At 35.8% G+C, this 60,948-nt stretch overlaps 6 protein-coding genes and 1 pseudogene across 11 annotated transcripts; 2 read left to right on the forward strand and 5 right to left on the reverse strand.

Annotated features, from left to right (window-relative positions):
- Window positions 1-1,148: 1,148 nt before the first annotated feature.
- LOC133856781 (uncharacterized) lies at window positions 1,149-3,437 on the reverse strand. Its single transcript, XM_062291831.1, has 5 exons — window positions 2,642-3,437; window positions 2,259-2,349; window positions 1,971-2,168; window positions 1,683-1,751; window positions 1,149-1,596 (listed from the first exon to the last, which is right to left on the reverse strand). The coding sequence occupies exons 1-5, from the start codon at window positions 3,435-3,437 to the stop codon at window positions 1,149-1,151; spliced, it is 1,602 nt and encodes a 533-aa protein (XP_062147815.1).
- A 7,611-nt stretch (window positions 3,438-11,048) lies between these two features.
- LOC133856782 (B3 domain-containing protein At2g31420-like) lies at window positions 11,049-11,876 on the forward strand. The gene has a single exon (XM_062291832.1). It carries the CDS (start codon window positions 11,049-11,051, stop codon window positions 11,874-11,876), a length of 828 nt encoding a protein of 275 aa, XP_062147816.1.
- Window positions 11,877-12,987: 1,111 nt separating this feature from the next.
- LOC133856783 (uncharacterized) lies at window positions 12,988-18,937 on the reverse strand (annotated as a pseudogene).
- A 1,815-nt stretch (window positions 18,938-20,752) lies between these two features.
- LOC133856784 (B3 domain-containing protein At2g31420-like) lies at window positions 20,753-21,532 on the reverse strand. The gene has a single exon (XM_062291833.1). It carries the CDS (start codon window positions 21,530-21,532, stop codon window positions 20,753-20,755), a length of 780 nt encoding a protein of 259 aa, XP_062147817.1.
- Window positions 21,533-24,951: 3,419 nt separating this feature from the next.
- LOC133857740 (uncharacterized) lies at window positions 24,952-34,288 on the reverse strand. Of its 3 annotated transcripts, none has more exons than XM_062293071.1 (10): window positions 33,959-34,287; window positions 33,854-33,882; window positions 33,660-33,703; window positions 33,183-33,250; window positions 31,864-31,902; window positions 31,020-31,156; window positions 28,094-28,184; window positions 27,098-27,169; window positions 25,955-26,067; window positions 24,952-25,213 (listed from the first exon to the last, which is right to left on the reverse strand). In XM_062293071.1, exons 1-10 carry the CDS (start codon window positions 34,036-34,038, stop codon window positions 25,092-25,094), a joined length of 795 nt encoding a protein of 264 aa, XP_062149055.1. In that variant the 5' UTR covers window positions 34,039-34,287; the 3' UTR covers window positions 24,952-25,091. The 3 variants fall into 3 exon arrangements, with proteins under 3 accessions (XP_062149055.1, XP_062149054.1, XP_062149056.1); XM_062293070.1 differs by having other exon boundaries at window positions 33,660-33,706; window positions 33,959-34,285; XM_062293072.1 differs by lacking the exon at window positions 27,098-27,169 and having other exon boundaries at window positions 33,660-33,706; window positions 33,959-34,288.
- Window positions 34,289-38,107: 3,819 nt separating this feature from the next.
- LOC133856631 (DNA-directed RNA polymerases II, IV and V subunit 8B-like) lies at window positions 38,108-44,140 on the reverse strand. Of its 3 annotated transcripts, none has more exons than XM_062291689.1 (6): window positions 43,904-44,140; window positions 43,660-43,764; window positions 43,266-43,361; window positions 41,949-42,076; window positions 38,740-38,858; window positions 38,108-38,378 (listed from the first exon to the last, which is right to left on the reverse strand). In XM_062291689.1, exons 3-6 carry the CDS (start codon window positions 43,336-43,338, stop codon window positions 38,264-38,266), a joined length of 435 nt encoding a protein of 144 aa, XP_062147673.1. In that variant the 5' UTR covers window positions 43,339-43,361; window positions 43,660-43,764; window positions 43,904-44,140; the 3' UTR covers window positions 38,108-38,263. The 3 variants fall into 3 exon arrangements, with proteins under 3 accessions (XP_062147673.1, XP_062147674.1, XP_062147675.1); XM_062291690.1 differs by having other exon boundaries at window positions 43,660-43,806; window positions 43,904-44,139; XM_062291691.1 differs by lacking the exon at window positions 43,660-43,764.
- Window positions 44,141-47,933: 3,793 nt separating this feature from the next.
- LOC133857800 (MICOS complex subunit MIC60, mitochondrial) lies at window positions 47,934-57,046 on the forward strand. 2 transcript variants are annotated; one of them, XM_062293147.1, is made up of 12 exons: window positions 47,934-48,284; window positions 48,511-48,574; window positions 49,078-49,833; window positions 50,544-50,684; window positions 50,795-50,947; window positions 51,070-51,147; window positions 51,987-52,079; window positions 52,173-52,292; window positions 54,156-54,233; window positions 54,427-54,606; window positions 56,314-56,415; window positions 56,504-57,046. In XM_062293147.1, exons 1-12 carry the CDS (start codon window positions 48,274-48,276, stop codon window positions 56,735-56,737), a joined length of 2,010 nt encoding a protein of 669 aa, XP_062149131.1. In that variant the 5' UTR covers window positions 47,934-48,273; the 3' UTR covers window positions 56,738-57,046. The 2 variants fall into 2 exon arrangements, with proteins under 2 accessions (XP_062149131.1, XP_062149130.1); XM_062293146.1 differs by lacking the exon at window positions 47,934-48,284 and adding an exon at window positions 48,311-48,375.
- The last annotated feature ends 3,902 nt before the right edge of the window (window positions 57,047-60,948 follow it).

Here is a 60,948-nt window from a genome sequence, read left to right on the forward strand (position 1 = left end):
TTAGCCTTGCTATTAAGGAACATGAACAAATGCCCTGTAGCCAAACACTCTCAAGTGCTCAAATGAAACATCTTTCCCTGTTCACACCCTTTGAGGAAAGTCACAATTCAAAGGAATTGACGGAGAAAGATTGATCAAGTCAATTGCGGTCTTCATTGCCTCACCCCAAAAGGATTTAGGCAATTTTGCATGAGAAAGCACACACTTGATTCTTTCACAAATAGTTATGTTCATTCTCTCTGCTACGCCATTATGCTGCTGAGTCTTGGGCACAGTTTTCTCAAGCCTGATGCCATGGCTTCTGCAGTACTCTTCAAACGGACCTCTGTATTCACCACCATTATCTGCTCGAACACATTTCAGCTGTCTCCCAGTTTCTCTTTCAACCTTCATGTGAAAAAATTTGAACACATCCAGCACCTGATCTTTAGTTTTCAAAGCAAAAACCCACACTTTTCTAGAGTGATCATCAATAAAGGTCACATAATAAAGTGCACCACCAAGAGTTTTAGTGTTCATAGTGCAGACATTAGTGTGAACTAAATCAAAAATATTAGTCTTTCTTGATGGAAGGGATTTATGGAATGAAACTCTTCTTTGTTTTCTAACAAGACAGGGCATTAGTGACATACCTTTGATATTAGGCAGGAGTTGCTTCTTGGCAAGAATTTGAACTCTCTTCTCACTCATGTGACCAAGCCTCTTGTGCCATAACTCAGTGGAGGTTTCATTCTCAACAACATTTACATCTCCCTTGACTAATCTTGCTTCAGTCTTGTAGAGAGTGTTAATCTTCTTTCCCCTGGCTAAAATAAGAGAACCCTTGCAAAGTTTCCATTTTCCACCTCCAAGGTAATTATGGTAGCCTTCATCATCAAGCTTCCCAATGAAAATCAAGCTGAAGCGCGTCTCATGAGCATATCTGACATTTTTTAGAAGTAATTTGCACCTAATGCTGGTTTCTAACTGTGTATCTCCCATACCCAGAATTTCACATTTTGCTTCGTTTCCCATTCTAACCTGACCAAAATTGCCACAAATGTAGGAAGAGAAGAAATCTCTATGTGGCATAATATGAAAGGAGGTTGCTGTATCAACTACCCACATAGACTCATGAGATGCAAGATTAACATAAGCATCTTTACAAACTATAATCCACCAATTGCTATTGATTCTTCATTATTTGTGTCTTCAACATGGACAACATTACCCCCAACACATTCATCTTCCTGGTATGCATCATCTCTAATACCTTGGTCATCTTCTTCTTTATCTCCCTCTTGTATTGTTGGAATGTCGTATATGTTTCTATTGATCATCATTTGCACCACTTTCCAATTACTATCAAGTTTGGGATCATCCAAGTAAAACACTTGCACAGCTTGACATGCTAAGATGAAAGGGTCGGATTCATAACATTTACGACCCGTATTCACACTCGTGAAGCCTTGGTCCGTTCGTATTCCTGATGAATTTCTAATGCTCCACCAATCACACTCAAATAAATACACGGTATTTGGGCCAGGGTAACGCAACTCTAAAATTCTCTTCAACTCACCGTAGTACTCAATCGTCGACGTGCCATTCTCCCTTTTACTGCAACACCACAGTTCTGGGTAGTATGAGTCTGTGCACATTCTTTCGTTTGGTACCTAACCCCATTCACAATGCAACCTCTATACCATCTAACCTGCTGATCAGGCCTACATGCAAGATGATATAATTGTTTTGAGACATTCTCTGCATTACGCCTACAATTGTATAAATGCTTATGAAACCGACGTTCAAAGTTTGCCTCATGCTTTTTTTCAATGTCAGGGCCGCCTTCTTTCGATCATATGATAATGTTCACTACATAAAAAAAAAAAAAAAAAAAAAAAAAAAAAAAAAAAAAAATGTATTGGTAATCATCCACACTATGAATTGGACATAACATAAAGGTAAAAAAAGAAGGTCAAAACTAAACTTACTTCATGTATGAAGCCATATCATTATAGTTGCTAAGTACATACCATCGTGCCTTAGCAAACTCATTATGATCTAGTATTACAGTTGATGCTGCTCCAAATGGCTGAACTCGTTGAGAGAACACATCCAAGCGTTGTTTTGTTGCTTCCACCCCACTATCAACATTTCTCTCTTCATGGTTCCATCTTGTCTCAATTCCCCTAAAATACATGGAGCAAAAGTTTGAGCACTCATCAACTACATAACCCTCTACAATGCACCCCTCTGGACGCGCTCTATTCCTCACATACTTCTTGTATTTTCCGAGTGTCCTTTTGATTGAATACATCCAACAAAATTGTACTGGACCAGCAAGCTCAGCCTCCTGAGGTAAATGAATTGCTAGATGGATCATAACATAAAGAATGATAGCGGAAATATCTTTTCCAACTTGCATAGAACCATAATGATGTCTTCTTTCATTTGTTTTAACACATCTAGTTTCAATGTTCGTGCGCACAACTGGTTAAAAAAAGTACTCAACTCTGTCAAAGTTGTCTGTATTTCTTGTGTTAAAAATTTTCGGATTGTAACAAGAAGTAAGCGTTGTAAGAAGACATGACAATCATGACTTTTCATACCTGAAATTTTACCAGGCACCTTGTTCACACACCGACCGATGTTAGATGCATACCCAAAGGAAACTTAACACCTTTGAGCCATTCACATAAACTTTTTCTCTCGTCTCTTGTCAAGGTGTACTTCACAATCGGCATAAAAAAAGTTGCACCTTTTTTCTGCAAGTGCAATTCTTTATGTATACCCATAACCATCAAGTCTTTTCGTGTATTGGCTGTGTCCTTGGTCTTCCCATCAATATTCATTAGCGTACCTAAGACACTATCACAAATATTTTTCTCAATATGCATGACATCTAAATTATGTCGAAGTTTCAATTTTGACCAATAGGGCAACCCAAAAAAAACACTCTTCTTTCTCCAATTCAACGTAATATCTGAGTTAGTTTCTTGTTCAAACTGTACTCCTATAAAATCCAGGACTTGTTGCAACAGCTGATCTCCGGATAGTTCTTCAGGTTTTAATCTATGCTCCTCAGTACCGTCGAACAGTTCTTTTCTTATGCGCCATGCATGCCCCTGAGGAAGCCATCGACGATGACCCATGCAACACATCTTATGCCCATGCTTCAATCTCCTAAAATCTGTATCCTTGTTACAGATTGGACACGCAAGCTTTTCCTTGGTAGACCACCCAAATAAGTTTGCATAAGTTAGAAAATCATTTATAGTCCATAGTAATGCCGCACGCAATTGAAATGTCTCTTTCGTCAACGCATCGTACGTGCTTACACCTTCATTCCACAATTCTTTCAAATCATCAACCAACGGCTGCAAATACACTTCAATTTTGTTTCCAAGTACCGTGGGCCCAAGGATAAGTAGGGACAACAGCAAATTTGGAGACTTCATACACTTCCATGGAGGTAAATTGTATACCGTTAATATTACTGGTCATATGCTATATGTTGTACTCACATTACCAAATGGGTTGAAACCATCACTTGTTAAACCAAGTCGCACATTACGGGAATCACTAACAAACCGGTAATATTTTTTATCAAAATCTTTCCACACAATAGAATCTGCTGGGTGTCTCAAAGTGTTGCCGTCATCTTTTCGTTTATCTTTGTGCCACCGCATTTCTTCGGCTATCTCTTTCATCATAAAAAACCGTTGTAGCTGTGGTTTTATTACGAGGTACCGTAAGACTTTTTGAGGTATTTTATTTTTTCTGCCTTTGACACTATGCCATCTAGAAGTTTTGCATTTTAGGCATTCCACTTTATCTGCATATTCCTTCCAAAAAAGCAACCATTCATTCTTACAAGCATTTATATTTTCGTAATCAAAGCCCAAGCCTCGCCTTAATCGCATTGCTTCTCTGTATGAACATGGCAATGTCTCTCCATCTGGGAGGGCCTTCTTTATCAAGCCAATCATCATATCGAACGCCTTGTTACTTATATTGCAGATCGTCTTGATATGAAACATCTTTAGTACGAAAGCAATTTTTGTGAACTTCTTACAGCTTAGATAGAGATCACTAAGCCCATCTTCCAACAATCGATAAAAGGAGTTGATCTCTTCATGAGTGCCGGTCGTGGGACCTTGTGAAGTAGAGGATTCTCCTATGTTAGCATCTAGAAATGTCCAATTCAAACATCGCCAATCAATTCTTCAACCGCATCAACCTCCTCTATTGTTTCACTTGTATCAGTGTGCATGTTTGCATAAGTATTTACCCTAACCTGATCTTCTTCACCATGAAAAATCCATTGAGTGTATGTCGGATTAAATTCGTATATAAACAAGTGACCTTTCATCATGTTAATATGACGATAACATCAATCGCACAATCTTTGCATGGACACAATATCATACCACGTACATCCACACATTTAACTGCCATTCTCATGAATTCTTGAACACTTTCTTGAAATCGCGTTGAACAGCGAGTAGTATCCAGCATCCAACTCCTATCCACCTCAACATTCCTATAAAAGGTAACTTTGTTCCTACCTTTATGGCCAAGTACAAGGAAGGACAATAAGAAACAGATACATAACAAGGAAAACAAAAACTACACATGTGCTTGATATGTCTTACGAATCGCAAGAGACAATGCAAGACATGGTATGATGTGGTTTAATAGCTATCATTATGCATGCAACAAGAAAACATTCTTGCTTTTCAACACTTCTCATTTGACTATGACTGTTACTTAGCATTTAGGGTTTTTTCATTTTTTTTTTCCATATATTTATTATAGGAACAACTGAACTCAAGGGCTGTTGCCTTTGATGGCTATTTTGGCACTCAACAAATCGTGCAGAGAATGGTAAGATTATTCTTATTAATACATACATATTATGATGGAGTTCCACTTGGGAACCATAGATAAGTATTTCCAACAATATAGCTTTTTTTAACTATCTTTGCTTCTCATAGGGACAATTAAACTCAATAGTTCCAAGTCGTGATGAATATTACAGCAACCAACATAACATGCAAGGGCTGGTAATCGATTTTTCGGATATTGTTTTGTTATGTCTATATAAAAGCAATGCCTAAATTGTGCTCTTTTTTGTTGTTGTAGGAACAACTGAACTCAATTGCACCAATCCATGATGCCCATTACCCAACTCAACAAAGGTTGCGTGGGATGGTATGCATTCTATCATGTTAGTTGTAATTTTGTTGGCTGATCAAGGAAGTCATCAAAAAATGAAAATAAAGAGGATAGTTTTTCTGGGGATCCTTGGATTAGTAGTATTGTTGATTATCAAAACCCTGCTACTTATTGAAAAAGAGTGTTTCTACTATGTGTTTAACTAATTAATGATCCTCTATTGCATACAGGGGCAGTTGCATTTCAAACCACAAACTGTATTCTAATAGTGCCCACATGTTCTGTCTCGCCCGCCTTGTGGCCCATGAATTCCTCAGAGCAGGCCAACAAGGCTAGGCGGATTCGCAAGAGTTGTTTGAAACAAATAGGAAAATAATACATAGGACAAAACCCTTTTGGATCTGCAAGAGTTGTTTGAAGATTTGTTAATTTTTATTTTTTGTTTCTAGGTGAAAAGAATCATTTTGGTACCCACTCAACAAATGGAATCCAAAGCTGACATCAATACTCCACAATTGAGATAAAACCGTAAAATGAAATATATAGATTTACGGTTTCCCCCTTCGAAATCCCCAATTCCAATTGTTACTTCTTCAAATAGTTATCAAATACAAATACCCATATATGTTCTTAGCAAAATTTGAACTCAAACTAACACCCACACTTCGCGACACAAATTGCAAAAGGGGGGTTTACTGGGTTCTACCACAATTTCTACAATTTGCCGCAATTTTGACTTAAATCTTTGAATGGGCATTCAAAGAAAGCTACTAATTCATCATTATCAACGAACACTGAAATTTGAACCCCAATAGGAAAAGAAAGCAAGATTTGAGCGAGAGAGAGAGAGAGAATTACCTCAAGTAGTTGCCCAACCAAATTCTCTTGGTTTCCTGCCTTCGGTGATAACTGAAGAAGAGAAGGGAGAAATTTTGTACAGTTGGGATGGAAGAGGGAAGAGGGACTCGGGTTTGAAGGGGGAGAAGGGGTGTTGGATTGTTGGGCGTTGGTGTTGGTGTTGGTGTTGAACCGTTGGCGTTCTTTTCTTCTGGGTGGTCACAGTGGTCGGTGGGTTCTACAGGGGACCATGACCATCTAGTTCTACAGGACTCGAAGCCCAGGCAAAGATACATGGAGAGATAGAGGTGTGAATCGTGATATTAGGGCAAAGGAATATCTGAATTGGGAAAAACGAGCAAAGATAAAAATTTCGTGCGAAATTAGTAGCGCCAAGCATCCCGCCCAAAAAATTTCGTCAAACGGCATAGTTTATATATCAGTGTCAACTAAACTTGACGCTGATATAAATTTATCAACGTCGACAGGTGTGTGTCGACGCTAATAGTAGTTTTTTCTCAAAAAAAAAATTATGCTATTTAAAAATCATTTAAACCTATTAATTTTTTTTAAAAAAATAAAATTAACTTATAAAAAATAAAATAAAGCTATTAAAATTTTAGATAAGAAGCCCAAAAATTAAAAACTAAAAAATAAAAAAACTTTACTAATAATATAAAAAGAAGTATTTTTTTTCAATAGGTTTCAATATTATTATTTTTTTTTAAAGTTTAATATGTTTATATGATTTTTTTATTTTTTTTTTATTTTTTATTTTGTTATACAGGATCATTAGCGTCGACCTAAAGTGGACGCTGATTAGGTCGACGTTGATACTTTTCAATTTTTTCAAAAAAAATTAATTAATTAATTAATTTTTTTTTATACATGATCATTAGCGTCGACCCCAAAGTCGATGCTAATAACCTATTATCAGCGTCAACACCTAGATGTGGACGCTGATAATAGGTTATCTACGTCCACTTTTGGTGTCGATGCTGATGTGGTTCTTTAGATACCACATCAACGTCAACCCCAATGTTGACGTTGATAGTTATTTATTAGCGTCGACTTTAGTGGACGCTAATATTGAAATGTCGTTGCTATTTCTCAACTCGCGCGAGGCAAAATTTCCTGCCAGGCTATTAGTAATGACACATTAGCGTCAACTTTGTTGTCGACGCTAGTCAACTTTGTTGTTGACGCTAATAGTTACTTTTTTTGGAGAATTAGCGTCCACTTTGTTGTCGACGCTAATAATGTCAGAGGTCAACACTGATAGTCGACTATAAAGTCGACACTGATAGTGGTGCCCTTAATGGGCAAATTTCTTGTAGTGTAGACGTACTAGACAATTAAGTGAACAACTTTTCTATCTCAACTTATGTCATCCTCTAAGATGACAACGTCAAACCTAAGGCCTTAAAACAGGAACCACGCCCATTTGCTTAGTGAAATGAGTGATTCTGATGAGGCCTTTAAGCTCTTGCAAAGGAACTATATAATAGCTGCTCTAGCTATGAATCTAGGGGTGGGTATCAGTTCGGTAGACAGTTAAGTCGATTAATTCGGTCAGTTAATTGACTTTGTTGGGTAAATTGGCTAATTCACCAACTTCATTCCAACAAACTATATTTTCGAAAAATATCGATTAAGCCAATTAAGTCGGTTAACATTTGGTTAACATAAATAATGAAATGACGTCGTTTTCACTTTTTTTAAAGGTTAAAAAAAAAAAAAAAAAAAAGATCAAACATTTCTTTCTTACTAAAACGACGTTGTTTTTTGTTTTATGTCGGTTCGATTAATTAATTGGTTGGCTAAAAGGCGGTTCGGTAAGTCGGTTAAAATTTTAACCGAACCGACTTTCGGAACAAAATTTTATATCGACTATCGAACCAAAATTAGTCGGTAGGCAGTCAATGGCGGTTCGGTAAATGGTCGGTGGGCGGTAGTCGGATAATTTGCCCACCCCTATATGAATCCAATAAGAGTAGCTTTTGAAAAAAAAAAAAAAAAACCAAGCCAGCACAAGTCATCCAAAAAAACAATATCAAAGTATGAAATTAATAATTTGAAAACATATCAAATTGATTTTTAGAGTATATTGCAGATTAAAAAAAAAAAAAAAAAAAAAAAAAAAAAAAAAAAAAAAAAAAAAGGGAAAAAAGGGTTGTGCAAAGCTAAAGAAAAAGAATGAAATCACCTTACGAATCCTAAAGAAGCTCAGAAGACACCAGCGAAGAAAGTTGAAGCAAAGGCTAGTTGAAGAAATAAGAGGGTGTCATTATTGGGAGATACTTCTTCCCTAAGCATGGATTCAATTCGATACCTAAAAGCTTTTTTAGGGTAAGCTGACTAGAGACCAATAAATCCCAAATTTACAATTTTATTTTTTTTTTTTATTTTTTTTATTTTTTTAAGTTATTCGTTAAATTCTTGCAGGTTGCATTAGGTTATGCCTAAATTAAGATAGTTCTACTAAAATTAATTAGTGTGGGAGGAAGTTAAGACGTTGGTAGTATGAGAACTAGGTGTGCCTATTTCAACCTCAGCACTAATTAATATGCAACACCTTGATTTTAGAAGGAAAAAATTCTTCCAAATTAAATTGTTAATTTTATTTTATTTTTTTTTAAAAAAAGAATAAATTTTTTCTATTAAATTGATATTTATCTTTGAAATACGTAATTTTTACATGTATTTTTAAAAAAATGAGTATGAAAATCATATGCTTTACATAAACGCGAGAACACACGTATAGAGTGATTATAGGTTCGAACCCCCAATGCAAAATCATGATTTCATGCCTCCGAACATCTTAGGGTCCAATGGTGACATAACCTTGGTCTTGGGGAACTCGTAGTGCATAAGAAATATAAATGAGAATATTTTTCTTAATTACTTTCCTCCTTTGTGTTGTTCTTGATAGACGTCGAGGCAGTGGACCGGGCATGTAACACCCTGAATTTTAATCCTTAAGATTAAGAATTTTAATTTTAGGATAAGGCAGATTTATGATAGCTTGTGGGTGAAATGATAAAATTGGAGGATTATAAGAAATTGAACCTTGTGGAAATTGTAATATTTGAAAGAAAGAAAAAATACACATACCCCCTCAAACTACCTTTTGATTGTCAATATCTATCTCCCCCACGCTAAAGATTTTTCATCAATGTTTCCCAAGCTACCAAAAATTATTAATATCCCCCTTATCACCTCCCCTAATGACAAAAATCTCATTAATAAAAAAAGAACTCTTTAAAAAAAAAAAAAAAGAGCTTGAACGTACAGGGGGTGGCCGAGCCTAGGAGTGGGCACGTGTCGGGGTGGAGCCGGTTTTCTTGAACTCGGCCCGTGATGGTCGGGCTCCATAAAATGGGTATGTGGCCCGTATATTAACATGTAATCCACTACGGGTTTCGGGTTCTCAGGTCGGTCTGAGTACCGGTTATTTCCATGCTGATTGTGGGTTTTTTGGTCGAGTTAAAACTTGATAGGTGGGAATTGAACAAGATAAAAAAGAAACTTGCTAAAAAGATGAAACTTTCCAGTGCCGTACCGTGTGGTCTGTGTTTAGGGAAAAAAAATGTTTAGGGTTTTCACTTTTCCGTTTGCGTCTGAGAGACTATCGAGTTTTCCTTCCAAAGAACAAAGAGGAAAAGGCTTAGAAGTGGGCATAGCAGCAGGGAAAGCCTTTTAAAGGCTTACGCAAGTCAATTGGGTAAAAGCCACTTTTTTTCTTCTTTTTTTTCTTTTTTTTTTTAACATGTCTACACTAAAGGGGGAGGGGAGATTCGAACAAGTGACCTCCGCTTCATGAGGCGTAGTTCCCAGCCGATTGAACTACCTCTTGAGACATGGATAAAAGCCACTTACCGTTGGGAATCGTGTCTAAAACTTTAATTATATTGATGATCTTTTTCTATAATTGTAAAACAATGGGCACATGCATGAATGTTTTACATATACATATATGTTTGAATATTTTCAGGGTCTTCTCACATTTAAAGGGTGCACTCTCTACAAAGACTTAAAAAAAAAAAATTCAGATACACTCTCTAAGTTTAAGTTTTTTTTCATTCAATTTTCTTTCAAATAATGTACTAACTTAAGCATGTGTTTTAGAGATTTTTCAGAAATCGGCAAATTTTTGGTGATCTTTTTCTCTATTTTGTAAGTGGCTCGTCGCGGGTGACCATCCAAAAATATGCTTCAAATTATTCTTTCCGAGTAAGATTATTTTTTAAAAGTTATCTTCGTCTTTTAAAAATGGCAGATCGCTCGGTCATTAACCTTCTTGAATAGCTCAAGCAATATTGCCTACTTAAATTAACCACTCATCACCATTCTCTAGCAGTTCTAGAATTTGTGAGAGCATACTTGAACATCTACTTGATCAGACAGCTTTCCCTTCCATATGTACACCAATTTGTACTCTTATCCACAACGCCAAGAACCTTAGATTTCCCAAACTTACACTTACGATCCAATTCAGGTACGTAGTTACAAATTCTTTACAAGCTAGCTGGCACGATAGTCACGTGACATTTATTACATTAGTTTATAAATTCATGGTATGTAATCACATATATAATGGATCAACTAATCACATGGTGGATTTAAGTTTTTAAAAAATTGCAATTTGAAATGGTAAGAAAATTTACTTTTTCAAATTATAGATAATGAGATGATTTTTTTGAAAACGGGTAAAATTTTAAAAGTTAACATGTGATTTTAAAAGTTAAACTGCACTTTAATTAAAAACCCAATTACTTTTAAAAAAAACTTAATCAAATCTAAAAATTAAGGCAAAAGAGAATGAGTGGTGCACGGTTTGAATAGGTGGTCGAGAAATCAGTATTTTTTTTTCTTAAAAAATAAAAAAGATATTATTAATAGAAGAAACTTTTTTTTTTTTCCAGATTGACGAAAGTACCCTACAAATTCCATAACATTAAAGGAAACCTTGTTTGGCACGGATAGGAATTACCAAAAGCTTTCGGCTTTCACCAATTCGATCACCTGGCCTATAAATACAATGGAACCTAGCTATGGCTCTTCACGCCACTGAAATAGAGAAAAGAAAGTCGGAGATCAATATGGGGTTATTGAGTTTGAGAGATCTGGAGGGTCACGACCCAACTGGGTGGGCCTTCGGTGATTTGCTAGTTGTTTGTGGTGTTGCCGCTGAGAAATATGAGGAAGAAAAATATAGGAAACAATGGAAACCGCCGGTGGCAAGCCCCAAGAGAAAAATCATGGGTTCTCTTATAGAAGCCCAAAGAAGCACTCGCAGAAGGAATGGCTTGAAGCGAATCTACGTAGACCCCGATTTCAAGATAAGCCAAAACAAGTCTAAAAGCAAAAACAAAGAACCCGGTATGAGATCGGACAAGAGGCCGAAGCTGGATGTGCCCGCCGTTCCAAACCCACCGCCGGACTTGCCTGAGGATCTCAAGAATCGCATCAAGGCGGTAGGCGGAACCGAGGTGGTTATGGTAATACAAAAACGCCTCACCGACACTGACCTACAAGAAGGCCATAATCGGTTGTCCATGCCGTTTGGGAAGATCGATAGGGGTTTCTTGAGAGAGGAAGAGAAAGATTTGCTTGCCGAACAACAGATAATGGAAGTGCCATTCTTGGAGCCCTCGCGAGAGGTGAGTAAGATGATATTGAGGCAGTGGGACATGGGCAAAAAGTCGGGGAAGACAAGCTCCATGTACGTGTTAAGGACAAACTGGAATGATGCCGCCAAAAAGAATGTACTCAAGGCAAATGATGTGGTCCAAGTTTGGTCTTTCCGAGTCGGTGGTGAACAACAACAACTTCTTGGCCTGGCTCTGGTCGTGGTTAGTAGATCGAGCACCAAATCTTGATCGCAATGGTAGGAATATATAACGAGGGAGCAAATAGCAGCCAAGCAGTAGAAGAGAGTGCAAATTAACCAAATCAGCTTTAATTCGATCTGTTCTTTTATTTTTTAATTTTTTTAATAATCTGTAGTCGGCTGTAGCCAGCTAGCTTGTGATGATGTTTAATGTAAGAAGAGTCTATATATTGACCATTTTCTTTCTGGTTTGAAGATTGCCTTTTCTTGTTTAACGTTTACAATATTAATGCATGTGATTCTTTTTCATTAATGAAGTTCCAATTTTAAAGCTCAACCATTGGAGATGACATGAAACCAACCCTAAATGGGAACTGGTATTTCTTTTTTAATTTTTTTTGGTGCATGAAAAATATGGTGTCGAAACCGGCCAATTAAGACCCGATCGACCAATTAGAAGACTACGTACGTACAAAAAGTGGTCAATGATAGTCAATTTCAAACCAGAGCTTAATTACACCTGAGATCAAATCAGCAACTAACACAAAGATTCCACGAAGCAACTATAAAATAGACAAATTTAATTAGTCAATGGATAAATCATATAGAAAACGCTGTTAAGCATTATATATACAAGGACAAAATTTGATTGCTTAATTAATGGGATTTATCCAAGAAATAGCAATACTTGAGGGAAACACAAAATGATAAGCAACCAAAGCTGACGTTATAATATTATCTAAAAAAAAAAAACAAATATACTTGGAGAAATGTTTACATTTCACTGAAACTTGCAGATCTTCAATTCACTGAAGATTATACCAGTTAGTTATCATATTTTTATAATCATTAGTTCTTGTTTTATAATCTGGAGTCAAATTAGCCCAAGCAAGAAATAAAAAAACGATGTAGTTTATCGATCAAGATCAGTCTTGGCATCCAAGTTAACAGCAATTAAGCCAGAAAACACATGCAGCAACGAAAAGCTTAAGAAAAGTACCAAAAAACTTCTAAGAAATGATTAAGAGAAGTGACAAAAACTGACGTGATTATTATATCAAATCGTAAGCGTTCAGAGTTGGCTGTATACACCTACAGACACGTCATCACAGGCCTACCTCGAGGCTTGAGAAGAAAACAACGAGACCTGAGACTGTCCGTCACAGGCCATGGCGATCCTCAATCTCCACCGTCGGTTTGAATTGAGGCATGGGAACCTCAGCGCAACCTCCTTTCCCTGCCACGGCATCACAGACTCCGTTCACCGCCAGATCCGGGGCCAGGCGATCTACACCGTTGGATCCTCCTTCTCCGCCGAGTGTCTGATCGTATGTTGAAGGGAGTACTGGATCAATATGCAAGAACACGCTGTGCACCACGATCTTGAGGTTGCGCATGACTTCGGGAGCCTTGATTCTCAAGTAGTTTATCCTTATCGGCCCGGCCAGAAAGCCTCCACCGGCTGTGGTGAACAACAGTGACTGACCTCGCTCGAGCGCGCGTCGGCAAAGTCGTCTCCACAGGAAGCTTCTCAAGGTCGGAGAGCGTAAGGAAACGGTTCGGCACGATGTGGAAACGGACATTGCTGATGTACGAATGAGAGCCGGTGAAGATCGAGAGGTCGTCCCCCTCGAAAATCGTCATGTTGTTGAGGCCGACGAGATCGGCGTACTTGACCCTCAGGGCGAGCTGAGCGCCAAGATGCTAAACCCGTTGTTGAGGAGCCTGAGCATGGCGTCCCGGAGCATCAGGCGCATGACAGCTGGAGGTGACGGTAATGCAGCGGCCTGGGCTCAAGGTCTGGATCTTGGAGCCGAAAGGGAGCTTCCGGCCGGAGATAGTTGATGGTGAAAGCGCCAGGAATAATGTGTTCGCGGAGGAGGTTGGCGACGGAGCAAGAGTCGCAGGCTCGAAGGGAGGAGTCGGTGGGAGCGAAGAGAGTGGAGGGACCGGTCCAGGCCATGGAGGTGGTGGATTCGGAGAGCGAAGAACTTCATTAATGAAGTTTTTTTTTTTTTTTTTTTTCCCTTGTAAACACGGTCTACGTAGACTTGTTTTGGCTTCTCTTCAAACTATATATTCTATCTTCTTTGAGCTTGTACAGTAGAAGCCATGAGCTTTTCTTCATCAAACCCTTGTTTCAGATTGGGTCTGCCCACGTACAGGCTCGGTCAAGGGTTTCTTTAGAGCCTTTTAATTGATCAATCTTTCTTGCTTAGAAGAAGATTGTGATTCCTTTGATTTTTCTTCTTCAAATTTCACAGCAGGAACTTCTGTAACTGCTAATATATATATATATATATATTCAAATTAACGAATGACTGAATGAGAGAGAGAGAGAAGAAACAAAAGGCATGCAGTACTGATCAGCAGGATAGTGATGAAATCCTTGTTTATAATTAAGGGCCGTGCGTTCATAATCCGAGGAGAATAAAAGATAATCCTAACCCTAATCAGAAAAGGTTTTGGTAATTTATTAAAATTAAGATAGATACTATATATTCTTGATCTAACAAATACAGGCTTCTTTTTTCATTTATTTTTTTTCCTTTCCTAAAATAATTTAAAAGGTTAAAATTCAGGTTATTGAGGATCAGGTAATATCATAATTTTCAGTGTATTATTTAATAATTTTTTTTAATTATTTATTTATTTATTTAGTCACCGCAAGAAAAATGGTCTTTAATTAGCAACCACCAAAAGTGGTCGTTAAAGGCCTTAATGTTCTCACTAATTACTACTTGTCACTTGCTAGAGGACGGTCACATTTGCGCTATCGTTAAAAACTCATTAACGGCAACTTTAATTTTCACAGATAATTACATAGTTGTCGCTAAAAATACCTCACATGAAACGATTTGTTATCGCTATTATCAAGTTATCAGCGACGAACAAAACAAAACAAAATAAAAAGAATGAATAATTGTAAAATCAGACTATATGGTTGCCTAAATTACAAATCACTTCCTATTGTATCAGAATGAATTCAGAGGTCCTTAGAGAATGCCAAAAAAATAGTTTAATCATTGGGGTCAAAGTTCGTTAAAACATTTGACAGATTCTATTAGGTAAAACGTCAGCACCAATAAAAAAACGACACATCAACACGTGTTACTATAAATAAAAAATATAAATATATACAACTAAAAAATTACATTTAAAAAAAAAAAAAAAAAAAAAAAAGGGCCAGCTGCCCCAGCTTGATCTAGGGTGGCCACTCCTTTAAGCTTTTCTTCTTTTTTTTTTTCATTTTTTTTTACAAGAATAAATTTTTAGTTTTATATAATTAAATTTTTTGATTAAGAGTGACACATGTCGTTTTAATTTTTATTTTTTAAATGAAATATTTTTTTTATTAGGAATAACATGTGTCGTCTTTTTATTCACTACAAAAAAAGGTGCAACTGGCCGTGTGTCTACTGTCTACTGTAGCGGTTACTGTAGACACGCGGCCAATTGGCCACGTGTAATGGAGACACGTGGCTGGTGGTATAAGAAAAACAAGTGGCCGCGTGTATTTATATACACGTGGCAAATTGTTTTTATCAAATATATATTAATAAAAACAAATTTTATTAAGATTTTGTACACTATTGATAAAAAAAATATATATGTATATGTATAAGAGAATTGGCCACATGGCCAGAATTTATGTAGGTAGGCACGTGGGAATTGTCCCGCGCGCCACCTAACCATTACTTTTAAACATAATATATATATATATATATATAGTTATGTATTTGAAAAGGGAAAAAAAATTTTGTTAAATACTGCACGCGTATTCGTTCTCTCTCTCTCTCTCTCCGTCAATACTGCACCCCCGGCCAACTCCCCGACCACCGCATGGCCGGCCTTCCCTCCGGCCTTCCTGACGTCTCTCGCTCTCTCTGTATCGCTCTCTCTCTCTCTCCGTCAGTATTGCACTACCGGCCAGCTCCCCGACCACCACGTGGCCGGCCTTCCTGACTCTCGCTCTCTCTCTCTCTCTCGCTTGCTCTCTCTCTCTCTCTCTATTGAACTTGCTCGTTCAGGAAAACCACACATGTGGTTTTCCTTTTATTTTTTTTTCTTTTTCAGTTATTAATTTTTTTTTTCATCTAAAAAAAAAAGAATTAAATTAAAAATACAATCAATAATTAAAAAAAATTAAATTAAATTAAAAAATTATATTTTAATTTTAATTTTTTTAAAAAAAAAAAAAAAAAAAAATATTGCTACTACAGTACACGTGGCCACTTGGCTGTGTGTATTTCAGTACACGCGGCAAAATGTGCATTTAGCTACAGCCGGATCTAACACGCGTCGCACACGTGTCCAATGACACATGGCCAACTGTTCGCCACGTGTACTCTGTCCGTACACGTGGCGAAGTGCATGTGGCAAATTGCTTTTTTTTTTTGGGAAATGATATTCACACTTCTTGTGCACAACAACTATACTCACACAAGACATATTGGGGTGGGGCCCACACACTGCTAAAATGTGCATTTAGCTACAGCCGGATCTAACACGCGCCGCACATGTGTCCAATGACACGTGGCCAACTGTTCGCCACGTATACTCTGTCCGTACACGTGGCGAAGTACATGTGGCAAATTGCTATTTTTTTTTTGGGAAATGATATTTACACTTCTTGTGCACAACAACTACACTCACACAAGACACATTGAGGTGGGGCCCACACACTGGGCTCCACCCCAATGTATTTTGTGTGAGTGTAGTTGTTGTGAGTATGATGTGTAAGTATCATTTTACTTTTTTTTGTAGTGATTGGTGCTGACGTGATATCTAACAAAATCTGTTAAATGTTTTAACAGAATTTGACTCTAGGGACTAAATTATTTTTTTTAGTATATCCTAAAGGAGAAATGATCCTTACACTCATTTCTCACAACAGCCTCACAATAAGCTGACGTGGCTGGTAATATTTTATTATTTTTTTTGTTTTCTTTTCTTTTCTTTTTGTAAAAAAATAATAAAATACTACCAACTATGTCAGCTTGTTTGGGGCTGTTGTGAGAAATGAGTGTAGGGATCATTTCTCATCCTAAAGACCTTTGAATTTACTATGATACGACAGTGAACGATTTGTAATTTAAATCAATTACATGAACTGATCGATTTTACAATTTTCCTTAAAAAGAACTCCACATAATGTTTTAACAAGTCTTATATATTGAAGTTCGAAATATACGAACTTCTCAACAGCTGGGGCATTAATCTTTTTACACAGTCCTACTCAAGTTCTTAATCAAACTAGGCAGATCGAAGAAAAAGCATGACAACAAGATATACTGAAGAGCACAAAAATATATCTCCAGTCAACCATTAATCATATATATATTTTCTCAGTACGTTCTCGTGCACTTGTCTAACCCATCTCTAACGTACGTTCTTCTCTGTACTCTGATTACAAAGCCTTCAAGAATGGGAGACACAGAAATATTTCTGCTCGAGAAGTGTAACCGGCCACCATTAATTGAATACAATTTAAATAGCGGAAAGGTTATTGAACCACCTTATATATTAATTTCTTCTTAGTAAGGTTATACATGCAGGTGCGATTATTTGCATTATCTGCAACTGCGGCTGTATTCACAAAATGTGAATATCACATTTAGATATCTGTATCAGTATCATCGATCAATATTATTTGCAATATCTGCAGCTGCATTCGCAAAAAATACAGTTATTATCCCCTATCCTTATATTAGGTAATTGTCTTTTAATTTGGGCTTTTTTGGATCTCTATTAATTATGGCATATTTTAAATGATTTTTAAAATAATTTAGGCCAGATTTTAGTGTTTTCAGCTTGTTTTAATTTTTTTTTTTTTTATGCCCTAAAATTTTGAAAATATATTAATTTTACATTAGTTTTGCTTTTTTGTCAGTGTTACACAAAAAAGTAACATAGCCAATCAAACTAATGTAAATATAACTTATACATAATCTAAAACAACTTCATTTTGATAAATTTATTATATATATATATATATATATATAAAATAATAATTTTTACTAACTGCTTTCGCCTTCACATTCGCATGTACAAAAAGTATATAATTATAAATAATAAATATGAACAATTAATATCCACCCATATGAACAATTAATATCCACCCACATATAAACCATACTTCTTATGACCTTAATTTGAACCAAATTGATAACAACGGCATTGAAACTTGAGATGGCTAGAACGCCTGTTACTTTTTGTCAACGATTCATTCTAGCTAGAATTATTGTTACGTACTTGTGGTAATATATATATATATATATATCCATCTTTGTGTTAGGACACCATATATATCAGCAACTAATTGGTTTAATCGATCTACATGGGCTTCAAGGCTGAGGAGTTTGATTCCACGTCTGCACAGCCGCTGAGGTTAATTTGTACTCCCGGCGCGCACTATCTCCACCACCGTATATATTCTCTCTTCTACTGCTTGGCTGCTACTTGCTCCCATTATTGCGATCAAGATTTGGTGCTCTACTTATAACCACGACCAGATCGAGCCAGGCGAAGAAGTTGTACGTTGTTCACTATAAATCTCGATCGCTTCACATGATTGTAAGTTCCATTAATGGAATCAAGACTCAAAAGTTCAATGGTACAATGCTTCGCCTTGGGAAATAGAACCACGCGCCTCATGGCTCGAATCAACCTCTGTTTTCAAAACTCCCGCCAAAACTAACAGAATCGAAAAAGGACGTCTAACAAGTAACAACCATGCGACCTGCATGCTTCGCGAAACTCATACCACGCGCGCGAAGCTCCCCTAGGCCCTAACTAACACCAGTAACTGCTCCGCACGCCCTTACAGACTTACAGTTTCCTTTAAATACCCGTTTCCTTGGTTTACTTTTACCCGGCCATTTCGCTCTCTCACTCCCAAGGCGACCTCTCTGCAACTCGCAGTGACTCTCGTGGCATGGCGATCCTCTCCCATCTTGGCTACCACGAGCTCGCCACCGTCGCACCCTCTCTCTCCGAATCCACCACCTCCATGGCCTGGACCGGTCCTTCCACTCTCTTTGCTCCCACCGACTCCTCCCTTCGAGCCTGCGACTCTTGCTCCGTCGCCAACCTCCTCCGCGAACACATTATTCCTGGCGCTTTCACCATCAACTATCTCCGGCCGGAAGCTCCCTTCCGGCTCCAAGATCCAGACCTTGAGCCCAGGCCGCTGCATTACCGTCACCTCCAGCTGTCATGCGCCTGACGCTCCGGGACGCCATGCTCAGGCTCCTCAACAACGGGTTTAGCATCTTGGCGCTCAGCTCGCCCTGAGGGTCAAGCACGCCGATCTCGTCGGCCTCAACAACATAACGGTTTTCGAGGGGGACGACCTCTCGATCTTCACCGGCTCTCATTCGTACATCAGCAATGTCCGTTTCCACATCGTGCCGAACCGTTTCCTTACGCTCTCCGACCTTGAGAAGCTTCCTGTGGAGACGACTTTGCCGACGCACGCTCGAGTGAGGTCAGTCACTGTTGTTCACCACCTCCGGTGGAGGCTTTCTGGCCGGGCCGATAAGGATAAAACGTAAGAATCAAGGCTCCCGAAGTCATGCGCAACCTCAAGATCGTGGTGCACAGCGTGTTCTTGCATATTGATCCAGTACTCCCTTCAACATACGATCAGATACTCGGCGGAGAAGGAGGATCCAACGGTGTAGATCGCCTGGCCCCGGATCTGGCGGTGAACGGAGTCTGTGATGCTGTGGCAGGGAAAGGAGGTTGCGCTGAGGTTCCCATGCCTCAATTCAAACCGACGGTGGAGATTGAGGATCGCCATGGCCTGTGACGGACAGTCTCAGGTCTCGTTGTTTTCTTCTCAAGCCTCGAGGTAGGCCTGTGATGACGTGTCTGTAGGTGTATACAGCCAACTCTGAACGCTTACGAATTTGATATAATAATCACGTCAGTTTTTGTCACTTCTCTTAATCATTTCTTAGAAGTTTTTTGGTACTTTTCTTAAGCTTTTCGTTGCTGCATGTGTTTTCTGGCTTAATTGCTGTTAACTTGGATGCCAAGACTGATCTTGATCGATAAACTACATCGTTTTTTTATTTCTTGCTTGAGCTAATTTGACTCCAGATTATAAAACAAGAACTAATGATTATAAAAATATGATAACTAACTGGTACAATCTTCAGTGATCTGCAAGTTTCAGTGAAATGTAAACATTTCTCCAAGTATATTTGTTTTTTTTTTTTTTTAGATAATATAATGTCAGCTTTGGTTGCTTAATTATCATTTTGTGTTTCCCTCAAGTATTGCTATTTCTTGGATAAATCCCATTAATTAAGCAATCAAATTTTGTCCTTGTATAATGCTTAACAGCGTTTTCTATATGATTTATCCATTCACTAATTAAATTTGTCTATTTTATAATTGCTTTAATTTGTGGAATCTTTGTGTTAGTTGCTGATTTGATCTCAGGTGTAATTAAGCTCTGGTTTGAAATTGACTATCATTGACCACTTTTTGTACGTACGTAGTCTTCTAATTGATTGGTCGATCAGTTCTTAATTGGTTTCGACACCATATTTTTCATGCACCAAAAAAAATTAAAAAAGAAATACCAGTTCCCATTTAGGTTTGGTTTCATATCATCTCCAATGGTTGAGCTTTAAAATTGGAACTTCATTAATGAAAAAGAATCACATGCATTAATATTGTAAACGTTAAACAAGAAAAGGCAATCTTCAAACCAGAAAGAAAATGGTCAATATATAGACTCTTCTTACATTAAACATCATCACAAGCTAGCTGGCTACAGCCGACTACAGATTAAAAAATTAAAAATTAAAAAATAAAAGAACAGATCGAATTAAAGCTGATTTGGTTAATTTGCACTCTCTTCTACTGCTTGGCTGCTATTTGCTCCCTCGTTATATATTCCTACCATTGCGATCAAGATTTGGTGCTCGATCTACTAACCACGACCAGAGCCAGGCCAAGAAGTTGTTGTTGTTCACCACCGACTCGGAAAGACCAAACTTGGACCACATCATTTGCCTTGAGTACATTCTTTTTGGCGGCATCATTCCAGTTTGTCCTTAACACGTACATGGAGCTTGTCTTCCCCGACTTTTTGCCCATGTCCCACTGCCTCAATATCATCTTACTCACCTCTCGCGAGGGCTCCAAGAATGGCACTTCCATTATCTGTTGTTCGGCAAGCAAATCTTTCTCTTCCTCTCTCAAGAAACCCCTATCGATCTTCCCAAACGGCATGGACAACCGATTATGGCCTTCTTGTAGGTCAGTGTCGGTGAGGCGTTTTTGTATTACCATAACCACCTCGGTTCCGCCTACCGCCTTGATGCGATTCTTGAGATCCTCAGGCAAGTCCGGCGGTGGGTTTGGAACGGCGGGCACATCCAGCTTCGGCCTCTTGTCTGATCTCATACCGGGTTCTTTGTTTTTGCTTTTAGACTTGTTTTGGCTTATCTTGAAATCGGGGTCGCCGTAGATTCGCTTCAAGCCATTCCTTCTGCCAGTGCTTCTTTGGGCTTCTATAAGAGAACCCATGATTTTTCTCTTGGAGCTTGCCACCGGCGGTTTCCATTGTTTCCTATATTTTTCTTCCTCATATTTCTCGGTAGCAACACCACAAACAACTAGCAAATCACCGAAGGCCCACCCAGTTGGGTCGTGACCCTCCAGATCTCTCAAACTCAATAACCCCATAATATTGATCACCGACTTTCTTTTCTCTATTTCAGTGGCGTACGTGAAGAGCCATAGCTAGGTTCCATTGTATTTATAGGCCAGGTGAATTGGTGAAAGCCGAAAGCTTTTGGTAATCCCTATCCGTGCCAAACAAGGTTTCCTTTAATGTTATGGAATTTGTAGGGTACTTTCGTCAATCTAGAAAAAAAAAAGTTTCTTTTATTAATAATATCTTTTTTATTTGTTAAGAAAAAAAAAATACTGATTTCTCGACCACCTATTCAAACAGTGCAGCACTCATTCTCTTTTGCCTTAATTTTTAGATTGGATTAAGTTTTGTAAAAAATGGATAATTGAACAGTTGGTTCATGTGGTATGTTAAATTTTTTTATAAATTCGGTTAAATACCACGTTAAACTAATAAGAATGTGACACATGTCCATCTTATAAAAATAAATATTAAAAATAAATAAATATAGTTATTTTTTTAAAAAAAAAAAAAAAAAAAAAAAGCAATGGGTGGCTGCGCACCACCCACAGTAACCGCGGGGTGGCCCTAGAAGGTGCTTAGTTTGCCATAAAAACTTTGACAAAAAAGCAAAACTAATGTAAAATCAATATATTTTCAAAATTTTAGGGCTTAAAAAATTAAAAATTAAAACAAGCCTAAAACACTAAAAACTGGCCTAAATCATTTAAAATATGCCATAATTAATAGAGATCCAAAAAAAGCCTAAATTAAAAGACAATTACCTAATACGAGGATAGGGGATAATAACTCTATTTTTTTCGAATGCAGCTGCAGATATTGCAAATAATATTGATCGATGATACTGATACAAATATTTAAAAGTGATATTCGCATTTTGTGAATGCAACTGCAGTTACAGATAATGTAAATAATCACACCCGCATGGATACCCTTATTAAGAAGAAATTAATATATAAGGTGGTTCAATAACCTTTCCGCTATTTAAATTAATTGTATTCAATTAACGTGGCCGGTTACGTACACTTCTCATGCAGATATATTTCTGTGTCTCCCATTCTTGAAGGCTTTGTAATCAAGAGTACAGAGAAGAACGTACGTTAGAGATGGGTTAGCTAGACAAGTACATGAGAACGTACTGAGAAAATATATGATTAATTAATGGTTGAGTGGAGATATATTTTTGTGCTCTTCAGTATATCTTGCATGTTGTCATGCTTTTTCTTCGATCTGCCTAGTTTAATTAAGAACTTAATTGTGTAGAACTGTGTAAAAAGATTAATGCCCCAACTGTTGAGAAATTTGTATATTTCGAACTTCCAATATATATTAATACATGTGTATAGTACTTTGTTAAAACATTGTGTGGAGTTCTTTTTAAGGAAAATTGCAAAATCAGTTCCTGTAATTGATTTAAATTACAAATCGTTTATTGTCGTATCAAAGTAAATTCAAAAGTCTTTAAGATATGCCAAAAAAATAATTTAGTCCCTAGAGTCAAATTCCGTTAAAACATTTGACAGATTTCGTTAGGTATCACGTTAGCACGAATAAAAAGACGACATGTGTCACTCCTAATAAAAAAATATTTCATTTAAAAAATAAAAATTAAAACGACACGTGTCACTCTTAACAAAAAGAATAATGATTCAATGCCACCCAAATATACAACTTTTTACCACCTTGCATATGTGACAAGGTGGTCCCCCATTACTTTTTGAATTTTTTTATTTTTTAAAAATAAATTAAGGTGGGAGACCATATTGCCACATAGACAAGGTGGTGAAAAGTTGTATATTTTGGTGGTAGTGAATCATTACTCTAACAAAAATATATAAAACTAAAAATTTATTTTTGTAAAAAAAAATAAGAAGAAAAGCTGAAAGGGGTGGCCACCCTTGATCAAGCTGGGGCAGTTGCCCCTTTTATTTTATTTTTAAAAAGTAATTTTTTTAGTTTTATATATTTATATTTTTTATTTATAGTAATACGTGTCGAAGTGTCGTCTTTTTATTGGTGCTGATGTGGCACCTAACGAAATCTATCAAATATTTTAACGAATTTTGACTCCAATGACTAAACTATTTTTTTGGCATTCTCCAGGGACCTTTGAATTCATTCTGATACAATAGGAAGCGATTTATAATTTAGGCCAACCACATGGTCTGATTATGCAATTATTCATTCCTTTTATTTTGTTTTGTTTTGTTCGTTGCTAATAACTTGATAATAGTGATGACAAATCATTTCATGTGAGGCATTTTTAGCGACAACTATGTAATTATTTGTGACGATTAAAGTCGTCGTTAATGAGTTTTAATTTTAACGATAGCGCAAATGCAACCATCCTCTAGCAAGTGACGAGTAGTAATTAATTAGTGAGAACATTAAGGCCTTTAACGACGACTTTTGGTTGTCGCTAATTAAAGACCATTTTTCTTGTAATGACTAAATAAATAAAATAAAAAATATATTGTTAAATAATGCACTAAAAATTATGATATTACCTGATTCCCAATAACCTGAATTTTAACATTTTAAATTATTTTAGGAAAGGAAAAATAAATAAATAAATAAAGAAGCCTGTATTTGTTAGATTAAGAATATATAGTATCTATCTTTTACTAAATTACCAAGACCTTTTCTGATTAGGGTTAGGATTATCTTTTATTCTCCTCGGATTATGATCGCACGGCCTTAAATTATAAACAAGGATTTCATCACTGACCTGCATGCTGATCAGTACTGCATGCCTTTTGTTTCTTCTCTCTCTCTCTCTCTCTCTCTCTCTCATTCAGTCATTCGTTAATTTGAATATATATATATGGGGGATACTTGAGGATGAAAGACTTCAAGGGTAAGAAAATCTCAACATATATATTTATATATAAAAAAAGAAAAAAAAGATAGGAGTAGCTGCCGGTTAGGTAGCACCCTCTATCTGGCTAGGGGGTAGCTGCTCGCCACCCCTAAAAGAGGTCGGGGTGGCCATGCATGACCCCTAGAAGAGGCCAACGTTGGTACGTGGCCACCCCCACCCAGATCAAGGGGTGGCCTCCGGGCTACCCCTATACTGTTTTTATTTCTTTTTTTTAGGTTTATAATTGTATATTTTTTTTATTAAGAGTGACACATGTCATCATTTTATTGGCATTGACGTATCACCTAATAGCTAGAATCCATCAAATGTTTTAACGAAATTTAACTACATGAACTAAATTATATTTTTAACATAACCTAAGGACCTTTGAATTCACTTTGATATGAGGAGTGATCTGAAATTATGCCAATCACATAGACTACTTTTGCATTATCCATAATTTTAATTTTTTTTTTTTTTTTTTTTATTAAGAGTAACACAATTCATCAGTTTTTCCGGGTTAACATAACCTAACTTTAGAGGTAACATTGTACTACGCAGAAAGTGTTGCTTAGTAACAACTGCACATGATTAAGCAAATAACTTAAAACCGGGGATATTATCACTTTTTCCTTCTGGACAGTAATAACTTTAACTACACAAAGAACAAAAGCCAAAGACATGTATTCGTGCCTCACCATGTAACTGGAAATGTAATAACCTTCTATCTACTCACTTTCTTCATCACTTTCCTGCAAGTTCAGATGATTCATATTCCGTTCAAGCGGCGGAAGCCCGTCTTCTGAATCACAAGAGCTCTCATCCCCACCGAGAGATGCTGAGTGTGCTTCTGAAGCAGTGGAGAGCAAAAACATATTTTGAGGTTAGTTAACATAAGTTATTGTATTTTGTACTGCTTTATGTGACGATCTGGCATAAATCAAAAACTTTCTTCATTTCATATATGGGATCAGGATTCATATAACAATCATGGATTGGATTATGAGAAAAACATGGCCCATATGACAGTTCTCTTACAGATAATATAAAAAGAAGAAGAATTTGCATAGGGAGGGAGCTTGTGAAAAAAATGATCAACTGGTCGTGGCAGTAAGTAGCAATACAACCAGCTTAAATGTGTCACAGAAAATGAGGGGAATACTAGATAAAACTGGCAGCGAAAGAAGGCAACCTCTAATTCAACAGAAATGTGATGATAATTTGAAAGAGAAAATAGTTAGCCCACAACTCCAGAAGGAGAAGGGGTTTACAGAGTTTAATTCAATCAAGAGTATTAAAAAAATAAAAAATAATAATAAAAAATAAAAAATAAAAATAAAAATAAAAATAAAATAAAATAAAAAGAAAAGAAGAAGAAGAAGAAAGAAAGAAAGAAAAGAAGAAGAACTACAGAGGATCCCACAAGTCATTTGATGGCAAACACGTTTGACATATAAAACTTCAGTTATACCAATATTAACAAATCTATGCAAGAATAACTTCTAGATCAATTAAGATGGGACCTCAAATATGGCATTCAAACATAGAGGAACACTTTTTTTTTCCCTTTTTTCACAGTAACAACAAATACCTTTCACTTCTGGTGGAACCTTTGGAACTTGTCTTTGTTGTGAAAGCCAAGCATTTTGAACTGAAATAATATTAGCACTATTTTCACACTCGGAGTATGCCTTCAGAAGTTCCCTGCATCAATTAAAATGCCAGAATTTGAAAGAGTAAGAGTCATGAAAAATCTCAACTCTCCAAGGAAATGAAATTGCATTGTAAATACATCTGTTAAGACAAATGCATTTTTTATTTCCAAACCCTTTTGAAATCAGTATACTATGCACTTTTCTTGGATCTCCAAAAATTGAATGATCCAGTGTTACTATGTGATTCCCATACACATATGGTTTAGTTGCATTTTGAAAGACAAATTTGTGCCATCTTAACTTATTGAAGAAATGACATATATCATATCCATAGAGATCCAAAACTCGTTTCTCTCCATGTTTTTTTTCCAGTGTAGTTGTAGTACCTATGTTCTAACTAACAACTACATTCTATAAACATAATAATCAAGTCATCCACTCTTGCAGAGACCTCAGACCTAACAAACAGATCCTAATAAGAAACAAGCCAGGTCTGGAAAGGAGAAACGATCATATTAACTTCCCCACTTAACTGGATGTTTGAGAAATGATGCTATGCATGTTTTACTGTGTAATTGAGTGCAGACAAGCACACACGCTCTATCAACTGACCTCAGGTTTTAGAAATCTCACGCTATAGGTTTTAAAAACTACAGAATAACTTACCGAAAAGATGTATGGCCAAGATATAGGTAGGTTTGAGATGACTTAGGCTTTTTGAAAGATATGTCAGAGACCTCTTGATAGCTAGGGCCTTTGTACAACATACACTTTCTGAACTCGTGATCAAGAAGAAACAGAGGTGAAGCTTTCAGTAGAGTAGCTCTCTGATGGCCATCCATTTAATGGTTCAAGGGATAGGGACACTCAGATCTCGATTTTAGATATTGTTAGATATTGTGGTCTCTTTGTTCATGAGGTTAAAACTTTTTAGGCCTGGTTGCGTTCAACTCAAATAACTTTTATACTGTTCAGGAAAATACATACACACTAGTGTACATGGACCACACTTTCCAATTAATAAAGTATCTTCATAATTCACAGAGAATAGATAAGTGAATATGAGAACAAAAACACACCTGTTGAGGGACAAGAAAGCATGACCCCACTTAAACTTGCCAAGCAACAGATTTGCAGTTTCCTCTTCCCCACTGGTAAACCATATGATAGAAACATAAAAACAGAGATAAGATGCTCTATTAGAGAACATATCTGATCTTGGGCACAACTTAAGAGACATGTTCACAACATAGAAGGTGGGGAGACCAAGTATACTGGAATAGTGACCCGCTAAAATTAGAAATGCTGCCAGAGTAGATTATGCAGGACCCAGCCCTGATTAAAGTTGGGAAATAAAACTAAAAAGTAAAATAAGAAATCAATGAAAACTAAAATGGAATCCTTATCTTGAAAGAATATCAATCAATCAGAACATTTTCCTTCAGATCTCAGAATTCTACCGAATTATCTTCAAAAGTAGGACATCAAAGCTAGTTCTACTGAAGGTGTGTGCTAAGGTGGGGTCAGATGCCCCTTGACACTCGTAGGCTTAAAAATAAAATGCTGTTGTGTCATTAGGCTGTTATAGTCTCATTAAAGCTGCTTCTACCATAGGAGTCTCATTCTAGCATCTTTGGCCTTTCGGCTACAAGGATACAAACAATAGCAACTTCAGACTTTTTGATGGGGGTCCATGCATCCTAACATTGCCACTTACCAAAACACAAAATAAGCCAGTAACCTTGTCTCTCAAACAAACTAATTATAACACGTACTAAGTCTATGCAAATAATAATCTGATAAGAGCCTCCTTAGTAGAGATCTGCATCTGCAAAGCAACGTGCATCTCACATATAGGGTTCAGCAGATGGAAGCTAGACCTGCCTGCCTGCCTGCTAAGTTCCAAATAAAACTCAATTTGTCCTCTAAGTACAGTTAAGAGCTGGTTTATACAACAATTTTTTTTATAAGAAATCATGCACCAATATAAAAATTAGAAGGAACACCAATGATCACAAACTTCAGTAGGGTTTGGCACCCTAAGAAACTGTATTGCTTAGATGAGGTTTGGGTACCATATGAGTAAAGCTGCAGATAATGCCTCCACACAAGATAGTTGACATGGTCTACCATAATTTACTGGATTTGCTGCTACAAGCCACGGCACTGCACTTTCAAGTGGTTTGTCAATGTTAAAGACAGGCTAAGAGACAATCAAACACAGCAATTCCATGAACAATCATAACAATGCCAATAAATAATATATCCAGGAACAGAGACACCAGAGACATTTCATAAGTGCAGTAAATTCCTCAACATGTCATCTATATAAGAAAATGAACCAGAAGTGAAAAAATAAACAATGCAGTGAAAGAAATTATATGTATAAGTCGATGCAGTACAAATAAAAGAATTTAAAAGAAGATGAAGAAGAAGAAGAAGAAGAAAAGTTGATTACAAGTGGCATTTTTTTTTTATAAGTAATAAACTGGTCTTATTAAAAGCGTAAGGCGCCCCTAAGTACACTGAAAGTATACAAGAGAACGCACCTACCTAGAAAGCGAAAAACGAACAAGAAAATCGTCAAAATTAAGCGACAAAAGGGACATAAAAGCCACTATCCAAATATACAAAATATGAAAAAACGAAGTTAAAATATCCTCCAAAGACCTGTCCAAATCCTCAAAACACTCTATTATTTCTTTCCTTCCAAACACACCAAAAAAGGCATGTCGCCACCATCTTCCAAATCGTAGCACTCCTTGGCCTTCCAGACGTCCACCAACAAGCAAACAAGTCGATGACTCTCCTAGGCATAACCCAAGACATACTAAAGCGAGTAAAAAGAGCACTCCACAGAGCGTAAGCCACATCGCAATGAAGAAGAAGGTGATCCACTGATTCCCCATTTCGTTTGCACATACAACATCTATCCACCAAAATAATATGCCTCTTCCTGAGATTATCCAAAGTAAGGATATTGCCTAGGGTCACCGACTATGCAAAAAAAGCCACCCTCGTAGGAGCCTGAGTCACCTAAGAGCTCCAAATTATCCGCAACAAAGGCATCCTTCGTACAAGCAATACCAAATAAAACAAAAAAAGCTTCCTTAAGAACTGTATCCCTACACCACAAATCATGCCAAAATTTGGTCCTAGTCCCATCCCCCATCTCAAATGTAGAAAAGCCTAAAAATGTTTCTCACCATTTCCTGAAGTTCTTCCACAACCCCACCCCAAAGGCACCTACAGGCTCAAAGGAGTACCAACCTCCCCATAAACTGTCAAACTTAGAGTCCACCGCAATTCTCCACCAAGCTTCTCTCTCAATCCCATAACGCCACAATCATTTACCTAACATAGCCCAATTGAACATCACTAAGTTCCTGATACCCAGCCCTCTCTCTGAAATTGGGGTACAAACCTTGGACCAACTCACCAAATGATATTTGAATTCATCACCAATCCCTCCCCATAAAAAATCTCGTTGCAGCTTCTCAATGCGAGCACCTACACTTGTCGGGAGAGGAAATAGAGACAAAAAATATGTGGGTATGTTAGTGAGGGTACTCTTGATAAGGGTGACTCTACCTCCCATGGAAAGGTATACCCTTTTCCAATTGGCCAACAATCGTTCAATCTTCTCAATAACGTCGTCCCAAAAAATACAGGTGGCATTTTATCCTCCACTGATGGAATATTGACACATTTGTATATAAAAATTGTAAGTTGAAAGAAGCATTATCACCAGACTTTTTTTCTTTTTCTTTTTCTTTATGAAGGGTAATCCCTCCAAGGCAGGGTCACTTTATATACCCACCCCTATCGGCCAAACCCCACACCCATGCAAAAGCACCCCCTCCACACAAATCGGATAAGACTCCGGCTTCGCCGGTGGGTGTGACCTCAAGGATTTGTTTGCACCCAAGAGAATTCGAGCCTAGGCATAATCACCAAACTTACCCACTTGTATCTTTTAGGTGAGGTCTAAACAGATGAATGATTGAAAGCAAAAGTTGCATTCCTTTGGATACAAGATAATAAACTTTTAGCCTATTCTGAAGATCTCAAACCTCAAAAAGTACAACGGGCAAAGATGTAAGCGCCCTATGCCGAGGTTCTTTCTATGATGAGCATTTCCTCCAACCAGGACACCAACAACTTATGCTCATTTCAACCATTAAATCAAAGCCAAGCCTTGTTCTTGTTCATTTTGGTGATTAGTTTTCATGAGTTTCTTTTTTTTTTTTTGCCCCTACTAGTTAGGTGCCTTCTTTTGTATATTCCCTGTGTACCTGGAGGCACCTTACGCTTTTTATAATATCTTGATTACTTATCAAAAAATTAAATAAAAGCCAAGCCAGTCAATCAACGTACTATCCATAAATTGACAAAACAACAGATTAAATCAGGGAGCCATAAGGTGCAGGAAATAACCATAATTTCTGTGCAAATGAAAAATAAGTTTTACTGCCTTCAATAGAAAACTCTCTGCTTTAAAGCAAATTGAACTTTTAGGGAATGAGCAAAAAGGAAAAGACAAAAACCATTCAATACTTTGCAGATTCTGCAAATGGATCGACTTTATTGTTTCTGGATGAACCACCAGCCATCAAAAGTCTATCCTATGTCCTAAGATATATTCTCATTGAGTAAATCCATTGGATCACTACAGAATAAACAGGATCAATGAATGTGTAAGTTATCACAGATACTTCCAGGAAAGGAGCTACTTATCAAATTTCATGACCAATGGTCTCTAGATCATTTCCAAGTGTTCACACACTTGGAGTCATCCAATATGAGAAATGTTAAATAGATCCATAACCATACACCATAAGAACAATACACAAAGGTGCTATATATGTGGAATACACCCATAGACATGTTCGAGATACACATACATCAAAGAAAATGCGTATGTAAAAGCATGCGAATGTGGCTCTATGTTAAATAGGATATTCCCAATGAGTATTCTGTTTAAAGAATCAAAGTACATACAAAGACGAGGAGCAGCACAACGCAGCTTCACAAAAGGTACATCACCCAATCGTGCCCATGAACAATCCACAACAGCTAATCCTTTCCTCTTCATTAAGCTATAATCTTCTTTTGAGACACATTGTGTACCAACTGGACTGCCAGAATGGATATAAACACATAATAAAAATCATTAAAGGAATTTTTTAATGTTTTTTATATGCATGTGCAATATATTAACTTGTTGTAAATTGATAAGATTTCAACCTAAGAACCCTACCCCATCCAACCCCTTTACCACCTGAGCCATAAGGAATACAGTAACATCCAATTTCATTTGAGAGGTATCAACTGCTTATTGAAGGGAATAATAGGTTCTACTACAAATCTGCATTCATATGATTATAAGGGTCTCTCCCTTATGCTTGCATGGATAATATACCCCAATCAGCTTGCCCACCTTCCCCAGTCCAAAAATCGACCCAGAGAGAAGCTTCTGATCATTGGTTTCATTCTTTTGAGCTGAAATGTTTGAGCAGACATGTACATTAATTGAGATCCACTACAGCGATGAGGGTTGCATAGGGGAAGCAATGACTGGATAATAGCCCCATCAACCAAAAGACAGGTTATGTCAATCCTACTAGTGGAATAGAAGCTATTACTTTTTTCTTTTTTGCTTTTGTTTCTTTTCAGCTAGAAACTATTCATGCTACCCTCGCTATATGAACGGACAACCAGCTGATGTTTAAACATGTTACAGATCTTCATATTGACATACAAAGATAAAATGTGAAATCACTCAACAAAAATAAGTAAACACCACAGAAAATTAAGATAAAGCAAATTAATATGCATTAAATACCTTAAAACAATTCCCCCAAAACCATTATTCACGCGCAACTCCTGCATGAGATTATTTAAATGTCAAGATTACGAACATGTCAACTATCTTCTTTTCATGATAGAACGGAATGATATTAAATTACTAGATTAAGCAAATAGTGGCTGAAGCAAATGAAACTTTGATTTTCAAATCTCGAATAAGCATTAACCTGTTGATCCAGCTTTAATTTCAGAATATATTGCTCTTGGTCATTTTAACCAACATCGCTTCTTGATACAACCATTTAAGATTCAGAACTACCATAAAATGTTTCAACTACTTAGATATTTTTGACATATATCAACTATCAATACAAAGTTGCAGCCAACCGCAAATACCAGTGACCAAAAATATATTGATGGGCTGTTACAGCAAGGTGATCTCCACATATTTCATGCCTACTCATTGTGAAGAAACTCATGATGTCAAGTTACAGAGCATTATTTTGGTTCATTTGAATCAGAAAAGGACAAGAATATTAGATCCATGCACAATTCTTTTTCTTTTTTCTTTTTCTTTTTCTTTTTCTTAAGGTCACCACATGGCTTGCATATGAGAAAGCCCAAATCTTCCAACCACAAAAGGAAAGCCTTTCAAAATTCATCTCTCCAAAGACTGCAACTTTATCCGATTTGAACTTTCAACATCAGCAGATACAAAAGTTATTGTCATTATTAAAAAAAAAATTTCTAAGAGCAGTTTTTAGGAATTTTTCAAATTCATTTGAACATCTTATTCTTAGTGCATCAAATGGCTAGCAAAGGATGGAGGAGGCCACGGGATATATACAACCCTCAAAGAGAGATCAGGTTATCCCTGAAGCTTAAGGGATTCCACGATCCCCGGTTCTTCTACCTTGATTTGTTTTTCTTAGTTGCCTTTATTGTTTTTGTTCGGCCAGATTTTCCAAAGGTAAGTCCCTTACTCTAAATGACAATTCCATATCTCATTCTAAAAAGAATCTCATCACTAACTTTGCACTGTCAAAACAAGAAAAGAAAAAAAAAAAAAAAAAACCTTGGAAATTTTTATTCCAGAACATGAACAACTCTTACAGGGTCTTATTTTGAATTGGTCACTTCAACTCAACCTATACTAAATTTCAACTTATCAATTTTCTCATTTTCTACCAAGTGCAATAATGTATCTGAAGATTTAAAAACATGATACTAAAGACAAAATACCTTATGCTGAAACTGAATTTACAATGAGGAAAAATTACATTGCAGTTAACATTAGACAGATGCAAATGTACATGAGCAAAACATGATTAGAAACAAAATGAGAAACAGATACTTTCTTTTAACAGGCCGAATCTTGAGAGCTTCCTTCCAGTGCACCTTTTTGCATCACATTGCCCAAAATCCTGAATCAACAACACAGCACCTTCATATCATAAAAACAGCATTGATCCTAGACATATAAAGTTCAAATAAATATTTTTCTTAGTAATGCTTTAAGAAGGGGGGGGAGGGGGGAGAGAGAGAGAGAGAGATGGGGAGTGCAACAACCAAACCAGTAAGATGTCACTCTCCCACCATTAACTGTGGCCCGCCCCAGCATGGCAGCATTCACTTGAATACAAAACTCATCCGAAAATAATTATAACCACAAATAATAACTCAAACATAAGATTGCTTGTTATACAATTCACACTATCACATGGGGAAAAATGCCAAACACAAAAGGTTGCTCAGTATACAATGACAAGCATGGAGCGCGCAGAACCAATCAAAACAAATAAAATCAAAAAGGCGACAGAGAAAAATGCATACCCACATAGCAAGATGGATTTTCGGACCTGCTGGCTCCTCTTCAGCTGCTGCACCAGTAAGAAAGTTGTTCAGCCACCAAAAAGACAAAACCCAGTGACACAGCGGCAATATATCAAACACCTTTCGTACCCAATACTTAAAACTAAAAATGAAATAAGAGAAAGGAAAACAAAAGCAAGTTATCAAGTTGGGACCTTGGTCAGATGGCAGAGACTCGTCTTCCCTGGAAAATTATGTGGAAAAAGTGAGATTAAGAAAATCAAGAAGAAAAGAAGACACTGGAAGAAGATGGGACTGACGGAAGTTGATGGCTTCGGCTGGACTGCCCCCGATGGGGGTGGTGGTTCTTGAACCGCCTGGTCTTGCTGTTGTGGCTCATATTTCCGTGAAAGTGGAGGTAAGCCAAGTACACGCACTGGGAAGAAGTGCGCAAAGGACGAGCTCCGAGAACGATGGCGGTGGTGTGTGGTTGGCTTGCTATGGCTTTGTTTTTATAGGTTACCCTTGTCCGGTGGAACCCCAAAAAGAAGAAGAAGAAGAAAACGAGGCATAAATCAAAGGTAAATTTATGATAAGTTCACAAGTAAACGGGTCTGATTTTTTTTTTTTACTCTCACTTTTTAGGTTTGTGTGAATTTGAAATGAGTTATAATGCGTTTTCGTTCTAATAAAGCGATGTTCATTAATACCATGAGTTTTTTTTTTTTTTTTTTTTTTTTTTTTTTTTTTTTTTTTTTTTGAAGGGATTAATACCATGAGTTGGGAATAGGATCTTCTTATTTTAAAAGAAATTGAGAGAATTTTCTCTCATGGCTTGATGGTGGCTCGTGCCATCGAGATTAGAGTATCTTTAGCAGTTGAAGTTAAAATAACTACTCATAAAGTATTAATCTCTACTTTACCTACTAATTATCTTAAAAACACTCCAACAATAATCTCTAATCCACTCTTCATTTTCTTTAAATAATATTTTTTAATTGTTTTATTTCCTTTCCCTCTCTTCCGTCCTCAGCCCCAACCGGCCAACCCCATCAAACCCACAGTCAAACCACTAAAACCAGCCTTGCCCACCCACACCCAAGACTCAGAATCGTCGATGGTGGCTAGTGCGGTCGATTGTCGGTGGTGCGGTATAGTGAGGTAATTTGTCCTAAATTCAACATTTTCTTTACTTCTCCTTGGTGTTTCTCGGCAAACAAATGAGGGATAGAGAATAGTATCGGTGTTTCTATACCATGTGGTGGGCGATTTGACAGTGGGGAAGCTAGATTCAACATTTTCTTTACTTCTCCTTGGTGTTTCTTAGCAGACAAACGAGGGATTGAGAATGGTATCGGTATTTCTGTACCATGTGGTGGGCGATCTGACGGTGGGGAAGCCAGAGATCGTGGAGTTCCTGGAGATGGAGATGGTGGAGTCGGCTATACGTGCTGTTGGAGACTCAACGGAAGGGGTGGGTGATAGCGGTGTGGACGGAGAGAGGGATGGAAAGAAAATATTAATAAACAAAGTTTTAGCTGATAAACAGGAATAGACAACATTAGCTATTTACCGTTCACTGTTAAGAAAGAAAAAGAAAAAGAAAAAAAAAAAAAAAAAAAAAAAAGGTCCAAAATGGTTAAATTTGACTATTTTGGCTAAAGTAGCAACCAGGGGTGAGCATGGGCCGGGGGGGGCAGGTTACCCCTTTTTTGGCCCCGCCCCGCACACATGCGGGTTCTCAAATTTACACATGTAAACCGCATAAAATCAGTGACATCCATGCGGGGAAGGGGTGGGTGACGCGGGGCGGGGGACGCGGGGCGGGGGATGCAGGGTTTGCGGGCTGTGCGGGTATCCCGATTCAAGCCAAAACATGAGAAAAATCAAACTTAAGCCAGATTTAATACCAAACATACACAAGTAGTGATAATTCTTTCCAGTATATGTTGCGTATAAGAAGAACCCACAACAACAACAACAACAAGAATATTCTTGAAAGAGGATTGCCATAAAGAAAATTAGACATTCTTGGACTCACCTCCTCATCCTCTGTATCAGCAGGACTACTTGGTAATTGGTAATGCTTTGTTTACCCATAGGCCATTGGATTGGCAGAGCAAGCAAAGATGAGAACGATCGATTGAGGCTATGGGCTGTGGTGCTGTGCGGCGTAAGGGAAGATGAAGTTAGGGTTTTTTTTGGACAATTGCGTTTTTAGCATTTAGGCTAAACGCACCGTATGAGTATTTAGGCTAAACGCACCGTTTGGAGTAGGGAGTGTAATGACTAATAGCTGTATCACACTTTAAAAAAGACTACAACCTGCATGCAACACGTGGTCCATTAGTCTTCGGCTCTTCATCTTCCAGATTCTTCCTCTTCTCTTCTTTTCGTTTTAGGTTTTACCGTTTCAACTTCAGCTCTTCTTTTCCTTTCTTCTTTTCGCAAATCCTCCAGGCTCCAGTCCTCCTCCATTCCACCTTCCTCCTTCGTTAGTAACGAAGACGAAGAGAAGATGAAGAGAAGAGGAAGATGAAGACCTAGAAGAGGAAGAAAATAAGAGAAACATGAAAAGGGGGGTGCGGCTGCGGTGCGCTAAGGTTAAGAAAGGGGGGTAGGGTTTTTTTAATTATATATATAATTTGTGCGGGTAGGGGCGGGTCCCTGGCTTCTTTCAAATGGTCCCCCCCGCAACCCGCACCGCACCGTGTGGGGGGCCCAAAAACAGGCCCGTGGCCCGCACCATGGGTGCGGGTTTCCTGCTATATGGGGCGGGGCGGGGCGGAGCGGAGCGGGTGTTGCGGTTTGGGGCGGATATTGCAGTTTTTTACTCACTTCTAATAGCAACTCTGTTGTAGATGCTCTTATTAGATTAAGAGTGGCTTGCAGCTACTTCCATGGAACTAAGGGGAAGTAGGGGGAGACTCCTTCTATGAGAATTAGATCTTTACCTCCTTCACCAGGGGATCCACCTTCCCTTTCAATTCGGTCCACCGTTTCCAACTCCTTTTTGCAGCTTTTTTTTTTTTTTGAAAAATATACATATCCCTCTCAAACTACCACTCAATTGTCAATGTACTTGCCAAACTACCAATTGTGTCAATGCTCCCCCTCAAACTACCAAAAAATGTCAATGTCCCCCCTAAAACCAACAAAAAGACAAAAGTGACCCTAATTTTTTTTTTAATAAGACAAAAATGTCCTTATAAATTAAAAAAAAAACTAAAACTAAAACTAAAAAATTAAAAAAATTAAAAATTATTGAAAAAAAAAATTAAAAAAATTAAAAAAAAAAAGGAAAAAAGAACGATTTTTTTTTTTTAAAAAAAAAATTAAACGAAAAAAAAACTGAAAATTATAAAAACTATTTAAAAAAATCGAAAAATAAAAAATAAAAACCATTTTTTATTAATTTTTGTTTTTTTAAAAAAAGTCAAAAGTAAAAATAACTGGAAATTTTTTTTAAAAAAATAAAATGAAATGAAACCAAACAAAAAAAAAACAGTTTTTAATTTTTTTTGGAATAAATTTTTGTTATTTTATATTTTTTTAATATTTTTTTTTAGTTTTTTTTTAAATAATTTTATGAAGGGTATTTTTGTCATTAGGGGACATTGACAATTTTTTGGTAGTTTAGGAGAAGAGATTGACACAATTGGTAGTTTGAGGAGTACATTGACAATGAGGCGGTAGTTTAAAGGAGTTATGTGTATTTTTATTTTTTTTTTCTTTTTCTTTTTTTCGTTAATTTTTTTGGACATGAATGAAATTTTAAAAAACTTCAAATATGATGGGACAATTTTGATATGATCGTCATTACATATGGCATTATCACGTGTAAAATTGGATACTTGGTAGACTTCTCGTTAAAAAATGGATGAACGCAATATTTTAGGAATCTCGAGAATTGTTTGCCGATGAAACCAACTGCACACTAATTGTTTAGACTTTATATTATTTGTTTGGAATAACTTCTCAAAAGGCTATCAAATTATACGTTGTTTTGAAATAAAGTATTGAACTAGCAAATGTCTCAAATTAAAGTATCAAAGTTTCCAAACGTCTCACTTAAAGATATTTCGTTAAGATTTAACATCAAATCTTAACGGCGTACCCAAAATACCCCTACTTTTTTTAGGAAAAAAAAATGCTAAAATCTAAGTGATGGTCAAAATTTAACAAAATTTACAAAAATACCCATGCGCGAATCTTTAAAAAAATTAAAAATAAACACAAAGGTATTTTGAAAACTGTTGCAAAATTTAACAACAAATTCTAACGGAGTGCCCTTAAGTGGAACGTTTTGAAACTTGAATACCCCAATTTGAGACGTTTGCTAGTTTAGTATCATTATCTCAAAATGGCCCATAATTCGATACCTTTTTGTGAAGTTATCCAATTTGTTTGCAATGAAGTGGAGGGAACCACGTGCTTTTGCTGAGAATTAAATTTCCTTTGGAGAGGTAAAAGCCAAATTTCACCATAAATTTGGTGTATGAACAACCAAACCACCAGTTAAAACAAGAGTAACATGCCCAACTGGAAGTCTGGAGATAAGCGGGCTTTTACAATCAAATAAGTTAAACAGACTGCATTTTGTTATAGCATGGCATTTCAATTTTTCATGTCAACTTCCTCATAAGGAGAAACAACCGCTGTTCAAGCTCAAATCCAGCACAATGGGAAGGATCCCCTTTCAGCATCATCTGAAGTCCACCAAACGAAACATATATCTCCCTGAAACCAAAAACGAAATCCGTAAAAAGAAAAACTGGATTAGTTGATGAATGATGATCATCTATTAATTGATGCATTGTAAAGGGACAAATTCTGCAAATATATCATGGAGAATACATGGATCTGGACCATTCATCTTGTTTGATACCCACATGAGCATATGTACAGACAGTCCAGATCACAAGCAGTCCATGACAATTGCAGGGAATATGACTCCTGCATGCTTAAACTAGAAAATTGAGCAAATCAACCACAACAGTAATTAAACACTTTTCTGTTCTCTAATCATGAAAAAAAAAAAAAAAAAAAAAAACATAGATATGGAGACTTCAAACAGTGTTAGAGAAGCGTGTATACATACACTTTGACCCCAGATCCCGAACCTCCATCTGAAGTTTTAGCCTGAGTTTCATCTAAAATCTTATATAGTTTCCCATGCATGATGTATTCAAACTTGTCAGCAAGTGACTGCCGCCCACCCTGAAAAGGAGTAAAATTCAGAAAGGCAACACTGCTTGTAATAACATGAAGACCATTGAACACCAGAACAGCAAGAGTCCAAAACGAAAGTCGGAAAGCATGCAATACACAACATCCCAAGATGTGAAAGATTTAATGAACATGGAAAATAGCACTGATCTTAATCAAATGTCAAGAAAACATGCAAATGCCATAATATTGTCAGGTTTTATCCACTACCATGATACCATTATCATTATTACAGTGGACAATCATGCAAATATTGGCCATTCAACAAAGAGTCAAATGCAAGGCTCAAGAAATATAAAATATTTTTCAAAGTTGAAGCAACCAGCTACAGTAATGGAGTTGATAGAACTAGAAGCTGATATTCCTGAGATGGAACAATATATACTAAATTAGTAAGTTGTCCTCAGGAATAGCATATACGTTTACTGAGGACAACAGAAACTGGTGTTATGGTCCTATAAAATTTTTGAAAAGTTACATTGGAGTGCAAAACAAGTGGCTTTGTAGGCAATATTTATCACAAAATGGCACATTCTAAAAGTCATATGCAAGGATTGTCCTACTTTCACTTTCTATCAAAAGAACTAATTAGATCAGCATCGTCCCAAATCACATTAAAGGCATGCTCAGTGATGTGATGTTCAAAAATTAGAGTTCAATTTCTATGAAATAAACAGAAAGTTTTTATAAGGGGATAAGAGAACTGGTAAAAGCTAAAAAATGGCCCACAGAGTTGAAGAGACCAGCTTCATGCTGGTAAGGTCTGACAGTGGTGACAGCAGAAAAAGCTCTGAAAGCTTTTTAAGGATGAAACATGCTGTCTGCTATATTCAGACCCAAAACACTAAATTAAGATATCAAAGTCAGTCTATGTCCTCTACTCATCATGTCTTGCCAATCACTCCCTATTCTTCATTAAGCTACTTCTGGAATCGAATGAAGTTTCAAATTTTTTTATTTATTTATAAGTAATTGCATTTCTATAAAACCAAAGGGTGCACCCAAGTATACAGAAGACGTATACAAAAGAAACACCTAACCAGAAAAAGATAAAAAGAAACTAGAAATATGAAAAGAAACATAGGCAGCCATCCAATGGAAAAGGGAGTTAAAAAAGAAGGTTGTAATATCACAACCTTAGTTAAACTAACCTAATTATATGGATCACATGTGATTAATATAATTAATATATTTAAATTTATGTAGTTTATGTAATTTATAATGTTAGGAATAAAAATAAAAATAAAAAATCAAGCATTTTTAAGTGCATATTTGGCCGCATGCATGGTTTTCACAACAAATTTATGATATACATTTTTTATTCAATTAGGCAACATTCTAGCATGCTTATTTTCATAAAACAAAGTTCAAAAATAGTTTTAGCTCAATGGGTCAAATATCATTAAACATGACAATTAATTTTACCAAGTTTTGTTAATATTTGAAATTTTCTTAAAACTTAATGAATTCGGTTTAAATTGCATATGTGCATGATATTGCATGAAAATCCTATTTTCAACACTTTACTAGCCTCAAAATGAATTTTTAGCATAGTAATATTAAATATTTTAAATGCTATTTTAAAGCTTTGTGCCTCCATATATACTTCCCCTAATACCATTCGGCTACTCCTTAGACTTGAGAAAACTCAACTTCTCTTCAATTTTCTCTCATCACACGAACAAGGAGGAGGTTGACAAGCAACTTCTCATCAAGTTTTTCAATCCCAAAGAGAGTTTTCAACATCCTTTGATTTCAATTCAATGTTCTATGCATGATTATGATTTAGCTTTTGGTGTTCACTTCAAAATATGTCAAATTGATCTCGAGGCTTCTTTTTGAATTCATAAACCATGTCTTTTGAATATAAATTCTATGTAAACAACTTATCTCATGCATGATACATCATATATTATGATGATTTATCAAAATATTAGAACCATACAACATAGTGTTCAAAGTTGTCACGTGTCAATTTTCATGAAGCATGAAACTTGGGTTTTGATAAATCGTAGTAAATCATGCAGTTGTGTTTGTTTTCAATTAGGATTCAGGAACTCATGATTTCTACGATGGTAGAAATTCAGAGAATGGCAGCAAACCTTGAGATCTATACAGGGAATAATTCAGAGGGAATATGCTTTCCTCATTTGTTTTTATATTAGCAAAAACAGGCCTGCTTGAGCTTTGTTTTGGCCGGAGAAAGGAAAGAAAGTTTTAAAATCTTGGATTAAGGTGGCAGGTCTTTACAAAAACTATGAACAAAATGTAGATCAAAATGAATTCCTCCACCACCTTATGCCATTCAATCACTTAGAGAACTCATAGGCAATAACTCTTCCTGGATGATCTTTTAGACCCTGTTGCTTACTGGAAACTCAAAGAGAAAAAGACTACTTTTCGTTCTGCTGAACTTGCATATATAAGATGCATCACATTTGGACAGATTATTAGTGTCATCTGCAAGGTACAACATAATAAGGATTCAGATAGATGTTAAGTTAGAGAGTTAGCTACCGTCAGAGAGGTTTGGTAAAGGAACCTCCATTGAATATAAATCCTAGCCTCTCCCTTGCTATTTTGCAAACGTTTGTACAATCATTCAGCTAAGATCCCCTCTAGATATCTAAATTTTCTTCAGAGGGTTTGGAAACATTTAGTGGCTATCTCAGACAACTCATTCAAAGGAGGCTTTGGCCTCTGTCAAAGCATCAATGAGTTAAAGGTAAAGAAAGTTTACTTATTTCAAAAAAAAAAAAAAAAAAAAAAAAAAAAAAAAAGAAGAAGAAGAAGGTAAACAAAAGATTAGCATGGCCTTAGTGTTCCTCAAAGTGCCAATTTCAAAATAGAGAAACCATCACTTGAAAATTGCATATAGAAGATTAAACTTGAATCACTTAGGTCTACTGATGATGGACTTGATAATTCCAGACAATTGAGGCTCATATAAACAGTACTCTTTAATTTTCAGGAGAAAAATACAAACTAAATAGGAACGATTTTGTGATTCATACTTTGCTCACCATTGGCAGCCCAAACCCAAAGAAAAAGGCCTTATATACAAAAAGAGAATAAGATTACCTCCAAACTTAGAGTGGTAGATAATGCCATCAAGAATCTCTCTTCTTTATCAATAGGATAAATTTCCGTATTCACATCTAGTTGCATAAACATGCCACACTTCTCACTTCGTGCTTCAATTCGAGTAACTACAGAAACATTAAAAATGTCAAACTTAAAATGGACACAGAAAAATAAATTTTTTCTCCTTTTGGATAAAGAGTAGCGATCAAGTATAATTAAGAAAAGTCAAAAGTTAATGATGTGTCTATCTAGCTTTAACAACGAGGAGTGCGTAAATATTCATGTAGAATCTTCAATCTTGTATGAAAACTGTAAGGATAGTAACATACTGGTTTGAAAAGTAACCATACCACAGAATAACAAAACATATACAACATTCTATTTTTATAAGGCTGATCTGTCACAACCCAAAAAGCTTGACGATAGCACGAGCCCTTTAATCTTTGCAAAATGCAAACTCCACCAGTGAAACTTAGTTTGGCAGCCCTTTCTAACAAAGACACATTATCCACACTGCCGAAAGAACCTTCTTATCAAATGAACATTTTTTTCCATATTTAGTGACATTAGACCTTTTTATAGTTATGCCTTAGATGATTCTCAGCGTACACTCTTCCCCCTCAGTAACCGCTTCAACTCATGCAGCTAATTTCATTCACAGTAACACACTTCCCCGTCTTAACTACCACCTTTTTACAGAAACTACAGCTTTATTTACCATGCAGTGACCTGGGACATATGATTATTACTCAAAGCCTCTCTAGCTATATAATTTGATGGAAACTAATTTTCTTTTACTTGATAATTTGACTCATGCACCTTGCAGGATTAGAACCCATCACCCCAATCTAAGGGGGATGGAAGTGCCATTTGGGATACAGCACACAGGCAATGGACACTGATTTAAGTTGAAATGCCCATTTCATAATTGGGGGTTATTAACCTAAGCAAATGCAGGTTTCCACGTTGACTTTGATAAGGAGAAACAGTGAAACACACAGACTCAAAAACATATATATATATATAAATCAGTCCAGCCCAACGCTTCAACTCCCATGCATTTTGCATCACTGAGAAAAACCAAACCAACTGACATTTGATACACTCAGATAGAGAAAAGCAATTTGATAACAAAACAAAAAACAAAAAAACTGTTACTTCCCTTTATTTGGTGGGTATTGCAAATTTTTTCAGTGCCATTAATACAAAAGATATTGCAATCGTATTTAAACTCACAGCAAAATCAATAAACAAAAATAACCAAGAACTAACTACATATTCTAGTGAACATGCGCCAAGATTCCATAAGCATACCTTTATCAAACTTTTTACCATCTGGATTCACACGTTCCACCCTAAAAATATCATCAAAAAGGAGCTCACCCATGTTTGTCAACAGCAAATGCACACCTGCATAAATAAAAAAAAAATTAAAATAAATGACCACGACATGACAAGGGTTATATATTACCTCGCAAAATGAAAGTTTGGTGTCTTTATATAACACTCTATATAGCATGATTGAAAGCGCTTTTATAAGATTTTATTAATACAGATAAACCATTACATTAAGCCAAAAAAGATTATTGTTTCGTGGTTATGCCCTCGAAACATAGCTGCCCCGTCTTTAGTGCAATGAAAAAATTCCTCTATTAATTGGTACTATATCATATTTGCAAGTCTTATCAACAGGTTTCAAGAGAGAGACCTTGTTTCGTTTGAAAGCTGGGGCTTCAATGGTAGAGCAAGCTCGAGTCAGTGATCAGGGTGTTACTCCTGCTTGGCTGCTTCGGTCAAGGTATATTAGGGCTAACTGAAGAGGAATACTTGGGCCCAATGGGCCGGGCTTCTCAGGCTAAGTTTAACAAGAATAGTAGGGTTTAACAAGTCTTATCCTTACAACCAAACATGATGTAATCCTGTCTTGAATAAGAATAGGTCTAGTCACCAACCTGGACACACAACCCTTGCAGCCAAACAGCCTTCTTCTTCTTCCTACAACTCACGCACGGCTCACCGCTTCGCGCCGCCTCGCAGGGCCACCTCTTCACACGTCTAGACACCACGCACGGTTACCTTCTCCATGCACGGCGTACGAACCACCCGAGCAACCCACAACACACGGACACCGTACAGCACAGCCCAAGCCGCACGGCACAGTCCTGAGCATAACTATCTTATTCAAAAGGTAGGTGTTGCGTACTTGTGTTTGATTTGTATTTGTTTAATTTTTAGTTTTCTTTTTTCTAATTTTTAATTTTTTTCAAAAAAAAAAATATTTTTATTTTTGTGAATAATATTTTTGTCATTAGAAGACATTGACAATTTTTGGCCATTTGCAATCAATAATTTTGGAGAATATTAACAATGAATGATAGTTTGATAGGCTGACAGCGTTACGTGTACTTTTTCATATATTTTTTTTCAACATAGAAGGACATGAATTAGGTGTTTTTTCCGTGGCATACCCCTTTTTCAAATGGGTAAATAATTTTTCTATATCACATTATCTTAAATCAAGACACACCCATAAAAAATGATTTTTTCACATCATATTACTCTACATCAATCATACACCAAGACACATAAGGTGTGGGACCTATGCATGTAGGTCTCATATATGTGGGTCATATATACATGGGAAAATGATAAATGTACATCACATGTACAACACCCCTCTCACATGGGGTAGGCCCCACAGTGTGTGGGGCCTACCCCATGTGAGAGGGGTGTTGTACACTTGTTGTACATGTGATGTACGGCAATCACCTCTCTATTACATGGGTCTCACACCCGATGTGTCTTGGTGTAAAATTGATATAGGAATAATACATCTCGAGTCCCATATATATGTATCTTAGTGTAAGATTGATGTAAAGTAATGTGATGTAAGAATAGAGTAATGTTTCTTACACAACTCTCTCACAACTTTTGCACAACTCTAACTACTTTTTGTTATGATTAACCATTGGATTTGTTTTTCAACATGTGGGTCCTAAATATTCAATGGCTGATTTTAAAAGAAAGTTGTTAAAGTTGTGTAAAAGTTGTACAAAAATTATGTAAGAAACATTACTCGTAAGAATAACACACCCATTTCAAAGTAACACAATTTATGATGTATCACAAACTTCCTATTGAAGCAATATTTTCCAAGCTACTAACAAATTGCAATTTATCCCAAATGACAAAAATAGTTTTAATTAAAAGATAAAAATAAATTGTGACAGACCACAGCAGCTCCCGTCACAATACTGACCCACAACTCTTTTTTTTTTTCCCCCGAATTTATAGGAATATTTTTGTTTTATTAGAGACTTTTTAAATGCATTTTTGTTGTATTTCGGGACAAAATGGATTCATTGCAAATTTTTTTGTAATATGGAAGGAGATCGATGAAATCGATAGTTTGGGGGGTGTTAATTTGATAGAGATGTATACTTTTCTCTTTTTCCTTTTTTTTATTAGTCTAAAAATAATAAAAGTACACATAACTCCAACAATTTGAAATGTCTTCCCCAAATTTTTAATTCAAGCAATGCCCTCCCCTCAGTAATGATATGAACTATTTTGTTGTCATATTTTTATCCACTTAAAATTGATGTGATTTTTAAAATTATCATTTGATCAAAATTCAATAGTATTTCATTGATTTTAATGATCTGTTTGTTTCGGCGTAAAATGATTTTCTGGAAAATGATTTCGGTATTTTTCAGTGTTTGGTAGGGGCGAAAATAATGGTCAATCGAAAAATGATTTCCGTTTGACAAAAAATACTATATAAATTTCGAAAAATGATTTATGCTTTTTAAAAGCGTAAATTATTTTCCGTAGATAGTAGACGCAGTCGACTCTCTTTTAAACAACGCAATCGACCTTTACGTTCAAGCAGTTTACTATCGCCGGATTCCAACAAGCCAGATTCCGACACTAGTCAGTGCCGAAATCCGACAAATTATGCTAGAATCCGGCGACGTCCGGCAACCGTTGTCGGATTCCGGCCATGTTTACCGGAATTTGTATGAAAAATATTTTTATATTAATATTTTTAATTTTGTGAATCAAATTTAATTTTTTTAAATTAATATGATTAAATTAAAATATAAAAAATATTTGTAATTTTCCGTACACGCCAAACACTGAAAAATGATTTCGATGAAAATTATTTTTATGAAAAATGATTCCCTGAAAATATTTTACGACGGAAATCATTTTACACCGAAAACAAAATGAGCATAAAAGTTACTTTCAACAAATAGTTCCTATCATTACTCTCTCCCCCCCCCCCCCCCCCCCAAAAAAAAAAAAAAAAAAAATCAAGGAATTGCAATGTACCCACTTTGTCCCATAAAAATTTAAGTTACATGGGGTTCTCTTACTCCCGGTGGTTTTATCCATCATACTTAGGCCACATCATTCTCTGGTTAGACTGGTTGTATTCTTACTTGATTTCTTTATGGTGCAGTGAAGTGCAAGTTGTTTGTCTAGTTTTTGGTGTTCCGATTAAGTTGTCATTGGTTAGAGAAATGTTGACATTCCAACATTTTTTTTCTTTCTATAATTTGGTTCAAACCTGATGTGTCATAATCCTATGAGATTGTGACACGTTTCTCAAAATAATATGTCTCATGGAATTGTGACACATCAGGTTATAATTAAATTCTATAAAAAATTATTTTGATGTCTAGCATTCCTCCTTTGGTTATGTTTTTTGTTATTGTTATTGTTTGTAGTTATTTTTCTTGTACTTATAAAAAGTAATTGAAGGTTAAAAAAAGAAAAAAAAACAAGCTTTAGACAATATATATATAGTAATAATAATGTTATACACTAAACGTTTATCTTATTATATTTACGTGGTAGAGTCTAGTAGTCGTTTTTTTTTTTTTTAAAAAAAAGAAGAAAAAACAAGGGATGAGCTAGTAACTACTATACCTGCCGCATAGTAAAATATAATATTTGTGTGGTATGTAGCGAGTAATATTAGAAATTACATTTCTAGTTCATAATATTCCACAATACTAACGTAACAGTTCCAACTAAACATTTGATCAATCACTATAAAAAAAATTAATAAATCAAAAAATTGGTTAAAACTATAATGTCACCATTGTGAAATAATTAGGAGATAAAATATGGTATATAACATTACTTTACTCGGCATATATCATTTATTTATTAATAATTGAGTAATGTTATATACCACATGTTTATTTTACTCTGCAAACGTGACACTGCCAATAACTTTTAATATATATATATATATACACACACACACACACAACAACAACAACAAGATGGGACAAAACTATGATTTTTATTGTTTATTTGCTCACGTAGTTTCAACATTTTTCTTTAATGTTCCGTTTGTTTAGGCGTAAAATGTTTCATAGAAATTGTTTTCGGCATTTTTCAGTGTTTGGTGGGGGCGAAAATAATAGTTATCGAAAATCATTTTCAGTTTGACCGTAAAAGCCTATTTAATTTTTAGAAAACGATGAAAACCGTAAATTATTTTCTGGATTTAAACTCTTCATTATTGTATGCACGTTTGTGGGAATCTGCCAATGTTAGGCATTGGAGTTTGTTAATAGCCTAACTCTACCGTCGAAGATTCTTAAATTTTGGTATCCGATTGCTAGATTCCGACAAACCAAATTCCAGCCAAACTGGCCGGAATGTATAATTTTTTGCCGAATTTCGGCCGTACTTGTCAGATTCCAACTAACCAAAATTTGGTTCGTCGAAATCCGGTGATAGCGCAGGTTGCCGTTGATGATTTTTTCGTATAAACCAAATATCAAAAAATATTTTTTTAAAATAATTTCGTTAAAAAAATTTTACGGCAAAAAAATTTCATGCCTAAACAAAAAGAGCATAAAATTCTCTGGATTCCCTTGAGGAGTAATTAGATCAAGAATAATCAATTTAACCCCCCAAAAAGAAAGAGCCTTTTGGCATTCCTCGACGTTATTAGCGTGAGGTGAGACTACCGCTCACCGCCTTAAAAATCATTCAGAGTCGCCATTACAACTACTTTAATTGAACTACAGCTTAATGGAATTTGGGAAAAAGGTGACATCATCCTTTCGCTGCGGCAGCAACCGGCGTTAAAGCGATTGTTCTCTTTTCTCCGCCAAAGCTCCCTCCCTAGTCCCTCCAATTCTTGACCCAAACGAATCGTTTTGATGCGAAGAACCTTACTAAAATCTAAAAGCTCCCACTTGAACCCTCCCTTTCAGTTGTTCAGTCGGTAATTTTCTCGAGCAACTTCACCACGCCACTGCCCTCCCTGAATTTCATTCTCTCGGAGTCAAAAACCATGTTGCGGAGGTGCGTATGGGCATTCTTAATATCATCTTTCACATGTTTATCTCTCATTGCAATTTGAAATGAATTTTGTGAGTTATTCTCGCTCTATCAGGTTTGCTTAGCACTCTCAAGTCCCAATTTGTTCACAATTTCCACCTTTTTTTGACATGAGAGCGGTCAATTTCTTTCAGTGACTATTATCTGAATGCGATTTCTGAGCCTAATGCCTAGTCGCCTGGATTTGCAGGTCAGTTCTGGAAATTTCATCTCGCCGTGCCCTTAGAAGGATCCCGGGGCAGATTACTACTCAGGCACGTAAAAAATTATTTTTCTGTGAAAATCCAACTTGTTTCTAATGGAGTACATTCTTTTCAACAGCAATGTTTTGTAAATCATTGAACAACAACTTACAGCTACAGTAACATAAAATCAAGGAGATTTTAGGACTGATAGGAGTATTTTGTAAATATTAGAGTTTGTCGTATGTGAATACGCGTATTTTGTATGCACTGTTTATGCGTAGTTTGTATTTTATTCACAAGCACTAGGTATTGCTACTAATCTTAATTATGATGCATGGAGAAAACTTCACTGTTATTCTTGTTGTGTGAGTGCAATTGTGGTTAGAGCGAGGGGATTTTAAGGTCCGACAAGTAAAACAACAATTTTTTCTCCGTGTCGGGACCGGAATGTAATTATGTAATTTATGCTTTATGTGGGTATTGCATTGTTGATTTGGTGAAGCTCCTTGCCGATGCTCGCAGCTATAACTCACTGTCTTTTTGTTCTTATTTTCGGGGCACACTTGCAACAGATACCTGCATTTCTTTCTTCACGAAAGGAATTCTCAACTGCATCTAAGCAAAACAAGCCATCACAACCTGGCTCCGCAGGCAAGCCACCTGAGTCTGGGGGTGCACTGCCGAAAGTTATCATTGGAAGTGTTGGCGTTGGTGCTGCTTTCTTTGCAGCTTATCAAACCGGCTATTTAGACCAATTACTTGGTAAACAGCAGCAAAGTTCATTGAAGACAGCCAAGATTGGTGTTGAGAATAGAGATGCAAAGGATATCCAACATTCAGTAGAGCAATTAGTTTCTGGTGGAGCCAAAGAGCCTAACAAATTAGATATCGAGCATCCACGACCTCAATCAGTTTCACATGAAAATGAAGAGCCTAACAAGGTAAGTTCCGCTGCTGAGCATGCCGAGCAGAAGGTTGAAGCTCATTTAGATCTTCCTCATCTTGAACCTTTGAGTGAAAGACAAGGTGAAGACCAGTCACAGGTGCAAGATAAATCTGAAACGACGCCTGCTGAGGGTTTTATCCCTGCCCAGGAGAAAGACTTGCCAGAATATTCTCAAATAAGTGTGGAATCTAACGATCAAGGTACAGATTCTGGAATTTCACCCAAAGGGAGTCTTGACATAAAAAGCTCAGAGGAAGACGCTAGTAAGACACAGAATGAAATTCACACTGCACCTGTATCTACCCAGGTTGGTGCTGTTCTCGAAGAAAGTGATATGAAAACTTTGCCACCCGAGTATCTTAGCACAGAAAAAAGACCAGAGGTACTCTGCTTGTCTCTGCTCAATGCACTGCATATATCTTGACAGCAATCGCTAATTACAATGCCAATTATTATGTGCTCCCTATAGAATGTTTCCAGTCATTGTAGTTACTGTCGAAAGTGGATTGGTGTAACTTTGACTCAGTTTTAGAATGTTAAAACTTTTTTTTTTTTTCCTTTTCTCCTGCTTGTATACCTGCTCTTTTTGGAAACATCCTATTCCCCTCTTCCAGCCAGGAAAAAGAGAGGGGTACAAGAAAAAGGTGTTTTCAAGGCTTAGTGGAAGTATTTATGCTACTGCTATAGCATTTTACTAAACAGTGCATCTCTCAGTTACCTGGTCATGTCAAAGCTTCATATGGAGGTCTTTTTTTTGGCCTAAACACATTGGTTAAAACAGTTCAGGACGTTATATTGTTTAAGTATTCCTCCAATAAACAATTGAGTAAAAATTGTAGTGGCAATAACACTACTAGCAGCTGTGATAGATGATGACGATGATTCTTATTTTTTAAATTATGTTGTGACTAGGAATTCAGTTCTACAATTTCGTTTTTTCTTTTGTTCCATATAAATTAAGAGTTCTTTTTATTTTTATTTTTTGTCTATACTCATGTTTTTTATACATAACTGGAAATTCATTTTTCTTCTTCTATTTTTAGCAAGTAAAGATCAATTGCTTAGGTTTCATTAAAATTGTTTCTGTTGCAGGATGCATCAGGTAATGGTTTAGAATCACCCAATTCTCTCCTTGAGGCATATAGTTTAAGGGATCAAACTGAAGACAGCACTGCAACTTCTTTAAAAAGTCAGGAAAATAATGAATACAATCATCTTCCCAAAGAAAAAGAGGTTGTTATCAGTGTTAACTTTTCACTTGTCCAATCATATTCTTATGGTAAAGCTGAAAAAGAATGTCCAATTATCTATAAAGATTAACATTTGGTTCTTTGGGACAATAGGCTCTAATTAGTGCGATTGGGGAGTTGAGCGATGGTTACATATCCAAGGATGGAAAGTTGGTGCTTGATTTCTTACAAGCCATTCACGCTGCTGAAGAAAGGCAAGCTGAGTTAGATGCTCGTGTTTTTGCTGAAGAAAAGAGATTATTAAAGGTTTGGACTATTGCATAACTACTATTATAAGCATGATTTACAGTTTTGGATTCATATGTGATTACCAGCTTGGTGCAATAAGCTTTGTACCATGTTTTATTTGATCTTTCTTCATACTTTAGGAGAAATATGAAAAGGAATTGAAGGATGCAGCGGCTAGGGAACTCATGCGAGCAGAGGAGGTGGCAATGTTGGATAAGGTTGTAGGGGTTTCAACCTTTTGTTTTTCATTTTACTTCTAATATGTTATCTTGTTGTGGTTGCAGTATAGTTTTAGGGGCCTTGATGGAAGGAATATGGATAGGAATAGTGATGCAGCAAATTTGGAATGGGAAAGACTTCCCCAGCCCATTAAAAAGAAAGAAAAAAGAAACCTCTTTGCAAACCTGCTACAGTCACAAAACAGAGTTGGACTGTTGGGACGAATAATGAAGTTAGGCTGGTTGGAGCCCTCTATCGCATAAAAATTAAAAAAAAAAAAAAAAAAGGGAACAATTTTTGAACTATTTGGCTCGTGAAAAGTTAAGATATTTGAAAACTTTGACTTACTAAATTATTCACTTCTACTACACTATACAGGATAACAGGAGTATACCCATTTCTTGGCATCCATGTTTTAAACAGCACATGAACATGTCTGGCCTACTTATAGCGAGACTTTAGAGCCTCTTGTTCCTCTCAGTGTAGGATTGTTATAGAACTTTATAATGTGCAGAAAAGAAATGTGATTTAGATGGAGAAAAATGACATCACTTTAAGTGTGTCGTCCCCTTCTCCTTTCATGGTTTCTGCCTATCCTTAAAACATTTCCTTTTATCAACTAATCATAATTACAATTGGCCTTAAAGTAAAGATGGATTTTATAATTCTTTTCTGCTGATAAACACACGCACACATTTACATGCACACATATGTTATAACTAACGCCAAGCGCCTTCCCCTACCCTCCCCCATCCAGTTGGTACTGCTTTTCTAGCTATTTCAGTACATATGATCAGCTCTTGACTAATGCAAATTTTAAATTTTTCCCATTTTTCAGGAATTAAAGAGAGAAAGGGCCAAAGCAGCTCTTGCTCTCAAGTCGCTCCAGGAAAAATTGGAAGAGAAACTAAAGATGGAACTTGAACAGAAGGTGTGCTTTTAGATTTATTCTGTCAAAATATAAATAGATATTTCAGCATCTGATAATTAGTGAATTCAATTTTCTTATTCTTAATATATGCAGGAAAATGAAGCAGAACTAAAGTTGGAAAAACTTGAGGAATTCACAAAAGCAGAACTTGCTGCCGCAATTGCAAGTGAGAAGGCCACCCAGCTTGAGAAAATGGCGGAAGCAAATCTTAATGTAAGATATTCGCTGAAGTCTCATAGGATAGATACAGCTGCATGTTAAGCTAGAGTACTAAATTGTGGTGCATATTTCAATTCTTTAATAAGGCAAGATTGTATTAAAAATCTGATGCAATTTTTGATTGTTAGGGATACTATCAGGGAAAAAAAAGTTTTTTAGGGATACTTCAGGAAATATATGGATGCTTTGTAGTGATGCTAGTAATAGTTGCTTGATAAAGGATTGCACACAAAAATTCAGTCTGCATAAGAAATCTTGTAAAAGAGACTAGTTTTGAAGATAAAATCATCTGCTATGGAATGTATACAGGTATTCAAAGTGACACCTAGCATATATAAATGATTTTAACTTCTCAGTACAGTGTCAAATATTACCGGCAATTAGTCATTAACAGTGGGACAGCATGAAGCACCTATAAGGATATAAGATATGGGTATGATTTGATACGGATATTGTGGTATGCCAATTCTGGAAAATTTAGGATATGATATGGTAAGGACATGATAATTAATCAATGTATAATCAAATATATATAGAGGATAATTTTTAGTTTAAAAGATGAAATATGAACTCAAAGGCATAAATAGGCACAAATAATAAAACTAATCATGAAGTTATAAATAAAAATTGAATATGTAAACCATGATTTGTATTTTACATTTGTTGAAATTTGGGATTTGAAGATTTAAAACTTCCTAAAACAATGAACCTTGTGTTTACGTTTAAAACTCCATTTTTATTTAGAGGTAAAAAAAATTTTATGAAAAGGAACGAGCACACGGGGTGTACAATATATCTTCCGATATATAAACTGCCATTTGTTCTTAAGAAATTTCAAAAAATTTCCCCAAATGTACCCATACCATATCCTTGCATATCCGTGTCATTTCCTACTGCATTTTGTTCTTAAGAAATTTCAAAAAATTTCCCCAAATGTCCATACCATATCCTTGCATAACCGTGTCATTTCCTACTGCATTTTCGAGGGAAAGTAATGATTTACGCATACATATCCTATAAGTATCTTGTGTTATCCATATAAGATACATATCAGTATGTTGAAGTATTTGTGCTTCAATAGACTTTTTGACACAGACACTGGCTGACAACTTGATAGCAATATTAACAAATATATACCATATAGGAATTTTGTGGTAGGTTGATGTTACAATATTAAACATTAAGTAATGACTAGAATGTAGAAATATCAAGAAAAAAGAAGAAGAAGGGTTCTTATGCAGCCACAATAGGGGGCTGTGGGATGCATTTCCGTGGCTTCAGATTCTCTGGAGATCAGAAAAGACAACCAACATCCTAGTTTGTCTAGATTACTAAGGTAACATATCTTCTGTATATCTACAGTAGTGATTTAGAAAAAGAGGGATATGCAGATCTAAAGTAACACGAGAAACACCTTCAGAGAAATTATATAAAACTAGATAATCTACTAAAAAAGAAACATTAAAGGAAGTCAGACTGGCATTGAAAATAAATTGGTCCATGGTCCACTTATTGGTTTGTCGGAACCATCAAGGTGTTTAAAATTAACATAGAAGTCTGATAAATTCTATTTATCAGACCGAATGTCTTGATTCTAAGAGTACTGTGAAGCTCCAACGGTTTCATTTGGACTTCAGAGTCAGGAACATCAACTAAAGCATAGAAGGAGATGCAACTGGTTATGGTTCTATAGCTTGGCTAAACTTAACCCTTACTTAAATAGGTTTAGTTTATGTTATACATGTTGTTCTCATGATCAATTTTTTTTTGCATATTGGATGTATTAATATGTTTTTAGCCATTTGGCTCCCTGAGTTCTATAATTAACAAAAGTTAATCTAGTTTTCTCTTTTGTAGATAAATGCCTTGTGCATGGCATTCTATGCACGATCTGAAGAAGCTCGTCAGAGTCACTTTGCTCACAAGCTTGCTTTGGTAAAATTTCCGTTTTCGTTTATGGTGCTGCTTATTTTCTTCTTCATCTTTTTCTTTTTTCCTTAAAGTATTCCTGATATCATTCTATTAAGGAAAAGTTGCCTCATTTTATTATTAGATAACTTCATCATTTATATGTTTTAACCCTGCAAAATTAACGCCCTAACAAATTATTTGTATTTGGGTCTTGCAGGGAGCAGTTGCACTAGACGATGCACTTTCAAAAGGACTACCAATTGAGACAGAAATTGATGCTTTGCGTTCTTATCTTGATGGCATTGATAAAGACTCGGTTTTAGATTTGGTCCTATCATCACTTCCTGAAGAAACACGGAAAAATGGCATAGATACTCTATTGCAATTGAATCAAAAGGCAAGTTATTTGTATGTCCTATTAAAAACATAATGGTAGTGGATGTTGTTTCTCCTATTATTAACCGAAAAATATTTCTTAATGCTGTCTATTGTTATCTTTTTATAACCAAAAAATCGTTCCTTCAACAACACTTCTAATACCAAAGATAAGTTGCAGTCCTTTCTTCTGATAGGAGTGCAATAAGCTGGTTACAGAAGATTTGATTACACCTTTATTTCATTAGTTATGTGTGGCTATGTAATATTTTCAGTTCGTATTGACCTGCACTTGTTGTCTGCTAATGTTTTGTCCAAGAAGATTTAAATAATTTTATCAAGGCAGGCTTAAAATATTTAAACATCTGTTTTTCTTGCAATTGATAGTTGTTTTGTCATGCTAACTTGTTGCACTATACTCTGGAAACCTTGTTACTCTCCTCCCCCCCCCCCCCCCCCCCCCCCCCTCCTCGTCAAACTTAACTCAAGTGTTGTTACCACTCTGTCTGTCTGTGTCTCATGTGTTCTTTTTTCTGATTGTGAACAGTATAGAAATGCATTTAAGTTTTCAAACTTGTGATTGACAACTAGTTTAGCATAAATATTCATACTCCATTCCGTTGCTTGATTGGTTACTGTTGTTGATTGATTTGTGTTAGGCTTCAGTTTTAAATGTGATTACTGATTGCCAACACATCTGTGTATTTGGTCCATCAATGGTCGAGTTGAAAACCTTGGTGCTAAAATGGACTATCATAGGATAAGTTTCAATTGTTTGTTGTTTGAAGTAACAAATAAGCAGAATGATTTACTATTCAATATGATGAGATAGCTTCTTTTTTTAATTATAACTTTCTAGTTGTGGTGATTGAACATTTTTTATATATATATTTTTTCTAGTCTAGAATATCTATAGTTGCCAACTTTTAGGCTGTTTTAGTAGTTTCGCTGTTTTTAGAATTGAATGATAGGAATTTCACTTGATGCACAAATTGGCATGTTTATGGCAGCAAGTTTTCTCATGACTCCTTTGTTGCTGAACTTCTTGATGCAGCCCAAACATGTGTTCTCTCTCTCTCTCTCTCCCTCTCTCTCACACGCACGCACACGCGCATACACGCGCACACACACACGCGTGTTTTGTATTGCTATGAGTGTCTCGGTAGTTATATTTTATAGAAGTTATCTAGAAAAGGAAACACAATGGTTAAAAACAAAAATCCTTAAGATTTATAGCTGAACGTATTTTCTATTTATTGCTTCCTTAGCGATTGCACGAGGCATACTGGTTAAGGTGACTAGTTGCTCTAAGTTTGTAGAAAATAGATGTCTTTTTATTTTTTCCTTCAAGACTCTATCACTGGACAACTGTCTTTGACTTAAATATTTATAGCTTTTATGTTTTTTTTGATCTTTTTGCTTCTTCTAACTAAGTGCATCTCTTGTATACTTTTTGTGTACTTGAATTGCGTCTTTTGCACTTTTTAGTAAATTGTGATTGCTTATCAAAAAAACAAGTAATGTAAGTAACTCTTAGTGATGGATCAAGTTGAATGCTTCGAGTTTTTGGTAAAAAGTGATTCATGTTGATATGTGAATACAGATGCCTAACAGGTCTAGTGTTCCTTCCGTTCTCACAATCATAAAAAGTTCCAAGTGCTACCAATTCCAAATGTTTAAAACCAATTTCCTTTTTTTAATTTCTTTATGACCTCCATGCTTCCTCCAGTTTGATGCCTTGAAAGGCTCACTACGACACTTCAGCCTAATCCCACCAGGAGGTGGCGGCATCTTGGCACATTCGGTAGCACATATCGTGTCTTGGTTAAAGGTATGCAGATGAGGCCTACTCTCCATATAAATGCACACATAACACACTTACCGAAAAGTTCTGACTTTGCCTTTTGGCTTTTGTTTAGGTTAAGGAAATTGATCAGTCTGGTGATGGGATCGAATCTATCATCATGAAAGTTGAGTGCTATTTGGCTGATGGAAAACTTGCCGAAGCAGCAGATGCTCTTGAAGAAGGTGTTAGAGGCACCCAAGCTGCAGAAATAGTTGGTGATTGGCTGAGGCAAGTGAGAAACAGAGCTATTACGGAGCAAGCTCTAACTCTGCTTCAATCTTATGCTACTGCTATCAGCCTTACTTAGATCCTTGAATTTAGATTACCAAATGATTCATTTCTTTTGTAGTTTAGTTTACAAATATAGCCTGGTTTTTCAGACCATTACCCACAGGAACAACAAGATAACCCTTCCCCTTGGGGCTTGAGCAGCACAAGTTCACGGCAGTTTTGTATGTAATTGCAATGTCTTTTTCCTGATTGTGTCAGGTTATCTACACCCGCCGAATAAGTTTTGTTTTTATGCCTAAAACAATCCTGTATTCCTTTTCCTGACTCTGTCAGATTGTCTCTTTGAAAGGTGAATAATCTTAAAAATGCATTTGACTTGAGAATATATGTATTCTAAAGATGGATGACAATTTAATAAATTGGGTTTTTGAAAAAAAAAAAATTATTCTAACTCATCAGTCCAGAGAGAGAAAAACTTGGTTCAAAAAAGATATTGCCAATCAACTAGAACATTTGAAAATTATGAAAAATATACTCTAAACGTTTCTGTTCTCAAGCCAGAAAAATGACTTTGTACAAGTATTTGGTGGGCAAGGGGATACTAACGACTTTGCCTATGAAAGCAGAAGTGACGTCGTTGCATTTGTTTTATTAAATTGGAAAGGAAATCAAAGGAAAACTATTGCGTCGTCTCTGAATTGGGTCCAAAATATATATATATATATATATATATATATATATATATATATATATATATATATATATATATATATATATATATATATTTATTTATTTTACTCTCTGAATTTAACCAACTGGGACTGGCATTCGGGTTTGACTTTTTAAGACTGTCATTGTATGAGACTTGGGGTTCATGGTAATTCGATAAGAATTTAAAAAAAAATTAAATCTACGAACTTCGAACACAAAGGACATGAAATATTGAAAATTGTGCATTTTGTTCATCAAATATAATTTTGTATATTACAAAAAAATTTCGATTCAAACTCTTACTAACTACGTCAAAAATGGTAATCAATAGAAGTTCGAAATCAGGTTTAGAAAGTTCGATCAACTTACGAGCAACATCGATAGAACTTGTGATTTTCTAATGAAGGGCTATTTTGTATTTGTTTTAAGGTTGTAGTCCTACTTCTATTTAAGTTCGATAAAACGGCCTAACCGATTATTAGTTGTTTTTTTTAAAAAAAAAAAAAAAAAATTGATAAAGAGTTATAAGTTATAATGCTTGTAGATTTCACTTTTCACTGCGCCACACTGCTCGGTCAAGTCGGACCGTTCGCGGGAAGCCTCCAATTTTAGGATGGAGGGCTTGAGCCGAAGAGGCTTGAAACATGATCTTTTGATAGATCGAAGTTTGTCGTAACATATAGCAATTAATCAGCTATCATACGGTGGACAAATCCAGCAAACAAAATATTCTCCTCATATGGGCCATGGATTCATGGTTACAACTATCAATGGATGGCGACAAGTTGCCAACCATTGGATGGGTGTTTTTGGGGAACTTTCAATATCAAAGACTATATATACTAATTAATACCACCTAAAACAGTCGTAATTAATTAAATCAAAAAAGTAGGCAAAATGAATTTCCACCACATAATAGCTGCTGAAAATTGCACATGAAGAAACATATATAGCTCTAACTACCAGCAAAAATGATTGCATGTTGTTTATCATTTGACAAGAAAAAATGATGTGATTCCAGTCTTCATCAGTTATCATATTTTTGTATGAGTTCACAGTCTCAATCACTTGTGTTGAGAAATCAACTTCCACATGAATTATTGTATACCATACTTTATTTTTTATTTTTTTAATGGACGAACAAGGGCCCTGCCCACACAGAGAGTTGCAACTAATGGAAGCTCTTATTATTTTTTTTTTAATTTAATTACTGGTATTCTGTCCTAATCATCCCCTCAAGTCCCACATCAAAAACTTATAGACAATAGGATTAATTACTAAAAAAAAATTGTTCATAATTTGGCTTTGAAAATGGTAGAAAATGACGGTTTTTGAGACATATAGTTAATAAGGCTTGTTTGGATACAAATGAAAAACAAATTCTACTTGCTACAGTATTCTGGTTTTTTTTTTTTTTTTTTTTTTTTTTTTTTTTTTTTTTTTATAAATCCGAATATATAATACAACCCACATTTAACTTGAATACAATCCTTATTCTAATCCGGATTCACTCCGAATTTCAAGCAAGTTTTTGAATTCCAATGCACATTTTTTATAACTCTAATCATTCTACACAACTTTTCATACCTCCAATCATTTTCAATCATAGTTTTCCGTTAAAAAAAAAAATACTCTCATACAACTATCATCCAAACATGGTTTGATCGATCATTCAAACATCTTTTTTTGCCTCAGAATTCACGCACTAAGTAATAGTCGAATTCAAATTTCAAAAACTCGAACACTCAAACGTGCCAAATTGTTTAAAGAAGTACCTATTGCAACGTTAAGAGAACTTAATAGCTACGACAATGAAAATAACACTAATAATAACGGACCAAACTTGTTCTATTCTATTTTGGTAATCCTACTGTTCAATGAGATTTGTATTTATAATCTTAATTAATAGAAATATTTCAATGTCTAAACTTCATCACTAAACTAATAAAAAATTTCCACTTTTGTCAATAATGTAGTTTCGTCATTATGTCACTGATTTAGCGAAAACAACACTATTAAGCAGTAATGAATTATATTATTTATTTATCTTTATTAGGTGTATCTCACTGTCTCTAGGAACTGTTTGTCTTTTTTATCAATAGAAAATTGCATATATATTCTTCAGCCAACTAAGAGAGGAGGAGAGAAACACATGGGCAGATTCTAAGGTTAGTTGGCTTGGCTCAGCTTTATTTCTAAGAATTGAGCCCACAATGATCCTTTGCTTCCAAAACTCCAAACGGGATACGGTCGGGTAATGTTAGAAGTTTCTCTTATGTTATTTTTGTGTCATTTAAAAAATGATATTGTTTTTTAAAATTATTATTGAGCTTATAATTGATCACTACTGAATTTTGATTAAATGGTAATTTTAAATGCCACATCATTTTTAGAGGGACATAAAAGTGACACATGAGTGAGAAACTTCTAGAATTACTCGAACAAAGTCACATAGAAAAGTAGAAAATTTCATATATTCCTTTTGTTTTTCTTTGCTACATGTTACTTCTGATGACACAAATTTTGACATTACCCACCAAATCGACACAAATTTAACACGAAGGTGGCATATGAGGATTGAGAGATTTGACATTTTTTATTAAATGAGTTAGGATATGGTTGGCCTATATAGTGTTTACACTTATATCTCGACAGACCTGAATCCGACGAGCGATATTTATGACTGTCAATTTTTTATACGACATAAGAACCCGACACAAATTAACAAATTAAAGTTGATGGGGTTGACTTGTTTAATTAAAATGGTCGAATTATAATTAACTTATATAGTATTATATATATTCTTTGATAATACCCAAACCTGATGACGACAAATTGCCACCCTTACTCTTCATATATTGCGCAGTTTCAAACAAATTATGACTTTATATGGATAGAAACTTAAAAAAGAAAGCATTTAATCTTGCTTTTATTTTGATTGAGTTGAAAGAATTTATTTTAATTAGTTTATTAAATTGACATGTGTTTAAGAAATAAGATGAACTTTTAAAAAGAACGGGAGAATTACATTCATTTTGAATATATCAATTTAATAACTTGAATTAGGGAAAATCTTTAAATCCAATTCAGATAAAAACTTTTTTCCTTTTGCAAGTACCAGCAACACCAACTCGATTTATTTTTCTTATTAGTAAGTGTAGTGTGTACTATAATTTTTTTTTATTTAACAAAAAGCAAACATAAAACTTATTTTTCATCAGTCAAAATATTTTCTTATAGAAATATTGTAATTTAATGATTTTAATTTTTATAAGAAGAAGATTTTAGGTTTAATCTATAATATATATACGATTAAGATTTTCTATAATTGAAAAAAAGAAAAGAAAAGCAAAACTGGTCATACATTTTATTAGAATTTTTTATTTTTTATTTTTTTAAAGTAGATTCACCTTATAACGTTCTATATAAAAAAGACTATTAAAATTAAAACAGAGAGGTAAATGAACACGTAAAATAATTTATCATTTAAATTACATTTAAATAGTAATTACTTTTTTTTTCTTATGAAGTACCAACTTTTGCACAAAACCCTCACAAACTACCAACTCGATTAAA

Source organism: Alnus glutinosa, chromosome 14 (assembly GCF_958979055.1).
Source record: "Alnus glutinosa chromosome 14, dhAlnGlut1.1, whole genome shotgun sequence".
NCBI classification, from domain to species: domain Eukaryota; kingdom Viridiplantae; phylum Streptophyta; class Magnoliopsida; order Fagales; family Betulaceae; genus Alnus; species Alnus glutinosa.

Bases quoted from the DNA above. Each gene is read 5' to 3' on its own strand.
- LOC133856631 (XM_062291691.1), bottom strand. From the start codon at position 43,338: ATGGGTGAGCTCCTTTTTGATGATATTTTTAGGGTGGAACGTGTGAAT. The intron at 42,077-43,265 runs GTATGCTTATGG...ATGTTTCTGTAG, and splicing joins TGGTAAAAAGTTTGATAAAG to TTACTCGAATTGAAGCACGA. The intron at 38,859-41,948 runs GTAATCTTATTC...ACTCCTTTTCAG, and splicing joins CTACCACTCTAAGTTTGGAG to GGTGGGCGGCAGTCACTTGC.
- LOC133856782 (XM_062291832.1), top strand. From the start codon at position 11,049: ATGGCTCTTCACGCCACTGAAATAGAGAAAAGAAAGTCGGAGATCAAT.
- LOC133857740 (XM_062293070.1), bottom strand. From the start codon at position 34,038: ATGAGCCACAACAGCAAGACCAGGCGGTTCAAGAACCACCACCCCCAT. The intron at 33,707-33,853 runs GTCCCAACTTGA...TTACTGGTGCAG, and splicing joins GTCTCTGCCATCTGACCAAG to CAGCTGAAGAGGAGCCAGCA. The intron at 31,903-33,182 runs AAGTATCTGTTT...TCTCATGCAGGA, and splicing joins AGATTCGGCCTGTTAAAAGA to GTTGCGCGTGAATAATGGTT.
- LOC133856781 (XM_062291831.1), bottom strand. From the start codon at position 3,437: ATGAAGTCTCCAAATTTGCTGTTGTCCCTACTTATCCTTGGGCCCACG. The intron at 1,752-1,970 runs GTAAGTTTAGTT...ATACAATTGTAG, and splicing joins GATATGGCTTCATACATGAA to GCGTAATGCAGAGAATGTCT. The intron at 1,597-1,682 runs GTATAGAGGTTG...GTGGTGTTGCAG, and splicing joins CCTGATCAGCAGGTTAGATG to TAAAAGGGAGAATGGCACGT.
- LOC133856784 (XM_062291833.1), bottom strand. From the start codon at position 21,532: ATGGGGTTATTGAGTTTGAGAGATCTGGAGGGTCACGACCCAACTGGG.
- LOC133857800 (XM_062293146.1), top strand. From the start codon at position 48,344: ATGAATTTTGTGAGTTATTCTCGCTCTATCAG. The intron at 50,948-51,069 runs GTTTGGACTATT...TTCATACTTTAG, and splicing joins AAGAAAAGAGATTATTAAAG to GAGAAATATGAAAAGGAATT. The intron at 52,080-52,172 runs GTGTGCTTTTAG...TAATATATGCAG, and splicing joins AGATGGAACTTGAACAGAAG to GAAAATGAAGCAGAACTAAA.